The sequence below is a fragment of the Engystomops pustulosus genome, chromosome 1, assembly GCF_040894005.1.
Source record: "Engystomops pustulosus chromosome 1, aEngPut4.maternal, whole genome shotgun sequence".
NCBI classification, from domain to species: Eukaryota; Metazoa; Chordata; class Amphibia; order Anura; family Leptodactylidae; genus Engystomops; species Engystomops pustulosus.
In genome coordinates, this window is record NC_092411.1 from 103604215 (window position 1) to 103666485 (window position 62271).

Genomic DNA, 62271 nt, shown 5'->3' on the forward strand with positions numbered 1-62271 from the left:
TAAAAGGTTTACTACCTTTCTGCACTTCTCTAATTAAATTCTAAGGAAATATTGACCTAAAGACAGCCCTGTCCTTTATGTAGTTGTGTACTTTGAATTGCTTTTACATTAGTTTTAGGGTGCTGATTGGATGCATATTATTATTATCATTAATAGATTGTAAGCTCTTGTGAGCAGGGTCCTCACTTACTATTGTTTCATATGAGCATTACTTCAGCATTATTACTCTGCAATGTCTTATTTTATTTGTATGTGTACCCCATAATATGTAAAGCGCTGCAGAATATGATGGCGCTATAGGAATAAAGATTTATTATTATTTATTAATATAGGCTCATTGCACAAGTTACCTTGTGAGTTCACTATTTACATACTGATTCTAATATGCAGTGAAATCTCTTTGAACAGACCACACACATTTGCACCAAAAAATTGTCTTTTAAAAGGTTGTTCATACTAAAAGGAAAAATAATACAGAAAGCAGGATAATGTGAAAATATTGATGAAAGAACAAAGTCAACTGAGCCCTTGCATACAACCATATATTGATTTTTCACTCTCTTTTTGTAGCCAACATGGTGAGGTATCTATTTTTTAATTCAGGATAGTTGCATCATTAATGCTCTTTAGTATGTCACATCTCAAAATCTTAGTCGTCCGCATGGCTCTATCCTCATTCCAAGTTGTCAGCATAGTTTCACTTCTTATTCCTGTTCCCCAGAATGATATCCCTCTAAATGGTTTTCCCCATCAATGTCAGTATTTCGTTTTCATCATCAATCCCCCATAATAGTTTCACTATCATTTCTGCATCATGATTCGTCTTGATTCCAGGAGTAATAGTCAAGAAATAATAACAAATGAAAACTTCTAATTACCAGGATGTTTTGGCAGAAATTCTTTGGCAGGAAATCAAAATTTTCTGCTGGGATTAGTTGAGTTCCTATTTTCTAACATTTTTGAAAAAATCATTGTAATGTAAAGTATAATCTATACCTTAATAATTACTGTTCATTAGTAAAAAAAAATATAGGTCATACATTTCCTTTAGGTCTATGAAACAACAGAAAGTGAACTCTATACTAACCCAATAATTCTGAGAGATGTAAGGCCCAACATCATATTGACAACCTGTGAAATGACCTGAGGCGGGCGCTATACAATTTATAAGTTCTAATATAATGTAGGATATCGCATCAGTGGAAGTATAGAAGCACTTCTCAGCTTGAATTATTATCAGGACCACACTTTCAAAAACATGGAAACTACGGAATATCAGATTTTCTTCAGCTTTTCTTCAGCTTCTGAACCTGTAAAAGTCATTTAACTGCTAAACTAGAGTTAACCCCTGTTTTGTATTAGTATTACTGATGCCTTGAGAGCAAAGTACAGTTTCATCTAGTGGGATGCAGGTTATGTCTGTATAAAGTTGTGTTCTAAACTCACTCTTCATCACACTAATCACTGCATTGTTGCTCTATGGCACAAAAACATCCTTACAGCTAATTGTCATGTTCCTACATCACATGAGTTGACAATGGGTTAATATCTCATAAATGTAGATATACTGTAAGGTAGCCGTTACTGGATGCTGTGGGGCCATGTGCTGAGAACTGATAAACTCAGAGCAGTGTCTGGATTGCACCAGCCCCATTGGGAAATCAGTTGTCTTCCTGATGAGTAGATCATGGGGGGGCGGAATCAGTCAGCCACAGGGAGGAGACAGATAGTAATATAGATAATGATCCCCCCATCCAGATCTTCTTCACATCAGAATAGAAGGCAGCATCAGGTGTAATAATCATCCCCAGAGACTGGGGTGTAAGACTGAAAACTTTACTCCAAAGTGCCACATTGTGACAGTAAGAAGTGTGCGAAAAGGAAAAAGCACTTCACACAGGTAACTTTAACAACGGACACAGCCAATCTACTTTGTATAGAGTATGAAGACATAGATAGATTGATAGATGAATAGATTATAATTAATAAATGTCCCCAATGGTAAATATAACAATGTCCCATAACTTTAAAAGTTTCTGGGTATAAACACAGGTATTTTACGCAACTTGTTTGGTGCTTTACGGTTTTGTGGTTTATAATAAGAAACAATCATTTTTGTGAGAGATTTTTAAACATATTCAAAAAAATTATACATATTTATAGTAAAGTTTTGTTTAATAAGGTGTAGTGCAGCGAGATGTTTATTGAGATCAAATACCATTTGGGGAATGCAAATTGGCTATAGTATGCATTATAATAAATAATTTAGCTCGTGGTTAATCATATGAATATTGTGCCGTAAGCTGCACTCAAGCTTGGTACTAGTATCTAGTAATGATCAATTATCACTGGTTTTATAATTGTGAATCGGACTTGTTTAGGACTTGTTTAGACCAGGAAACATCCATATATTTTTCAAGATTAGCTATTGGGTTATTTATTAGCTGCATGGCTAATTATTTAGTCAGTTATATTATTGGTTAATTTTTAAACTTAAGGCATGTTATGAATAAAAGTTGTCATGGTGATGTCTACCCAATGACTGAGAATGTTTGAGAGATACATTTAGCAAAATATTTAGTCACGTGTTTTTATTGAATATATATATATATATATATATATATATATATATATATATATATATATATACACACATATATATATATATATATATATGTCTTTATGTACAGCATAAACATATACCGGCGGTCCCCTACTTAAGAACACCTGACTTACAGACGACCCCTAGTTACAAATGGACCTCTGGATGTTGGTAATTTAGTTGTCACAGAGACCAAAAACATTTTGTCGGGAGCTACAATTATAAAAGATACAGTTCCGACTTACATACAAATTCAACTTAATAACAACCTGGGGACTGACCGTATGTGCCTAGTTTGTGATGTCCTAAAAAACTGCTAAGAATGACGATATGGAAAATGTCCGACTTCCTGAAACCTGCAAAGATAGGGCATATCCACCATAATTGGTGTGTAATAATGTATCTTGCCAAAGACTTCAAAAACTCAATGTATAGATCACGCAACTGGAAATGTAATGTATTTTTAGAGAGAAAACATGTTGTCAATATGACAAATTTTATTATAATATATGATATTCTACTCAAGGATTGTTCTGATGATTTAACAAATAAAATATTTTTTACATATTTATGTCCTTATATTAATATTAATATTACACAAACTCGTAAATCCGTTATTTAAATTGTCAATGAAAGCACTAAATAAATGTATAAGGCAGCCCGGCAAGATATATTTAGTACTATGTCCTTGATCAAGTAAAATAATAACTTTAAATAATAATATTTTATTATTTAACATAAAAGAGAAAAAATAGATTTTTTTCAGTCATGTAAAATAAATTCCAAAAATCCTTTTATAAAGACTGGGGGTGATGTAGCATTTTCTTTTCTGTCTATGTGTGTGCCGTGCCAAACTGACCATTTCAAAGTCAGTTTGACATAGACCTTTTGCAGCAAATTCATTAAATTGGTTTGGGCAATTTCTCACAATAGGACTGCATTCATGTATTGTGTCTCTCTCCGTTTAGGCACAAGTTATGGTACTTTTGTGGTTTTTGGAGACTTTTTATGAAATTGTTGCAAACAAACCACATAGCATAAGACACTGCCAGCAGATTTATAATAGGGCCAAATCCCTTTGTAGGGAGCCTGTATAATGATACATTCCCCCCAATAATTATTCTTGTACACTAATATAGTCGTGACACATTTAAAGGTAGAAAAAATATGTATTTTTATAAAATTAGCAGTGAATTAACTGCAATCTTGTTACTTTTTTGGAAAAAAGTCTAATAGTGAACATTGATGAAGGTGTATAAAAACTATTTTAATGTTAAATTATAATACAGATTATGAAGGAAATGGATTACATAGAATTGAATTGAATAGATTAGAATTGGAGAATGTCAATATTTTTTTTGTCTCCAGCAATTAGTAGGATGTATCAAAATACATCAGCATGAAGAGACATCAGTTTTTAGGGTTTTCTATCAAGTAGCTAAATTTGTTTTCTGTAATGAGTCTCCCATATCTATAATTTGCTGGAGTAGAGCATTATGTTTTATTTCACGCAAACAAATAAGCATAATAAGTATAGGAGGATGGCAAGTCAACAACATGCTAGTGTATCTATTATTATTCAAAGTGTATTTGTTTACTTTTTATGTTACTTTTAAGTTGTACATTTTCCTTTTATTTAATTCTGTTGATATGGGTTAGGAGAAAAACCTCCTTGTCATCTTTTTGAAGCCATAATTCTGGAGGGCAGATATTTTAAGACCGTGTTGTGTCAATGTTGAAATGTCCATATAAGGTAGTTAGCAAAAATTTTTTTTTCTCTGCAACATCAGAGAAAAAATGGACAAAATATGATGGATGACGGATTTTGTGGAGCCTTTGATTTCTATGAAATTCTTTGTTCCACATATGTTAAAAAAGTGCATACTGTGTTTTATTCTCACTGACATACAATGCCCTACATTTATCAAAAGTAAACTCACCAATGTGCAGAATGTGCCAGATTATTGAATACTGGTGATCTTTAATCTGGCGCCCCTGCACTGCTTGGGAAGTGTGCACAACTATTTTTTGGTGCACCTTTAACAGTTCTGTCAAGTCACTATAATAAATGTGGGGCATGGTCCAACTCTGCATCAGAACGCCTCCTTTAGGTGCTGAATTCTATAGCGCGGCGGACATGGTGCTGCTGCGACACAATACTGGGGCAAACACTTCATTAATACATGTACAAGCAATTTGCATATTCTTTTCAGTGCTAAGAAAATAATGGGTCACTATGCTACCAGTACATTAAGGTCCATTTTTCGTGCTTGATTGGCATCAGTTTGGCATCTATTTGTATTAAATTACCTGAAATATTTCATCTATATGGCATTTTGTCATTCAGTTTGCAAATAACTCTATAAAATGTGAATTTGTCCTCATCTAATAGGATGATTCTCAAATTGTAATTTTTGTTCATATTTAATGCTATACAGTACCACCACCACCATACTTTGCAAAAGTAGATACAGCAGATCCATCCTATGTCTAAGTAACTGCCACCATTCTGTACTAAAATTATACCAACAGCAGATTAAAGTGATGTCTAAATAATACTGTTATAAATTCATAAATTAATTATAAATCCCAACTGAAGGCCATTGTTGGTATTAATAGTGAAATACATATATGGTATATCATTGCATTGCATATATGAATTTTATAGTATTAGTATATAGACACATAAGTGCATTCATGAAATAACTATGTCTAAACTATTTTGTCTTAATAGGTCCCTGAGCAAGGATCAAAGTTTAGAAGAAAAATTGTGGCGCAGAGCTTGGATAGAAGAGAACTCCTGGGCAGAAAATGTCTCAAAACAGCTACTATGAGTGTGAAAAACGAGGTCATGGTTCAGGCTATCCTTCCCGTATGGGACCAACCCAAGCAGAGATTGTAGGAGGCAATCTTTGTGATCCTGAGACCTCTGTGGATTTATCCACATACATTGAGTCAGGAGAGGAACTTTTGTCTGATCTGTTTCCTATGAAGCAGGAACGACTTAAAGCATCATATCAATATCTGCCCTCAGAAGGGCTGTCGCCGGCTGCTCTTTATACATATCCACATGGAATTATGCCAGAACGTAGAATGGGAGGATATGAGTCTGGGGGGGTGATTGTAAAGGAGGAGACGCGAGGATCACACAGGACTGTGTGCAATACTCTACAGTATCAGGCTGCACAGTGTGCACAGACAGCAATGCATCTTCCTCCTCAGATGGAGGGAGTACATCCTGCACTTCGTGTATTAAAGGTGAGGGATATCTACTTTATTCAATTTCCTTTGATTTCTGATTTATGTGTTAATGAGGACCCTCTAGTAGCAGCTTTTCTTTAGAACTCTGTATTAGAGTTTTCCCCCAGGAAACATTAAAATACATTTTTTGACACTTTACTTGGTAACATCAACCAGTCTATCAGGCCTAGATTTGAAGATGCCATGGATGTGAAAATAAACACTCCTTAGCTTCATCTTGTCTTCAGATCTCATAATCCAAATTTAAAGGGGTTTTCCACGGGATAGGGCCTAACAGACCCCCACAGATCATGAAAACGAGGGCTGTCAGCCTAATGGAGCAGACAGCTGTACACGACCGTTCTGCTCCATTAATCTATATGGAGCTGACAGAAATTGCCAAGCGCTGTGCTCAGCGATCTCCATCAGCTCCATAGAGATTAATGGAGCAGAAGGGTCATGCACGGCCGTCTGCTCCATTAGTCTGATGGAGCAACGAGGGGTCCGTCGTTTTTGTGAACTCCGGGGGTCTCATCACTGAAACCCCAACTGATCAGCAAGTTATGCCCTATCCCGTGGATTGGGCTTAACTTGCGTTTATGGAAAAACCCCTTTAAGGAAATCAGCCAGTTGAAAAAACACAAAAAACTAGAAATACTCACCTCCGCTCCTCTTTATCTTGATCCCGTGGGTATTCTTTGCTTTTATTTACATGCTAGGATCACCAAGAAAAGAAATTAACAATTTGCCGGTCGTCTTGTCCCTGTGCTCCGGGCTCCTAATTGTACACACCCTAGCCACCTCCCTCTCCCAGCATGGTTAGAGGACATGCATAATTAGCAGCCCAGAGCGTCGGATATCTTGTTCCCGCTCCGGCCTGTTAATTAAGTTTATTTTCAAGGAGATCCTGGCGTATCAAGACTAGTGAAGAACACCCGCTGGGATCAAGATGAAGAGGAGCAGAGGTGAGTACAGGCGGTCCTTAACTTAAGAACACCTGACTTACAAACTATACGACCCCTAGTTACAAACGGACCTATGGATGTTGGTAATTTACTGTACTTTAACCCTAGGCCACAATGATCACCTGTAACAATTATCAAAAGTGTCTGCAGTAAAGCTTTATTGTTAATCCTATTATTGTTATTATTTTTTCAGTTATCTCTAGAATTTATGGCTAGGACTTTTACTCACCAGTCCGATGTCAATAAGTGCTGTTTCCTCCTTTCCGTGCTTATGACATTACGCAATAATTTTGCGTGGCTCGTTGTTTGGATACTACACCTTAGCCCAAGGGAATTCCCAGGAAATTATGTTACGGGGAATCTCCGCGCTGATGTCACGTTTGCCGAGATTCATTTCTGGACCCCATGCCTTTATTTCCATCAGTTGCCTAGCGACCATATAGCATCAGATTACAAAAATACACAATTTTAGTAGTATTATCCACCTTTTGGGAACAATAGACTGTTGGTTCTGTTCTGATATATATAGGTCTCTTTTTTTGTAGTTTTTATCTTGTATTTTTTTTTTCCAGTATGTGTCCTTAGAGTGATGTAATTCAGCCCAATGTTTCCCAGCCATATTTTTTTTTCTTTTTATGGATAAATGTGACACACAGTATGTATTATTATGCCTGATGAAGGCTCATGTACTGAGCCGAAATGCGTTGCCTTTTAAACTTTTTATTTAAAATAAACGCTGAAAGTCAGAAATCCTCCTGGCTGTCTAGATGTTTCATTATTGAGTGCCGGACCCACTCCCTTCCCTTTTGGGTCTCTTCCATATTTTTAATCGTGGTGATTATGACAACCCAACACTTTTAAAATTCCATTGTTAGAGAGACACAAAATATGTTGGCTGGGGTTAATAAAATATGTGTATATGTAACACATATTACAACAAAGTTCAGACTTACATACAAATTCAACTTAAGAACAAACCTACAGAACCCTGTATGTAGCCCCTTTCATAACTGCATATATTTTTGTGTTTTTTCAACTGGTTGATTTCCTTTAATTAATTAAAATGCACATTCATAAATATCTAAAACCAAAATAAAAATAACATATGGTATAATATAAAATATATATCTGAAAAGGATTGCGTACCTACTTTGAAACCCAAAGTCAAAACATGACTGTACTGTAGTACACTATTTTTGGAAATATTTCTAGACTGATAATAAATGTTGTAAGTGACTAAGAGTGCTAATGAATATTTACACGCTAAACTCAACCTCTAAAGACCATTTGGCAAGCTCCTTTAAATATCCGTATCTACTTCTGTTCTGTTGCTGAAATCACACACTGCTCAGTACAGTTTTCCAGGATCTGCAGTGAGCATTGAAACTCTTTAGCTTGTGAATACTCTGGACTTATAAACTCTCTTAGTAATAACTGCAAACATAACAAGTGCTCTTGAGTTCTAAGAATTCATGTAATAACGTGTGCAAATTGTATAAAGACACAAAATAGTAATGGTCATTGATGTCTACAACATGCAATTTTACATCAATTTTGTGTTATGATGTGACCATAACTATTTATGCTGTTGAAATAAAGATCATTTCTACATATTGTAGAGTTTGATATTTTAGACTCTGTTCATATTTTGATTGAAATTTCATAAGAATGGGAGATAAAAGGCTGTACAGCATGCTGTGCTTTTCCTACCCTTAAAATGACAGACAGCAAGAAAGTGTAGATCAATGGGACCTGTTGTTGTCTGTCATGTGACAAATCTGTACAGGTTTTGCAGCATAATTCACATTTGTTTCACATTTCAATTTACATATAATTCACATTTAATCTCGACCTCAGTTTATATAATATTTTTTAATGAATGGTTGGTCCAGCATAAATTATTTTTTCATTACTGGCTGTAGCTTTTGTAAAACAAAATCCAAAGAACTAATACTTACCTCTGTGCTCTCCTCTAGTCCAACATGGTGCCTCCTGACAAAGCCTCTGTTTGTATGCAAAGGCACAGTAATGATGGCACATCAGCATTGTTCATCCAAAACAACCTGCGGCTGAAGCCATATTAGAGTAGTATTAGGCAATATTAGGTATGTGCTACCATAACATTAGTAGAGCCTTTCTATATCAACAGTGGCTTTCAGTGACAGGAGGTATTTTTTTGAACTAGAGGAGCGGGAAAAGTATTTCTTTTTACCTCCACTAAAAGCCACTATTAGGCAAGGTGAGCCTCTTGCCTCAGGCAGCACCACTCACAGCAAGATGGAGGCAGCTGCTACTTAAAGCCGGGGGCAGCTGCTACTTAAAATCAGCCGCTACAAAGCAGGAGTTGACACTTAAAAACAGTGGAGGGACTGGCTTTTGAGAGATTTATAATTAATCTCTCCTAGTGTAAGACACTGCAGGGAGAACTCACTTACTAAAAATATAACCTAATATATTTCTCTTAAATGGGGCGGAGAGGGGGAACCTTCGCATAACAAAGAATTTAGGTTCACCCCTGGCTGTATATTAGCTTTACCAAACCAATGGCATAGGCACTACATGTGACTTTTAAGCTGGTGGCAGTTCAAAAGATATTAATCTTTCTGTTCCATATTTTATGACTTCTTTTGTTCCGACTTGTCATATTTATTATTATTTTGCATTTATTCAGACTTGCTGAATCACTTGTTCAGTGTGGTCAGTTTTAAATGGGGCATTACTCCATTTCTATCTACAAATCTACTAATTTATTCTACTGTGGTTGCCCCTATACTTACAGTGAAAAAGTTTTTGTATTATTTAGGAATTTTTTGTAGATATTATTCCCGGAAAAATTATAAGAAACAAAGAAAAAAATATATATAGGTCAATTTACCTTATGACAAATACTGCGTGAATGCAATATGCTGTCATTTTAGCCCCATGAGTGGCATCAGTATTGTTTTTTCTTCATATATCTCCCTTTTACATACATCTTTTACATAGATTTTATTCATCTAAGTACATAATTTTCACAAATCAATAGTGCAGTTCATAATGGTAAACTGAGCAATATATTCTATTCTTCGTTGTCCAATTTTATCCCCTTCCCTCCTCCTTTACAGTCATCATTGTATATGAAAGCTTCTTACAAACCTGAATGAAATTTAACTTTATTATTCAGTTGTTTAAATATAAACATCTGTCAATAAAGGCAGTCCCCGGGTTACGTACAAGATAGGTTCTGAAGGTTTGTTCTTAAGTTGAATTTGTATGTAAGTCGGAACTGTATATTTTATAATTGTAAGCCCAGCCAGAACTTTTTTGGTCTCTGTGACAATTGGATTTTAAAAATGTTGGATTGTCATAAAAACCAGGATTAACAATAAAGCTTAACCGCAGATACCTTTGATAACTGTTATAGCTGTTTATTGTAGCCTGGGGAAAAAAATACAATTACCAACATCCAGAGGTCCGTTTGCAACTAGGGGTCGTCTGTAAGTCAGGTGTTCTTAAGTAGGGGACCACCTGTATATACATTGGGTCAATTCTATCCAGGTGTGTAAAGAGTTAAGTTAGAAATTATAATAACTTCTTATCTACCTGCACAAAGGGAGAATAGAGAATACTTGTTTAATATTGTCACCTGCACTTTTATTTAAAAAAAAAAGTAAAATGGTATTTACATCAATATCATTAACCTGAAAAAAATGGAAAAGACAAAAAAAATAGCTGTAGGGGGTAATTATTTTATTCTTGGGGTAGCATACATTCTGTGTGGTCAGTGTCATGGGTTATAATGGGTATACCAATAGTGCTGTTCTTGAAGGCCCTCCCTATATCCATAAAATTTGGATGTATGATGTATCATCAATAGCATCTAATAATTCATAATATTTGTGAATCTTCCTGTATGAAATTGACCATAGTGACAAGTGATTGCTCATTTTACCTCCAAATGAGTTTGTCTTCACCTTGGGGACCCATTATTCTGTTTTAGAGCCTGGGCCCAAAAGAGGGTTCTTTGGTACTCTGGTGGACCAGTCTAACCCCGATTGTAAATTAGTATGTGTGGGTTCAGAGGTTTTTTACATTTTTAAAATTCTCTTTTTTATTTTATTTTTTAATATTTTCACATTTTCTATGTTAATGGATAAATGTATACTTTTTTATTTTTGAGAGAAACTGTTTAAACTTTTAGTGGCACATGTTAGAACTGAACACATAATCTATGGTTGAAACCATACGTTTACATACACTTTATAAAAAGACACATATGCATATTTTTCTCACTATCTGACATAACAGAAGAATAAACCTTTCCTGTTTAATGGGTCAGTGAAAACTGCAGTGACTAGGACATGGACTAGGACTTCTTAATGGAACGGAATTGGCCTAAAGAATGAAATTGCAAGTTTACATTAGTAAATTTATTTATCTCACCATTTATTCCTAATTGCATTTTCAGGGCTCGCTCTCTGGGATGATGCCTGCCCCTCCATTAAAAGAACAAAGCCATAAGGGTAAGAAGTCACTGAGCAAAGACAGTCTGGAATATCGCCTACGCCGTGAAAGAAATAACATTGCTGTCCGTAAGAGTCGAGATAAAGCCAAACGGAGGAACATGGAAACTCAACAGAGGGCTCTAGAGTTCATGGCAGAGAACGAAAAGCTACGTAACCGTATCCAACAGCTGACTCAAGAGCTAGAAGCTTTGAGAGGGGTTTTCAGGCAAATCCCAGAGGCTGCCGCATTGGCAAAGTCATCTGGTGCCTGCAGCTAAAAATAAAAGCTCCCCAAATAAAGATTCAGGAAATATACCTTCACAGAAATTGCAGTTGTATTTCACTGTTATGGACAGTTTGGGACTAATTCATTCCACATGACTAGGAATATTCATGTCCTGAATATTGGACTATTTAGGTGTCTCCTTACTTAATTCTCCTATAAATTCCTGTTTTGTGGCCACTTGTACATATTTGTGCCAAACATAGAAAATAATTGCATATATTTGTGGTATGTCTATAAATAAAGGTACATGTACTCAAATTTATATATAGAAAGATATATACAAGAATACAAAGGGAAGCAAACACAAGAAGAAGTGAAACAAATTAATGACTTTCTGTGTCTGTGCTCCTCTCTCTACATTTACATTTGTCTTTGCTGGTTATGTTCTTGCCAGTCCGTGCTATTCTTTTGTGCTTTTCCATCAAATCGTTATTCAATGATACCTGCATCCATTTTATTACAATCCCACCTTACATTCCTTTTTACTTTATTCTATCCCTCCTATTTGTTCTCTTTCTCTTTTCATTACCTCTCCCCATCATCTACTTTTCTCTGAAAGTCTGATGGAGATCTTCCTATTACAACATATGTTTGCAGCTAATGGTGACCACAGAGTTAGTTCATCATCCTGTTTGAAGGAGTAGAGGCTGGGGCGTAGCAGATGACACAGTGGGGATGTGGGGAAGTGAATATGAATATATGATTCACAATATGACAACTTCTTTCTTTATATGCAATATTCTCATTATGTACAGACCCATTGCTTTGAAACTGTAAGCTCCAGCTCTGATATTTTTGACTTGAGAGTGATTTGATTGTATAGTGTTTTTATCTGTACTCTTAAATTTGATAGCTTGAAATTATATCAGAATTGATTTAAAGTGATTTATAAATACTAGGACCTGGAAACCAAATATTCCTATAACATATTATACCTCAATGCCTATTTCTCAAAAAGACACTGCCACAAAACAATACAGGAAATTGGTTGCTTTTTTGCTGGAATCTTTTGCTTCCTGAATTGTTTGAATTGAAAAGTGTAAAACTTCCAGGTCAACCCACAGCCTACATTCACATTCCACTGGTTAAAAGTCTGCAACATAGGTCAGTATGTAACAACAATGAGCAGCTCATACTCCATATCAAGTATAGGGGCAGGTCCAAGCTCACAGTCAAGAACCCAAAACCCTAAAAAGGCTACATAAGTGCTCACAATCAACAAAACAGAAAAGCGGCGCATGAATGTGACAGATACTGTCCTGTTGCTTTCTACGCTACTGTATATATACAGCATATATATGCTGGTTGGACCCCCTTTTGCCTTCAGAACTGCCTCAATTCTTCGTGGCATAGATTCAACAAGGTGCTGGCAGCATTCCTCAGAGATTTTGGTCCATATTGACATGATCACACAGTTGCCGCAGATTTGTCAGCTGCACACCCATGATGCGAATCTCCCGTTCCACCACATCCCAAAGATGCTCTATTGGATTGAGATCTGGTGACTGTGGAGGCCATTTGAGTACAGTGAACTCATTGTCATGTTCAAGAAACCAGTCTGAGATGATTCCAGCTTTATGACATGGCGCATTATCCTGCTGAAAGTAGCCATCAGATGTTGGGTACATTGTGGTCATAAAGGGATGGACATGGTCAGCAACAATACTCAGGTAGGCTGTGGCGTTGCAACGATGCTCAATTGGTACCAAGGGGCCCAAAGAGTGCCAAGAAAATATTCCCCACACCATGACACCACCACCACCAGCCTGAACCGTTGATACAAGGCAGGATGGATCCATGCTTTCATGTTGTTGACGCCAAATTCTGACCCTACCATCCGAATGTAGCAGCAGAAATAGAGACTCATCAGACCAGGCAACGTTTTTCCAATCTTCTACTGTCCAATTTCGATGAGCTTGTGCAAATTGTAGCCTCAGTTTCCTGTTCTTAGCTGAAAGGAGTGGCACCCGGTGTGGTCTTCTGCTGCTGTAGCCCAACTGCCTCAAAGTTGTACGTACTGTGCGTTCAGAGATGCTCTTCTGCCTACCTTGGTTGTAACGGGTGGCGATTTGAGTCACTGTTGCCTTTCTATCAGCTCGAACCAGTCTGCCCATTCTCCTCTGACCTCTGGCATCAACAAGGCATTTACGCCCACAGAACTGCCGCTCACTGGATGTTTTTTCTTTTTCGGATCATTCTCTGTAAACCCTAGGGATGGTTGTGCGTGAAAATCCCAGTAGATCAGCAGTTTCTGAAATACTCAGACCAGCCCTTCTGGCACCAACAACCATGCCACGTTCAAAGGCACTCAAATCACCTTTCTTCCCCATACTGATGCTTGGTTTGAACTGCAGGATATTGTCTTGACCATGTCTACATGCCTAAATGCACTGAGTTGCCGCCATGTGATTGGCTGATTAGGAATGAAGTGTAAACGAGCAGTTGTACCTAATAAAGTGGCCGGTGAGTGTATATATATGTTTGTCTGTAGTGGATTGGTTGCAGTGCATCCAGTATGGCCAGTGTTGTGGTAAGATGTCTTCTCAGTGAGGTAATGTGCAGTGATGGCAGTTACATATTATTACTGTGGAAACAGAGCAGGTCAGTCTGTTACATCATCACTGGGGCAGAGCATAAGAGTGAGGAGATGTGAGAACTGTGGGATTATGGAATTTGTAGTTGTAGATTACTCCACCTACTTTACAAAGACCATACCATTTAATGAATCATAAAACTATTTAACTACAAAACTACCACTACAAAGCTCCTTTTTGTGATTAATGACATTGGGGAAGAGTTACTTATCCGGTCCATTCGCGATCCAGCGGCGCGTTCTCTGCACTGGATTCGGGTCTGGCCGGGATTTATTAAGGTAGTTCCTCCGCTGTCCACCAGATGTCGCTGCTCCGCTGAAGAGCATCGGAACGCACTGGAATACACCAAGCCGGGCTGAGTGAAGGTAAGTGCAATTTTCGCGACACATTTTTTAAAAAAAATGCGGTGGTTTTTCCGAATCCGTCGGGTTTTCGTTCGGCTACGCCCCCCGATTTCCGTCGCGTGCATGCCGACTCCGATGCGCCACAATCCGATTGCGTGCGCCAAAATCCCGGGGCAATTCAGGTGAGATCGTCACAAAATGGAAATTTCCGGGTAACACGTCGGGAAAACGCGAATCGGGTCCTTAGTAAATGACCCCCATTAAGTTCTGTTGTCTTCATTTATTTATAGCATTAAGGGTTTTTGTATCAGACATAGATATTCCTTTAAAGAGGACCTTTCACCCATAAAAAAGGCACTAGGAGCTGCTTACTTTAGGACTATGCATAGTCCATGTTAGATTTCTCTAAAATCCAGTGGCTTTTGAATTTTAACACAAGTACCATATATACGCAAGTATAAGCTGACCTGAATATAAGCCTCTCCATGTAATGTAACACCCCGCAGCCTCCCCAGTAATGCACCCCTCATAATGAAATGCCCTGCAGCCCCCCAAAAATTAAAATGACCTGCAGCCTCCCTGTTAATAAAATGCCCTACAGCCCCCTTTTAATGAAATGCTCTGCAGTCCCCCAAATAATATAATGCTCCGCAGCCCCCCTAATGAAATTCTTTGCAGCCTCCCTAATGAAATGCCCTGCAGCCCCGCAATGTATAAAAAAAATAAACTTACATACTCACCTTCTGACGCTCCCTTATGCTCCCCACGGCTACTCTTCATTCTTCTCTTCACTGGTAACAGAGCATGCGTAGACGCGTCCTTGATGCCATAGTATGCGCCAGCAGGCAGAGCGCAATCACGCCTCTCCGCCTGCTCTGCTATGAGAAAAGAGAAGAAGGAAGAGGTGCGTCAGGGATCATCGGGGAGCGTTAGAAGGTGAGTATGTAAGTTTATTTTCTTTATTTCCTCATTTATAAGCCGTTGTGGAGGTTTCTCAATACATTTTTTGTGCTATAAAATTTGGCTTATAAACGAGTATATACAGTATATGACATTTGTATATTAAGTATATGACATTTTTTTTGTAGTGATATAAATGTTTTATCATCTTATCATCACATCTGCTATCTATAATGCTATGTAGCACTGCAGATAAAACTAACTGTTTCTCTTAACTACCAATGCAGCACATAACACTCTACTTTTATTTCTAAATACAACTCTTTCTACTTTGGCCAGTACATAAAAAAAAAATCAGTCAACCAATAATAAATTTACCCAATAATGTCCTCCATTTACGGTAATTCATACTAGAGTCATCTGGTGTTTTCTCCAGCATGTTCTCACTGCTTAGGTGACTACTGCTATAGACAATGTAGTAAGAAAAAGAACTGGCACTACCTTGTTATACCATTGTTCACACTGCATGCTTCTGAGTGTTGTAGGATTTACTTGGGTGTATTGTGGATTTTGGTGGCTTGGCTGTCCTGTGGTTCCTCAATCCCAAAAGACAAAAGCATAAAGATGAAAAATGCCTGGACAATGAGTTTGTAGCATCACAAGGAATAGCGGCGCTGCTGTATTTGTATAGGAGAGTCCTTATGACGCTACAGCCTCATTGTCTAGACATACTTCATCTAGCCCTGCTTTCCTCTATGGCAATCTGTAAATGAGGAAGGTCTGGGTACAGACTGAAACATTTTACTTCTCTTTGGATTGTTAAAAACTTTGAGGACTTAACACTCAAACCTTAAGTGCCAATTTTTTCTTTCTATATACACCCAGTAGATAGGCAGCCCCTGAACATGCCCCGCAGTAGATAGGCAGCCCCCACATATGCCCCCCCCCCCAGTTGATTGGTAGCCCAGCAGTAGATAGGTAGTCCAGAACACACTACCCACCTAGTATATAGGAACCCCAGCACACACTGCCCCCCCCAGCATATAGGTAGCCCAGCAGAAACTGCCCCCCGATTTCTGTTGCATGAAAGCCGGCACCAATGCGCCAAAATCTGATCGCGTGTGACACAATGCCCTTCTTAATCCTTGTCCCAGCGGTGCGATCCCCGAAAACGTCAGAGAACCCGACGGAAATGCGGCCGTAGGAATCTGAGTAAATAAGCTCCATAGTGTCTGGCTCTGCCCGCTTTACTACTGAGGAATTTCGGGGAGAAGATGATCTGCATGGGAGTAACGGAAAGAGAGCCCTCATTTGATTTTTCATGTGCTGGGGCAGTGTGTGATGAAGCACAGTTATCCTTGGATACCACCACATTTGCTGGGTTGATTGTATAAAGAAATAGCCAGAGCCCACAGCCATCCTGTGTGAGGGCTTGTTTTCTGCGTAACAAATTGCACCTCATAGTGACAATATTTAATATTCCATGCTGTGGAAAGTGGGAAAAAAATTCCAATTGCAGTGACATTGCATTTCTGCTATTTTGTTGTGGGCTTGGATTTTACGTCTTTCACACACAGGGCCGCATCTGCCATGAGGCGAGATGAAAATCTCGCCTCGGGCGTCAGAATGCGGACCTCTTTAAAAGCGGCATTTTGCCGCTCCAATGCGGACAATTCGGGCGCCCGTCGGCGCCCGAATCGCCCTCCACGTAAATCGCACCTGTCTCTTTAAGAAACAGGTGCGATTTACATGCGGAGCGACAGGAGATGCTGCACGGAGCTGAAGATATCCGGCCGTGAATTCAGCAGTGATACCTCATGGATTGGAGAACCCGGAATAAAGTCCTCCTGATGGAAGAGATTGTCATCTATAAGGTACTAGATGCCACTAATGCCTCTCAGAACCTGTAGTCAGTCACACAGTGTCAGGGAGCTGTCTGTAGGGATGTTACTTGTTAGTAAAGTTTTCAGCATTTACTGAACAGGGAGTGGGGGGGGGGGCAGCATTTTAATATTCGCCTCAGGCAGCAAATATGCTAGAATCGGCCCTGTTCACACACATTTCATTTTGCCATATTCTGGCCCTAACAACTTTTTCATACTTCAGTGTACAGTGTAATTTTTTCCAAAATGAGATGATGTTTTTAATGCTACCATTTTGAGGACTATATGGACATTTGATCACTTTTTATACGTTTTTTTATGAATTGTAATGAAATAGTTGAATTCAGACAGCCTCAGGTTTTTGTTACACCAATGACATCACAGGGAGCAACAATTTTCACCTTCTTTTTGACGCAATGTAAACACCCGCGATCAGTGCTAGCACCGATCATGGGGTGTTACGGGTGGGTTTTTGCTGCAATATGCTGGTGAGCCCTCTCCAAACATTGCCGGATGACGCGTGATGTACTAATAAAAGGATAGACACATCGACCTATGGTACATTGTGCATATATATGACCATGCCTCCTCTTGGTTATCTTTTTTAGAAAAACCCGTGGCCAAAGAGGGTCCCCGCAGGTTGCAACAAGCTCTAACAGGCTCTGTGTCTGCTCTGATGCTAAATATTTTTATGTTAGGACCAGTTGTATGTGGCCAGATAGGATTAATAAATAACATATTTGGAGGGGGGGGAGTAGTTTGTAACAGTTTGTGCAAGATGATAAAATCTATCCACATGAGCTGAACATTTTTCCAAACCCACTGTGGTTTCTTATCTTGAAATGGAATCTGTCACTGCAGATGACGCTCCATTTACATTTTCACAGAATTTCATTAGGATTTTCAGATCCAGAGGGAGTTTCTCATTATAAGAAGCAAGGTCATGCACATTACAGACTATTTAATCAAGCAATATCCTTGTAAAATAAAAAGTTTAAGATCAGAACAGATTAAGATACTAATAAAGAAAAGTGGAATGATGGGGTTGGAGTTTGCCAGCAAGTCCCACTAGCCCCCCTAACTTTACAGGAATAAATTATGGGGGAATCTGCTTTATCCCCAAGAAGTTATACAAGACACCGTATTGACGATGGAAAGGTGGCGGCCACAGCAGCCTATTTAATAACAGGAATTAAATAACAATGCAATAAATAACATGTCACAATATAACATTTAAACATAAATATAACCAATCAGAACACCATTGAAGAGCGTCTGTGAGGGCCGTTAAGCTGAGAGTACCGCAAGAGTTTTCCCCCGCCGCAACGCTCCAACTCGGGGGGGTTGCCAAAATGGTGCAGACTCTCTAAACCATATCTCCCAGGTACACCCATAGGGTGTGACCAGTATATATCATTCCAGCACAGACCGATTTCCCACTTTGTGTTGCCTCACTTCTCCCCGGCCCTCATAGACAATCCATCTGTGTAAAGAAGTAACCCCTTACTGCTGTGCGCTCTGCCACACCTGAATTCCTTTCTGAATGCCTTCTCACACCCCAAGGGACCATTAGTCCCTTCCGATATCATTTAGGTGTATCCCGTCTTTACGCCTATATTTCGGATCTGTGTTTTCCAGCTTGTCATGGCGTATAGCCACTCCCCCTTGTCTTACACACATTGGGGCAGATTTACTTACCCGGTCCATTCGCGATCCAGCGGCGCGTTGTCTGCGCTGGATTCGGGTCCGGCCGGGATTTAATAAGGAAGTTCCTCCGCCGTCCACCAGGTGGCGCTGCTGCGCTGAAAAGCATCTGAACGCTCTGGAGTTCACCGGCTCGGGCTGAGTGAAGGTAAGCGCGCCTCGAGCGTCACATTTTCCGTTCTTAAATGCGGTGGTTTTTCCGAATCCGTCGGGTTTTCGTTCGGCCACGCCCCCGATTTCCGTCGCGTGCATGCCAGCGCCGATGCGCCACAATCCGAACGCGTGCGCCAAAATCCTGGGGCAATTCAGGTACAATCGGCGCAAATCGGAAATATTCGGGTAACACGTCGGGAAAACGCGAATTGGGCCCTTAGTAAATGACCCCCATTGTCTGATGCACATTAGCCTCGTCTCGAGATAATCTCAGCATACGGCCCTGAGGACGCACATCAGCTTTCAGTGCACCCCAAAATACAAAGGCATGCCCAACTATCCACACCAGACATTGCGGGGATGCTATAAAATAAAATGATTAATGATTAAAATGAGGGGTGGACTCTCTGTTAGATCTCTACTCTCTGGATTTGGGTCAGGAATGGGGGGGGGTGCACAATTTACTCAGGGAAAAAAACAAATATGAGGGCGAACATGACATATGACACCCCACATTCCCTATTTTTCAACTCACGCCGCACATAAATCTTAAAACGCCTAGATTCCCATCGACCTATGCGCTTTATCAAGTCATCCCGCATGCCCCAATGCAATGCTTCTGTAGCAGCTCCTATTCTAAAGGAATGTGAAGCGAAATCACTCACCTACAATCGCAGATCTGACAATGCTTTTCTAAAAATAGGCACAAATTGAAATTTGGTGAGCAATCTCCCATCCTTATGAATTAACAATGGAATAAACCCTGCAGGGCGTATAGTCAGAATTTTTCTCAACAACACAACTGGACAACACGGGGAATTTGGCATGGAGTGTATTTGGCATGGAGTGTACCACCACCAAAGACCCCTTGCCTGTTTGATCCGTCTTGGACCTTGTCAAATAACACTCAACCATATCCCTTTTTATTGAGACTGCATACCTAGGTATGTCCTCCAGCCTCAAGGTGCTAGAATTAAGCAATTCTCCTATGTGGAATGCACCGAAGAATGCCAGGGTAAATGCCGCTTTAAAAAGCGCCGTCTTGTAAGAATTAGTACATACAGTGGGTAGGATTCCCAGTAAGCGCTGCAACAACCCAAAGGTGACTGGGCCACGGGTGTTAGGCACCCACGGAGAACTCCTGTAACCCTTCAATGCCTTCTTAATTATAAAATGTTTTGTCACATCTTGTGCTAAAAATATTTTAAACCAAAAAGCCAATGCTGAAATCTCTTTCTGTAAAACTGATGGTGACACAGTTGGAGCAGCAGCTGCATGGCTATGCACCACAGCTGTTACCACATGGTGATTAGGCCGAGGGTTAATCGCTTACCAGATGCGCTGGAGACACTGGCAGGGGATGTGTAGGGCTGGATCAAAACCTCACCTGTTCGCTGGGTGCTACTTGAATAGGTGACAGGGACCGCCATCTGGAGGCGGCATGTCTGTGGGGGCTCATATCAGTGGGAGGCGGGGAGGTGCGATGGGGCTCTGTGGCGGGATTTAGTGGGTTTTCTAGCGGCAGCAGGGGAGGACCCTCTTGCCCGCTACCGCCGAATGTTCTGTCCCATGTGTGGTGGGTGGACTTTTATCCCCTCCGCAACTGCGGCAGCCAGCAACTTCGTGGGTGCGGGAGTTGGGGCTGAAACGCTCCGGGGGGCGAGCCCGTCACATTGGCCATGTAGCTGCCGGAGAGGAAGCGGGCGTCAGGGCTAAGGCTGCCTGCAGCTGAGCATGTAGCCGATCCTGACCGTGCTCAGCTGCCGCAGCCTGCAAGATGTCATGGATATAGTTTGGCATACCCGCTTTTCTTCCTCCAGCGACGTCTCTGATCCCTGAAGTTGCGCAAAGAGGAAGAGCAGGCGGGGCGATGTCTTCTTATAGCCAGCAGGGGCCGCTGGACCTCTCGAGTACCCATGCAGGCATGTGACACACTCCACCTTAACCCCTACTCTACCTGTCACTCCCATCATGGTGGGCCTGCGCTATTGGTGCCGCCTTGCACTATGGCCTTATCTTTATGAAGAAAGGACATTGCTGGAGATTTATCATACAGTGATGAAGCCCCACCCCTCCAGCACTGCCAGATGCATCAGGATAGTCCGACACGGCGTCCGATCTGGTTGTAAGCTGTACTGCTGTACACTTCTACCACAGGCCCTGCCTAGCCTAGAATTGCACTACTCTTGGTGTCCAGTCATTCCTGCACTGGACCACTCCGCTCGCTCCCCCTTTGCCTCCCACCACTGGTGGTTCACATAGTATTGCGATTATTTGCAGGCTTGAATATCAGAAAGATTAATCTTCCCAAATTAGTGATTATTTTATTTTATTTTAGCTGCTGTTACAGTTCCAACATTAAGTTTTACTTCCAGTCCTCTATACGCAAAGGAAATTATTAATTGACAACCACATTGGTTTTGTGCATTTATGTGTTAATGTGACTTTCAAATTAATTTCCAATACGTCTATACTCCTTAAACTGAATGTAACATGCTACACATAGTAACTATTGCAACAGACTTTTTTTTCTTATTTAACTACACAGAAAAGTTGTGAAACTTTTACAAAACGGTCAGATGTGTTGTAATTTATAGTAATAATATAGTGGTTACCTCACATCGCAGACCCTAAGTACTTACATATATTGTACAACACCATTTGCCTCACTGTATACAGCACGTATAGTCTGCCAGTTATTACAAATATAATGCTTGATTTCAAATAACCACAACTTTACACTTTCCAAAAACAAAGAGGGAATTCTCAGGTGAAGGTCATTCATTGCTACATTGTTTGCTTAATTAAAAACTATTGCACTGTGAGTAAAAGGGATGACCACTGTTTCATAGCACTAATATTTCTGACTGTGGGAGGTACATAGAGGCTGCATTGAATCAGTACTTACTGGGGGGACATTTATCATATGCAAGCACACTGGTGTACAAAAAAGACCCCATCCCTCCGTTGTGGCATATACATCAGGAGGCTCTGGCTAGGAACACCCCACGCCAGCCCACTGTGCTGGGAATAATAGCAATTACTGGTCAGGGCCGATTCTAGCATATCTGCTGCCTGAGGCGAATATTAAAATGCTGCCCCCCCCCCCCACTCCCTGTTCAGTAAATGCTGAAAACTTTACTAACAATTAACATCCCCACAGGCAGCTCCCTGACACTGTGTGACTGACTACAGGATCTGAGAGGCATTAGTGGCATCTAGTACCTTATAGATGACAATCTCTTCCACCAGGAGGACTTTATTCCGGGTTCTCCAATCCATGAAGTATCACTGCTGAGCTCACGGACAGATATCTTCATCTCCGTGCAGCACCTCTCCACCCGGCGTCCCTAAAAATACCACAGTCACTTACAGTATAAAGTCTCCTGGATAACAACACTGTGCTCCTAAATAATATATACCCCTCACGACACAATCTCCCGTTCCACCACATCCCAAAGATGCTCTATTGGATTGAGATCTGGTGACTGTGGAGGCCATTTGAGTACAGTGAACTCATTGTCATGTTCAAGAAACCAGTCTGAGATGATTCCAGCTTTATGACATGGCGCATTATCCTGCTGAAAGTAGCCATCAGATGTTGGGTACATTGTGGTCATAAAGGGATGGACATGGTCAGCAACAATACTCAGGTAGGCTGTGGCATTGCAACGATGCTCAATTGGTACCAAGGTACCAAAGAGTGCCAAGAAAATATTCCCCACACCATGACACCACCACCACCAGCCTGAACTGTTGATACAAGGCAGGATGGATCCATGCTTTCATGTTGTTGATGCCAAATTCTGACCCTACCATCCGAATGTCGCAGCAGAAATCGAGACTCATCAGACCAGATTTTTCCAATCTTCTACTGTCCAATTTCGATGAGCTTGTGCAAATTGTAGCCTCAGTTTCCTGTTCTTAGCTGAAAGGAGTGGCACCCGGTGTGGTCTTCTGCTGCTGTAGCCCATCTGCCTCAAAGTTCGACGTACTGTGCGTTCAGAGATGCTCTTCTGCCTACCTTGGTTGTAACGGGTGGCGATTTGAGTCACTGTTGCCTTTCTATCAGCTCGAACCAGTCTGGCCATTATCCTCTGACCTCTGGCATCAACAAGGCATTTCCGCCCACAGAACTGCCGCTCACTGGATGTTTTTTCTTTTTCGGACCATTCTCTGTAAACCCTAGAGATGGTTGTACGTGAAAATCCCAGTAGATCAGCAGTTTCTGAAATACTCAGACCAGCCCTTCTGGCACCAACAACCATGCCACGTTCAAAGGCACTCAAATCACCTTTCTTCCCCATACTGATGCTCGGTTTGAACTGCAGGAGATTGTCTTGACCATGTCTACATGCCTAAATGCACTGAGTTGCCGCCATGTCATTGGCTGATTAGAAATTAAGTGTTAACGAGCAGTTGGACAGGTGTACCTAATAAAGTGGCCGGTGAGTGTATATGCTATTTAGCAGCCAAAATAACCAGAGTCCAAATAATAAAATTATTGCTGGGAATTTTTCTTGCCATGATCTGTTACCTGTGCAGAGGTCTATGTGCAGTGAGAAGGAATAGAAATAATGTGACTTATACATATTGTAAATGGCAGATCATTAACCCCTTAACGCCGAAGCCACTTTTCACCTTCCTGACACGGCCCATTTTTTCAAATCTGCCCTCTGACACTATAAATGGTTATAACTTTGGAACACTTTAACATATGCAAGTGATTTTGAAATTGTTTTCTCGTGACTCTTTGTACTTCATGTTAGTTAAAAAATTTTGGTGGTATGTTTTGCATTTATTTATGAGAAAATCAGATATTTGGTGAAAATTTGGAAAAATTTGCAATTTTTGAAATTAAAAATTTTCTACTTTTTCCACACATGAGTCATAACACCAAAAAACGTAATAACTAACATTCACCGAATGTCTACTTTATGCCACTGCGGGTTTTTATGCATAGTCTTATTTTTGTAGGATGTTGTGGGGCTTTGAACGTCACGTGCAATTTTTCACATTTTCATAAAAAAAGCAAAATACTGCTATTGAGGGACCTGCTCAGGTTTCAAGTCACTTTGAGAGACTTAAATAATGTAAAACCCCATAAATTACCCCATTATAGAAACTACACCCCTCAACGTACGTAAAACAACTTTTATGAAGTTTGTTAACCCTTTAATTGGTTTACAGGGGTTAAAACTAAATCGGATGCAATTTCAAAATTACATTTTATTTGGCTAAATGAATGTGTTTTTCATAAAATGTACAAATTCTCAGTGGATAAAATTCCAAAACGCTCCTCAAAATTTGATCCCCAATCTCTCCCGTGTATAATAATACCCCATATGTGGTGGTAACCTGCTGTATGGGCACACGCCAGGGCATCGAAGGGAAGCTGCGCCATTCAGAGCAGATTATGCATTGTCACTTTTTATTAGCTATACAGTCTTTATTTTTTTGGCAATTTGGACATATAAAGGCTTATTTTTTGCGACATGAGATGCACTTCACAAATACTTCATTTAAGTGGGTCTGTAGCTTTTCGATGAGATTTTATTAACTCTTTAATGTATGGAGGAAAAGAAAATTGTCAATTTGGGGTTTCTTTTTTTTTGTATATTTTGGGGGTCGTACACCATACACTAAAAATACTAGAATATTTTCATTCTATAGGTCACTACGATTACGGTGATACCTCATTTATATAGTTTTTCATTTATTTTTACAATTTTACTGGAGAAAAACTAATATAGAGGAAATCTCATTTGTTTCTGCATCGCCATCTTTTCGGGAACTTAACCTTAAAGGAAACCTACCACTTCTGAAGGTAGGTATGAGATGCAAACACCGGGCACCAGCTCGGTCGCGCGCAGCGCCGAAGCAGTTTCTACTATAAAGTTTAAAAAGTGTTAAAACCGCGATACCGCGGTTTTAACACTAACGAGACTAAGCACCGGCACCAGCTCACCCTGAGCTGGTGCCCGGTGTTTGCATCTCATACCTACCTTCAGACGTGGTAGGTTTCCTTTAATATTTTTTGGTTGACAGAGCTAGTTTAGGGCTTATTTTTTACGTGTTGAGTTGTTCTTTCAATTAGTACCATTTTGGGGCACATAACTTTTTTTGATCACTTTTTAGAACATTTTTGTGAAGGGATTTTATGAAAATTTATATTTTTGGCGAGTTTTTCGGGTTTTGTTTTTACGGCGTTCACCGTACGGATCCAATAATGTTTCTGACTTATTGTACAGATTGTTACGGATACGGCGATACCAAATATGTGGGGGGTTTTGGTGATTGTCAGGTATTTTTTCTTTATTAGATGTGTATAGGGAATGTTTGTGTTTAGGGGACTTTAACTCTATTTAATTAATTATTTTTATTAAAAATTGTGTTTATTCAGTGTTTTTAACTTTTTTTTCTTTACTTTTACAGGTAAGCTTGAACAAGTGATCCACTGATCACTTGTTCAAGCTATTCTTCACCTAATACAGTGTAATACAGATGTATTACACTGTATTATGTGACACACTGAGCATATAAGCAATAAGACTTACCGGCTATGGAGAGGGCTCAGCGCGTGAGCCCTCTCCATGCACCCGCGGCCGACCCGTGACGTGCTATTACGTCACAGGTCGTGAATGGGTTAAAGTAAGCAGCTCCTAGTGCGAAAACAAACGCTGCAGTGTTAGAATAATAGCGTTATTGGATAACGCTATCTAACACTGCAGCGTAGTACAATGTAAATGCCGAACCACTCTCAAAGCTGTCCGGTGCATTCATGAGGGGGGCGGTCCGAGGCGCTGCCTCTTCCCCGGACCGCACTGCTCACTCCATAGGCCGGGGGTGATTGCAGCACGTCATACTGCAATTATCTCCCCTAAACCCGCCCACAATCCTGCCCCCTCATGAATACACCGGACATCTTTGAGAGCGGTTCGGCATTTACATTGTATTCCGCCGCAGTGTTAGATAGCATTATCAGAGGTTTTCGATAACGCTATCATTCTAACACTGCGGCGTTTGTCTTGGTGACAGGTCCTCTCTAAATAAGTAAGTAACTATAAGCCTCTTCATATGCCAACCATCTCATTGGACCACCAGGGAAAATATAATGTGCTCTCTCTTAAGGCAGCAATTAACCAAAGTTCTGTCAAGACTAAAGTCATTGGCCCACATTTATTAAAGCGTTTGCACCATTTTTCTGTCTGACTTTGTTTTGAAAAGAAGGTGCAAACTGCTTGCACATGTATTTAAGAAGCATTTGCACCAGTATTGTGTCGCAGCACAAAATTCTGCACATAAAGGGGCGTTGAGGTGAAGAGTTGGATCACACGCTACATTTATTATTTCGACTCAGAATTTTGTTTGCCTGCTCTATGTTAAAGGTGCACCAAAAATAGTTGGTGCACACTTTCCAATTAATGCAGAGCGTGCCAGATTAATGAAGACCATGCGCCAGTATTGATCAATCTGGTTCACAATCCACAGGCAAACTGCAGTATTTTTGATAAGTTTGCCCCATTGGACGCTGAAATTAATGTGATCCCCTGACAATGATTTTACACCTTTTTCCGGTTCAAAACATGCTTTCTTCAGGATTCCATGTTAACAACCAGACAGAAAACAAAAGGGGTTTTGTCATTAGAATATCTCAGTAGTATAGTTGTAGTTATATTTTAGTATGACTAGTATTACATTTGCTAATGTATTGTAAAATAGGCATTGTAATAGTCATTGGTAGGTCTCCTTTAAGAAATATAACACTTTGTTGCCAAATAAACAGATTAGGCAACCAAGGCAGTTGGAGCCGAGACAAAATCATGTAAGTAAAGATTGAGAAAGACGCTGAAAAGAGAAGATAAGACAGGTATTAAGTATTACCTGAGAAATGGATGACAGGTCTTAATTTATGTCTATTTGTTCAGCTCACCCAATTTTTTTATCTTTATTGCGCAGAATCTGATAACCTGTGTATAAAGTAAATGCTCAGTCCACAGAACTTAACTCAAATTTGTATGCACATATTTAAGTTAAAGCAGCAGCATTGTCAGAGAAGGTCCTTGGCTAAACATGTGACTCTTTCAGTAAAAATTTCACATAATGCATAACTAACTTTTTGCCAACAATACATAACTATAGGTAGATAAGGCTACATCCACACCACATTTTATGCAGGAATGCTCTCAGCGTATATGCTTAACACATACATAGACATAAACTGGCAAACAGAGGCATCCTTTTCACCTCTGTCTGCACAGGATACCTCACATCCTGTTTGAAACAGAGGATGGAAAGTTGCAGCAAGCTATGTATTTCCATCCTGCTCCCTCCCTTGTGCTCAAGGTGGTCCACAATGATGTCACTATTCACATAAGGATAGTGATATCAATGGGGGGGGGGGGGGGGGCCTGAACATTGGCACCAGCCAATCACTGGCTGCTGCTGATGTTCACTCCTCCTCTTGATTTCAGCCCGATGTACCTTAAAGGGGTTCTCCGGTCACTATATGTACTTTTTTTTTAACTAACCAGTTCTTTTGTATATATTATAGTTGCACACCATTACCTCACCACCCTGGGCTGTATACTTTCTTTTCCTTCACTTGTCACTTCACAGCTCACTGCTGCAGCTGAATAACTCCAAGATGGCTGCCCCCATTCTGCTAAAGGACTACATCTCCCATAAGCCCCTTGGTCAGCACAGCTTCTTCATACAGAGGAACATGCAGCCACACCCCACAGCAGGGAACAAGGAGCTGACTGCACATGTCAGACCAGAGACAGCATGCAGGTCGTTTCTATGGAAACTGTAAGTGTAGCAGGAGCTGGCAGTGCACAGAAATGACTTTGATTTCATGAAAAGGGGCAGAAGATTTAATGACACTGAATTAGTAAAGTGATAAGTGTGGGGAGATAAGGTATTATTATTATTTTTATTATAGTGAGGTCAATCTGTGAGGTCACCGGAGAACCCCTTTAGTAATAGGAATAATAGGAGTTATTTATGAAAAAAAACTGATATTGGTGAAAAATTGGATTTGGATCTCGATTTTTGAAGTTGAAAATGTTCTACTTTTTCCATACGTAGTCATAACAGCAAAAAAACTTGTTAACTAACATTAACCAAATGTTTCCTTTATGTCTCCATGATTTTTTATGCATTCTCTCATTTTTGTAAGGTGTTATGGGGTTCTGAACTTTAGGTACGATTTCTCAAATTTTCCTAAAAGACACAAAATCACGCTTTTGCAGGACCTGCTTAGATTTCAAGTCACTTCATGATTGCTGCTATTGGCTCATCAATGCAGATCAGCCAAAAGCAGCGAATTTACTTATGACGTCAGTAATACCGGTCACCATATCTGTAGACATGGTGATCGGGGCAGGGTGGCGGCTGTTCCTGACAGCCACCAATTGTGCCTTGCGGTCCAGAGGGGTTTTGTTGCCCCCCTCTGTCCATGTTTGCCGCTATTGGCTGGTCAATTTGGTCCAGCCAAAAGCAGCAATATTCGTCACAATGGGCATCGCTAGGGTGAATAAGAGCAACACTTGGCGATAATTTCCCTACGAAAAACGAAGATATGGTACAAAAGTGCTGGCCATATACATTGTACAGATGATGCTGTACAACTCTTACGAGCTGTTCCAATGTGCAGGTCCTGCCGTATCATATCTCTCCGTTTTCAAGAGGAAGATATTAGGAAACTAATATTGGGACAAGAAGGACGGGGCCCCAGTACCTCTGGTTTAGATGTTCCTGTATTTTGCCAGGGCAGCATTTTCCCGGTGAATTCTGCTGCTTCTAATGGTAGGACTCAATAAAGAGTCTGTTCCAAAAGAGGAGTTAGGATGGACACTATATACTACTAAGAGACCTGCGACACCTCCAGAGTGACAAAAGTTTAGTTGGTCCCTTGGTATATTCTACCTCCTTATACGTAACACATTCACAATTCACGCCCCAACCTGTCGTGAATTAATTTATTATAATTGTAACAACTGTTAGGTCACGTTGCTCCCTATACCCCTCCATTATTTCATAAGGGCCACCACATAACGGGCACTGAACTTTCCAGAAATAATTGCAATTTCCATCTTGGACTCCATTGCACATCATATTTGGAAACCACCTATATGTTCAAAATGCTCATTTCACCACGTGTATTACACTACACCACATATTACACCTTGCTATACACATGTGAAGGATTTCTGTCAAATTTGGCCTCTAAAAGACAAACACCCCTCTTTTCCTCTACTGTGCGCCCATAAAGCATTTTATATGCACATGTGGGGTACTTCTACACTCAGGAGAAATAGTTTTACACCTTTTTCGGGGTTATTTAATATATTATCCCTTGTGGCTTACAAAAATTAGGGGTAAAGTGACATTTATAGGAAAATTTTCACCTTTTTAATGTTTAGGGCCTAATTGGATCATTTACCTGTAGGGGAAAATACATATATTACACATTGCAAAATTTTCTAAGGGGTGTGCATTCAAAAATTAGGGTCACTTTTCGGATTCTTATCTGTTTTATACCACTAGGGTTCTCCAAATGCATGTCAAACATTCCTGTCAAATTTTGCTTCTGTGCGCCCATACAACATTTTATATACACATGTGGGGTGCTTCTACACTCGAGAGAAATAGGTTTACACATTTTGGGGGGTTAGTACATTTTTTTATCCCTTGTGGCTATAAAAATTAGGGGTAAAATGACCTTTATAAGAAAATGTTCACCTTTTTCCCATTTAAGTCCTAATTAAATCAAAACATAAACATAGAAAGAGATGACGGCACTCACCGGTTCCAAAAGCAGGAAAAGCGTCCTTTATTGGTGGGGAAGCATGCAGGGGGGTAAACAGACAGGTTCCGGCAACGGGGCCGTTTCACGCACTGTGGCGCTTTCTCAAGCCGATGGCCAAGCCCCTGCGTCATCGCTAAAATACATGTGACCGCAGGTGGGCGTGACCAAACCTAGTGGGCGTGACCATACATAGTGGGCGTGGCCATACCTAGTAACAAGCAATGCATTACAACACCTGTGAGAATGAGACCGCAGCAATAGTTCAATGATGCACATGAATATCCTTATATAAACACACAAGGAGACAAAGTATATGTGACAACCAGGTGATAATTAAAACTATTCAGGTAAGTGGGAGGATGATAGATCGTCAGGCCCGGCATGGAGGTCCTTCCAAAACCCGGACCGGAGGTTCAATCCCACTGCTGAAGTTAAAAACAAGAAGACACTACAGCTGCGACGATCTAATCGTCGATCCACGCTAAATGGAACTTATGTACAGCGAACTATTTATACCACCCTAGAATTTGAAGAGGGTAAGGGGCGCAGGGTGCTATAAGGGGCGCAGAGTGCTATATGGTAAGGGGTGCAGGTCGCGGAATACTGTATGAGCATATGCTCCAAGTTATAGTAAAATGGTGGCTTGGGATTAAGTGGCCAAGGTAGCCTGACCAGTATGAAAGAAGAAAAAGGAAGAGATAGTAAATATCACAAGAATACATTGAGCTTGTTGCGGTCATTGAGCCTCAAAGGGCCCAGGGCCCCAAATTTACTAATGAGCCTGCTCTCAAGCTGAAGGAGGAGTTTTGCACGGTCCCCTCCCACGCCCTTATGCTCAATCCTCTCAATGCCAGAGAACTTGAGAACATCTGGGTTGCCCCCGTGTACTTGTTGTACGTGTTCAATCAGACGGGGGCTTCCATTACCTTTAGTAATGGATCTTCGATGCTCCCTAAATCGGGTAAATGATTTCCTAATGGTTTTCCCAATGTAGAAACGACCACAGGGGCAGTAGACCACATACACCACGAAGTTCGACCGACAAGTTATCAGCGACTTCACTACCTGTCTCACCCCTCCAAACTCTGCCACCTTTAGTTGGCCGTGTAGGTTGCAGTAGTTGCAGTGACCAGTGATTACCAGTGGGTGAATCCCTAGATAACCATGTCCCTCCCATTGGTGGAAGTTTACTATGGACCAATCTGTCTCTAATAGTGGTGCTTCTCCTGAAAGCGACTAGCGGTCTAGCACCTGAAATACTGGCTAAATCTGGATCCTGAGTGAGGATATGCCAATTCCTTTGAATGGCCGATCGTATGGCCCTCTCACAGGGAGAGTATCTAAAGGAGAAGGAAAACCTGTTCTCCTCCGTTCCCTCTATCCCCCCAGGGGCCCTCCTCCTGCCCTTCAACAGGTCCCTACAAGGGACATTCATTGCTTTCCCCTGTGCCTCCTCTAGTAGTCCTGCTGGATATCCCCGGTCCCTAAGCCTGGCCTTCAACTCCTCTGCTTGGACTTGAAATCTGCTTTCGTCGCTGTTAATTCGTCTAAGCCGGAGGAACTGACTGTAATGCAGCAGGGAGTTGGTGGCTGTAGGCTTACGGAATGCAGTGGTACCGAGCCTACCCTCAGACTCTGTAACCCGTACATCAAGGAAATCTATGCTTTTGTCCCCAAACACCGATGTGAATCGCATGTTCATCGTATTAACTGTATTAAGGTACTGTACGAATGAGTGGAACTCGAGCTCAGATCCCTCCCACACTATAAACACATCATCCACATATCGGTGGTATGCCTTCACATTCTGTGCATAGTGGTTGCCCAGGGAAAGGACATAGCGGCTCTCAAAACATGCCAGAAAAATATTGGCAAAGGTGCACGCTTCAGGGGTGCCCATGGCCGTACCTTTCCTCTGGGCGAACCACTTGCCACCGAATGTGAAGGCATTATGGGACAACACCAATCTCAGACCCTCACATACAAAGTCGATGTACTTCTCCTCCCGGCCGGCGTTGATCAATACCTCCTTGATGCAATCTACTCCCAAGTCCTGGGGGATCCGTGTATACAGACTCTCTACATCTATCGATGCAAGGCTGTAGTTTTCCTGCCAGTGTAAATCTTCCAATACCCCCAAAAAGGCATTCGTATCCTTGAGGTACGAAGGGATGTCCCTCAAGAGAGGGCGGAGGAGCCAATCCAAGTATTGTGACAGGGGTTCGAACAAAGTGCCGATCCCTGCCACAATTGGGCGGCCCGGGGGATCGACAAGGGTCTTATGCACTTTGGGGAGGAAATACCAGTTAGAGTGCCGTGGATTGGGAGGAAACAGCCTAGAAGCTGTTTTTTCTGAAATAATTTTCTGCTCCACGCTCCAGCGCAGATAGGACCGGAGTTTATCCTGATACTTGCAGGTGGGGTTACCATCTAATCTTACATACGTCTCCGTATCCAACAGCTGGCGCAGAACCTCTTTTTCGTAGGCTGTCCTGGTCATTAGTACCACATTTTCCCCCTTGTCGGCAGGCTTCACCACAAGGTCGGTACGTGCACTAAGATCATGGAGTCCCCGGAGCTCTTCTTCTGTGAGGTTTTTGGGTGCTATGGGATACATCAGCGCATGCACCTCCTCCAGGACACGATCCTTAAAGACCTCAATAGGTGAGCCTGCCGGCAAGGGTGGGGGACAAAAAGTGGAGGGTACACCTCCTCTGAATGGCGCCACCTCCAAGGTGGTTGTGACCTGTGGTTCCACGTCTATGGTAACCTCCCCAATGTCTAGCAGGAGATTGATCTCTGCCTCGCTAACCGGTGCAGAAGCGGTGGGAGGAATAAAGCCTAAAGGTCCCACAGTAACCGGGACCTCACCTAGTTCCTGCTGGATGCGTGTCCCGCGATCGCCTGGGAAGAACTTCCTAAGGCTGAGTTTGCGTACAGCCTTATACATATCTACCTCAAATGCAGTATAATCAGTATAATCGGGGAGGGGCAGACAGGGGAGGAAAGTCAGGGGCTGGTTGGAAATGATAAGGGGAGGGGGGAAGGAGGGGTAACGGTGGAGTGGGGATGGCCAGGGACTGTCCAGTAAGGTTACCAGAGGAATCATCATCTGTCGCCTCTCGGGCCCTTATCGCCAGGAGACTTGCTTTCGCTTCTGGCCGAATCGTTTTCCTCTTCCTCCCTTAACCTCGGCCCCTCCGGATCCTCCGCCTAAAGGGGCTGCCGGCATTCCAGCTGGATTGGGTCCCCTTGGGGGCAGACATCTCCTGATCCGGCACCGTGTGGACCTGGTCCTGTTTCCTCCAATTCTCCTGTGGGACGATCTTCAGACGTGCTGGAGTCGGACTCTGTGGTCCAAAATTCTGTGGCTCTCAGCCTCCGATTCTGCTGCTCTCTGGTGCGTCTTCTTCTTGGGATAGAAGTGTTCCAGCAAAATCAAACACCTTTACGGACAAATACACATATTACACCTTGCTAAATTCTGTAAGGGGTGTGCTTTCCAAAATGGTGATACTTGTTGGGGTTCCCCTCTGTTTTGGTACCACTACGGCTCTCTAAATGCATCCTGACACATGTCAATTTTGGCTTCTAAAAGGCCAACACCCCTCTTTCCCTTCTGAGCTTCACTGCGTACCCATACAACATTTTATTTGCATGTGTGGGGCAATTTTATTCTCGGGAGAAATGCTAGTACACATTTTTTGGGGTTGTTTCATCTTTAATGCCTTATGGGATACAAAAATTAGCCGTAAAAGTGACTTTTTTGGGAAAATGTTCATCTTTTTCCTTTTAGGGGCCTACTTGAAGCAAACACCTGTAGGGCAGAATACACATATTACACCTTGCTAAATTCTCCAAAGAGTGCACATTCCAAAATGGTGACACTTGTTGGGGTTCCCCTCTGTTTTGGTACCACTAGGGCTCTCCAAATGCATCCTGACACATGTTAAGAATGATTGCCAAATCTGGCTTCTAAAAGGCCAAAGCCCCTCTTTCCCTTCTGAGCCCTACTGTGTACCCATACAACACTTTATATGCAAAAGTGGTGCAGTTCTGTGCTTAGGAGAAATAGTTTTACACATTTATGGGGGTTGTTTCATCTTTTATCCCTTGTGGCTTACAAAAATTTGGGGTAAAAGTTACTTTTTTGAGAACATTTTCACCCTTTTGGGGCCTAATTGAATGAAACATGTGTTGGGGCAAATACACAATTACACCTTCTCCAAGGGGTGTACTTTCCAAAATGGTGTCTCATGTTGGGGCTTTCCTCTGTTCTGGTACCATTATGGCTCTCCAAATGCATCCTGACACATGAAAACTTTTTCAGCCATATTTGCCCTCCAAAAACGAAACAACGCTCTTTCCATTCCAAGTGCCCCCCTGTGCCCGTACAGCAGGGTACAGTGACAAAATGGGTATTGGCATGCTCAGGAGGAATTGCCCTAAACATTGTAAAATGCATTTTCCTTTTTAACCCATTGTGAAGGTGCAAATTTTAGTGTTCAATGAACCTATAGTTAGATAAAATTACATTTCTGTAATTTCACTTTCATTTATCTTTCACCCTCATGAAACGCTCATAATGTTAACAAAATTCCCAAAGGTTGTTTAGAATATTTTGAGGGGTGTAGTTTCTAAAATGGTGTAATTTGTGGGGGGTTTCTGTCATGTGGGCCTTATAAAGTCACTTCTAACTAAATTGACCCTCCAAAAGTAGGTTTTGATGATTTTCGTGAAAATCTGAAAAATTGCACCTAAAGTTATAAACCTCCTAATATCCTAAAAAAAGGAAAAGTTGTTTGAAAAATGATGCCAAGTTAAAGGAGACATATGGAAAATGTTAGTTATCAAGTTATTTTAGTGATATGACCAACTTTCCAAAAAGTAGAAAATTTTGAATTTGGAAAACATAGTTTTTTTCAAAATTTTTGCCAAATTTCGATTTATTTCATAAATAAATACTAAACATATTGATTAAATTTCTCGACCAACATGAATTACAATGTGTCACGAAAAAACAATCTCAAAATCAACTGGATATGTTAAAGCGTTCCACTTAAATAGACACGTCAGATTTTAAAAAAATGGGCCGTGTCAGGAAGGTGAAAAGTGGCTTCAGCGTTAAGGGGTTAATACCCAATTTCTCCTGAGTGTAACAATACCCCATATGTGGGGGTAAACTGCTGTATGGGCACACACCAGGACATTGAAGGGAAGCTGCGCCATTCAGAGCAGATTATGCATTGTCCCTTTTTATTGGCTATACAATCTTTATTTTTTGGGAAATTTGGACAAATAAGAGCTTATTTTTTGCAACATAAGTTACATTTTACAAATACTTCATTTAAGTGGGTCATTAGCTCATTGATGAGATTTTATTACCATATATACTCGAGTATAAGCCGACCTGAGTATACGCTGAGACCCCTAATTTTACCACCCAAAGCTGGGGAAAACTATTGACTCGAGTATAAGCCTAGGGTGGGAAATGCACTAATCACAGCCCCCCCAGTATACAGCCAGCAAGCCCCCAGTAGTATATAGCCAGCCTGCCCCCATGTAGTATACAGCCAGCCAGCCCCATGTAGTATACAGCCAGCCAGCCCCTAGTAGTATACAGCCAACCAGCCCCCATGTAGTATATAGCCAGCCCCTATTAGTATACAGCCAGCCAGCCCCCATGTAGTATACAGCCAGCACCTATTAGTATACAGCCAGCCAGCCCCCAGTAGTATACAGCCAGCCAGCCCCCAGTAGTATACAGCCAGCCAGGCCCTAGTAGAATACAGCCCGCCAGCCCCCAGAAGTATACAGCCAGCCAGCCCTTAGTAGTATACAGCCAGCCAGCCCCTAGTAGTATACAGCCAGCCAGCCTCCAGTAGTATACAGTCTGCCAGCTCCCAGTAGTATACAGCCTGCCAGCCCCCAGTAGTATACAGCCAGCAAGCCCCCATGTAGTATACAGACAGCCTGCCCCTATGTAGTATACAGCCTGCCAGCCCCCATGTAGTACACAGCCAGCCCCCCAGCACTTAAAAAAAATAAACTCATATACTCACCCTCCGATGCTCGGAGCGGCTCCCCGATCTCTCCGATGTCGGCTTGGCTCGTCTCGTCTTCTTTCTTCTGCCGGCATGGACGCGGCCATGTTTTCTTCCAGCAGGCGCATACTACTACATGCCGCGGTCATGTGTGTGTAAGGGGTTTCCTCCAATCGCGGGTACTAGAGACGAGTGCCAGCTGTAAAATACAGCCGGCACCCCATGCTTCTGGTATCGGCTCCTTTTAGGAGCCAGTGCCAGAAGCATGACGTAATAATACTGCAAAATGCGGGAACGCATCTCCCGACATGCCTTATTATTACGTCAAATGACGGGAAGGGGTTAATAAAATGTCCAGAGGTCTCCCCTCATGAATGAAATGTCCACAGCAGCCCCTCCAATTAATAAAATGTCCCGCAGAGTACCCGGATTAGTATAATGGCCAGCAGAGTGAAGTCCTTTAAAAAAATGTCCAGCAAAGTGCCCTCCTTAAAAGAATAGTTAGTATTCAGCCTCCAGCGCTGATCCCCGGCCTCCTCTTCTACCCGCAGCACCTCTTCGGGTTCCTGGCCCGGCCGGCAGATGCACTTCTATGCGATTTGCCGACGCACAAACTATGATGTCAGAAGGGGGTGACATTGCCACATCATAGTTTCTGCACTGGCAGATCGTACAGATGTTCATCTGCCAGCGAGGCCAGCAACCTAAAGGGGTGCTGTGGGGAGAAGAGGTCACCAGGAGTTACCGAGAGAGGTTCTAACTTAATTTTTTTTATATACCCGAGTACAAGTGGGGCTTTTTTTTCTTCACATTTTGCTAATTATCTAGGTTACCCTGTAGGGAACAGATATTTTTCAGTATGTACAACACTACAAAATCTGCAGGGGAAAAAGTACTATGAAGTCCATGTATGTGTATGTATGTATGTCTGCTAAAGGAATCTGCTCCATCACGTTTACAATCACCAAATTTTGCACAGCCACTCTCTGTGACTCAGGGAACGTCATAGACTAGGTTTTGAGTCGAAATTTTCACCCTGCGATTTCCAAAATACAGGAGCCATTGTCTGCTGGCTGCTGTGGCAGTTGGAAGCTGAGCTATGATTTGTTGTTTTTTTGCCACAGGTCATTAAAATGAGCTCTGAACTTTGATTGGTAACTATAGGCAATGAGTATAAGACAGCTTATATGGATAGTGTGAAAGAGACAGAGGGAGAGACAGTAAGGCAGGCAAATAGAGAGACAGTCAGAGAAAGAGGTATTCAAACAGAGACAGCCAGACAGAGGCAGTCAGAAAGATACAGACAGACAGAGAGAGACAGAGACATAGAGAGACAGAGAGAGAGAGATATAGAGGGAGTGATAGATGGATATAGAGATAGATTGATACATAGATATAGAAACAGATAGATACATATAAAATATTTTTTATTAACCCATTCTATTTTGTTATAGAGGAGAGCAGTTATTTACTATCCCAGGCAACGCCGGAAACTACAGCTGGTGAACTACAAAAGTATATGTGGGGGTTACTAAGACTCTTATTTCACTCTTGAGGTAAATTTACTTTCTTTTCCTGCCCACTTGATGGCAGCAATGCACCTAAAAAATTGTCACATGGCCATTTACTTAGCACTCTCTTCTGTTAATGAAGCTCTGTAAGTATCTGGTACATGAGACCAATTGCTATTGTATTGGGATATTGTATTGGGACAGGTATGTTAACACATTCTTATCTGATATAGGATCATAGTTCTCAACAGTCCAAGATCTTCTTTACTTGATTTCTAGTTTTATGATGCACTAAAGTAGTGAATGGAAGAGTTTGCTATCTCTAAGACAACTGAGATTTAGAACATACAAACAATGTCAAAATCATGCAATGACCACATATAGTTTTAACTGTTATTCCTCAAATACATAGACTACAGTATTGATCTGTGTATAATTTGCTGAAAGGTTATTTACAGTACACTTTAAAAATTACATAATATGCAGGCCATATTTTCCAGTTGTTCTAGGCACTAAGGTTTAGCACAACCCATTTAAGGCCCATTTGTACACAACATTCATAAGTAATTATAATATTTGGTCACCAAGTATAAAAACATCTCTTATGACCCCACACATAACTCCCTACTCCTAAAGACTATTGTTGCATGTACACCTATTCCTATGGAATATTACTCCCTTGTGCTACAGTACAGTATAATATAAACCACCTGCACTGCCACTCTTATAGACCATTAACTTCTCTGTTCACCTTCTTACAATATGACTACCCTATCTTCTACTCTGTCTCTCTGCCCCCAAAATGTAGACAACCTCAAGTTTACAAACATTTTAACCCTTTAACGACACGTGACTTAAAAGCACATCACGGGTCGGCTAGGGGTGCATGGAGAGTGCTCAGTAGTCGGTAAGTCTTTGCTGCTAGTACCAATCGCGGGTGTTATCCCGTACATCACCGACGGCAAGGCGATGCCGATTCAGCTCTTGCACTGGAGCTGAACTGGCATCAGGAGCCGCGGGGTGTCAGCAGTAGATTCCCAGAGTAACACCCGCAGTCAGAGTGAGCTCCGATCGAAGGTGTTAATCCTTTAAATGCCATGGTAAGCGTGACCGCTGCATTTAAATGGCTGCAGGGATATTGGCCCGCCCTGCAGCATTTTATGGGGGTGCCAATAGTTGCTATGGCAACACCGGGTCTGATCTAAGACCCCTGGGCTATCCATAGTAAATGCCTGTAAGGTCCTGTTACATATGGGACCTTAAAGGCACAGTGTCAGCCTATGCATCAGCATAGGATGACAGTGCTAATACCATGCAATACATTAGTACATCTCCATAAAAACCCCACATATATAGTATTGCCACGTCATTAAGGACCTGTACAATAAAACAAAATCATTATTAGACTTGCACAATGAACGCAGTAGTCTCCGTACTTGGGAGAAATCGCATAACAAATTCTAAAATGGGTTTTCTCTTTTTATCTTTTAAGGACCATTCTCAATTTCACCTCCATTTTGATTTAATTACTATGAAGATCTCAAGGGGTTAACAATCTTCCTAAAAGCTTTTTCTGATACTTTGAGCGGTGCAGATTTGAAAATGGTTGATATATAAGTTCTAATATCATATATTTTAAATTTAATTAAAAACAGTAATGATCCCCAAAAAAGTCAATTCTGAAATCTCCTTGAAAATGCAGAAAACCAATGTTCGATTTGTAAGCCGCGTGACATCAAAATAAATTATCCATATGTTTCAAAAATAATGAAAATGTAAAGTAGACATGTGGGAACTGTTATTCAGCAACTAATTTAGGTGGCAAATCTATCTGCCTGAAAACAAGATAATTTAAAATTTTGAAAATGGGACATTTTCAAAAAATTAATCATTTATTATTTTTTTATACATAAACGGAAAACTTATCAGCCAAAATTTACAACTAAAATTAAGTACAACATGTGACGAAAAACAATCTCATAATCGCTTTGTTAAGTAAAAGTGTTTAAAAGTTATAACCATATAAAGTGACGCAGGTCAGAATACAAAAAATGGGACTGAGCCTTACGCTGTAAAATGGCTGCGTCCTGAGGAGGTTAAAAAGACTACATACACCTCTTCATTAATCTGGTGTAAACATAGAACCACTGCTAGTGCAAAGCTACGCAACGCAGTGCAAACCAGATCCACTTTTGCAAAAAGTCTCATAAAAAATCTCATAGTTACCCCAGTCCCCTGCTGATCTATGTGCTGCGACTTTTTATGCATTTTAGGACTTTTTGAAAAAGAAATCACAGACGGAAAATAAACCAAAAGACCATTTATTAAAGCCACGTTAATAAATCTGATGGGCAGCGGAGCTCCAAAAATAAACATAGAACTGTTCCAAGGAGCTTTTCTAATGATAAATTACCCCCATACTTTTATAATCAGGTGTAAACTTTCCAATGAATAGCCCACACTTATTAAAGTGTTTGTGCCAGTTTTCTGTCTGATTTTGCGCTGAAAAGAATGTGCATACTGCTTGCATATGTATTTATAAAGTGTCTGCTCCAGTCTGCACCATAGTGCAAAATTCCGGGGCATTTCGGTACAAAGTCGGACCATGCGCCACATTTATTACGTCGACCCAACAGAATTGTATTGCACGTTCTGTGTTAAAGGTGCACCAAAAAAAAGTTGGTGCACACTTACTACCAGTGCAGGGTGTGCCAGATTAATAAAGACTACAAAAGTAGTGCAAAAGTAGGTGCAGTTTGGCTCTCTAATGTGCAGACTGCGCCAGATTATTGAATTCTGGCGCAGTCTTCACATTAGAGAGCCAAACTGCACCTACTTTTGCACTACTTTTGTGGGCCAATGCTTGTTTCTGATCATTACCCTTCTCTTCAGCCCATGCAAAAGGGACCTTATATCTGAATCAACAGCACTTTCAGAGCTGTTCACATTTGTCACACTCAATTACTCAGTAGGGTTAATGTTCTATAATTTGTATAGGATGAACGCAAACCACTTATTTTATAGCTTCATTTAGAAAAGGAAACGTTTCAAAATAGCATTACATATCCTACACCAACTACGCCTTTGCAGAGACTTAACCATCCCAATATTTGGTCACTGATAGGGATTTTTATGCAGGGCCCCAACAGCCCTCTTGACTTTTGTAAGGTGAGTCCTAATTAACCCTTTCATGATTGAACATAAAAACTAAGAGACACGTCAGTCTCTTAGTGTATGTCAAGATCTTCCCCCGTTTAATCTCTCAAAATGCATAATATCACAGACAGAAGAGTCATCAATAGTATACTCCAAAACTATTGGTCATCAGCACATTCTGGGAAAAACAATTAATTGTGCTCAGTTCTCAGAGACCTTGTACACAGATATTGTTTATACTAAGAATAAGAAGATAAGTGGGCTCCAGAATCATAATATAATCAAGGACAGACTGGCTTCTCATTAAATGTCAAAGGGTATTAGCTGACAGGCCAGCAAACAGGTTACATAAAATGAAGTTTGAATCATGACATTAACTTGACAATGGTCAGGGAACATGGCCGCTGTATCTAAGATGGCGGACAGTAGTCAAGATGGCGTCCGAAACCGGTGCGATCTCCTTAACAGTCACTAAACCTGGCGTCCCTTGAATGGACTGTGTCTGACTGCCGGGTCCTCATTTTATTCTACATACTTGACCAAACTGGCCTTTTCACCTACCATCTACTTAGCTGTGATGATTCCCCTGATTAGATTACTCTTGGGATATGATCTATCCCCTTCACCATTCCATCTGGAAAGCCTGACGAATGTTGGCAGTGGCAAGCGTCAGGAGCGTTTAAGACGTGGTTTGACAACGTCATGCACTACAGATCATTACCCGATCTGAACCTTGGGGACAGTTCCTCTCATTCCCTTTCTTTCCATAACTGCAAACTTGGAGCTATGTCCCTACAGTACTATCTCGGGTTTCACTGGGAAAATGGAACTCAAATGTACATAACCTACTATGTTCCCCCGGGTCCTACCACAGGATACATTTCTAGTTTATACAAAAAGTGTTGCCTGAACTTGACTGCAGAAAGAAACCCACTGGTCTGTCATTATGGAGCACGGATATAGCCTCCATGGACCCCCCCCCCCTACAGTCAAATCCCTATAAAATCCTTAAAAGGGTTATCTAAGTTAGATAAACATGGATGTTTTTATTCCCAAAAACAGTGCAATGCCTTTCTATGGATGATAGACTTTGAAGTAAGTGTTGAGAATCCACATACAACCTAAATGGCACTGTTTTTCTAACCCTGGATAATTGCACATCTGAGTATGTTATAGCTTACTGCTAGTACATACCAAGACAATATGCTATTGTTGGGGTCCAACTTGAGAACTGTCTTTAGGACTATCCCAAGACCTTTCTGATTAAGATACCTTCAGCAGTTCACTTGCACATGAACATTGTTGTGCAATGTGCATAGCACAGTAACGGAGGCAGCTGTGTAACTTTCTATTGTCAATAACCCCCTGAAGGTTGTGTAGTAAATGCATAAATCTTGCTTTGAGCATTGAACTGTGACAGGAAGGTGATCCTACCTGACCTTTTGCCTAGGTGCCTCTATGAACTTTGATCAGGTCCCCTCCTGAGGGCTAACCAGGCTAGTTTGTTTTGTTGTACTTCTACTTACTGACAATAGAACTATCCAGTCTCAATTGTGCCGACTCAGTACCTAAAGGTTATCTGACCTGAAGAAGACAGCATTCTGATGTCGAAACATGGAATCCACGGAAAACCTAATTACATTATGATCATAGATTTGTACTCAGGTATCTCCCTGATTCTTCTACATTTGTTATGTTGCATCAAAGGAAAATGTATGCTTTAATGAATCCACTCACACATGAGGGACAGTCGTGCCAGTCTATAAATTATAATAATATATTTAATAACATATCAGGCGTCTCCATTAGGGATTCTTCCTGTCCGACAGAGTTCACAGAAAGTGCATTGTCTGACGATAATACACTGTGGCGCGATTCACAAAGATTGTGTGCCCGATATCCTGCAAGTGTCGCTTCCCCGATCAGCCCGGACAGAGTTCACCTTCTTCTTCGTGGTGTATGTAAGTGCATTGTTTTGTTGCACAATTTGAAAATTAAATCCTGCACTCAGTCCGAATCGCATAATGGCACAGTCGGATCATCCAATGGCACTCTCCCCAATTTGTGTTGCATGGAAGCCAGTGCAGCTCCTGCTCCAGCCACCAACGAGTTTTCTAATATAACTGAAAAAAAAAATCCTTTATATGAAGCTATTTCTAGTAACGATTTCTCATGTCATTTTTCTTGTGTTAAAGGCATATAAACATAGCACCTCATATCAGGACATCCATAAGTGCTAATTCCCACGAATGTAAGGAGGACCAATATGCGGGTGCGCCATTTGTGGCTACATATCGGTCCCCACTGACATCTATGGTGCCTGGTCACATTGTGGTAAGCACACATTATCCCAACACACCGTGACCATGCATGGCAAAATAAAGAACATGTCCTATATCATGTTACGGCATCTAACACATGGTGCCCCACAGTATATAGGTAGCCAAAACACTGCCCCCGGTATATAGGCATCAGTACACTATCCCCCCAGTATATTGGTAGCTAGCACATTGCCCCTAGTATATAGGTATCCAGTACACTGCCCCGGTATATATGTATCCAGCACACTGCAGCCCATCCCAGTATATAGGTAGCCAGCACAAGGCAGCACCCCCCAATATATAGGTAGCCAGCATACAGCAGCCCCCCCCAGTATATAGGGAAACAGCACACTGCAGTCCTCTCCCCCATCACACTGTCCCCAGTGTCTAAAAAATAATAAACTAAGTACTCACCTTCTGGTGTTCCTTGCAGATCCTCTTCTCCCCTTTTCTTCACCATTACTGTGAGTTTAATGCACTTAGCTGCATGCACACTATAAAGCTGTGCCTCATGACATCATAGTGTGCACAGAGTTGGGTTGCGCTAGTGCTGGATATAGAAAAGGGGAGAAGAGGAGCTACGGGGATCTCCAAACGGTGAGTGCTTTGTTTATTTCTTCTTTTTTTTTTTTTTTTACTGGGGGAAGTGGGTGGCTGCTGGCGCCCCCATTTCTTCCACTGGGTTGCTTCTGGGGCCATCGGCCAGTCTTATCAAATACTGTAGTAGGTTGTTCTTGGTTGTTGTGATAATATTGCACCAACAGTACATATTTTTTTCTTTATTGTGTATTGTCAATTTGATTACTGACTGAGTTATGAGGCTCCATTTGCTAGAACAAATGCTAATTCCGTATACAACTGGCAGGAACGCTAGTTGGAGTCAACACCCCAGGAGATTCCTTGATAGCCAAAGATTAAGAGGAAGCTTCATTACCCCAAGTGCAAAAATTCACACCTCTGCTAGCTCATCTCTGGGGACAAAGAGATCAAAGGAATAGTGGGCCTGTGTTTTGCTTTGCTGCTGAAAAAACTATGAGAGACAAAGAAATATCTGTCAGGCTCCAGCGGTAGTGGACCCACTGGACCACGACGATGACGTAAGCCGACACCTGGGACCGGAGTCTAAGTGGTACCCAGTTTTTACCAGAGCCCACCGCAAAGCGGTTTGGACTTGCTGGCGAGGTGAGTCCTGAGGCGAGCGCAGCGGCATATACAGAGGTACACGGGTGTGCCTGCGACCCGAGACAAGGGTCGCTGGGGCACCTGTGACAGTATCATAGCTGTCCATAACTGGGGCATAATTCATAATTATGGGTCTCCAGTTACAGGGGAGAGTTATAGGATCTAGATACCCTAATGGCCCGGGTATCAAAAGCCTACCTGCAGTGGAACCAAGCCAATTGCAGAACACGCCTAATGTTAGGCCTAGACACCCCAAGTTTGGTATGGAGTGAAAGGTAGCAAGGTACCCAGGTGATTGGGAGCAATGGTTCAGTTGTGTCATCTTCCAGCCAAAAGTTATGGGGTTTTAATAGAATCCCAGACTCAGCCAGTACCTCTCTAAAGGCAGGGAGGATATGAAAAACTCTTCCTCACAGTGACATCACAGCCATTGGCAGGGGGACAAAAACTCACTGGGGGTCATTTACTAAGGGCCCGATTAGCATTTTCCCAACGTGTTACCCCAATATTTCCGATTTGCACCGATTTCCCCTGAATTGCCCCAGGATTTTGGCGCACGCGATCGGATTGTGGCGCATCGGCGCTGGAATGCACGCGACGGAAAACGGGGGGCGTGGCCCGAACGAAGACCCGACGGATTCGGAAAAACCGCTGCATTTAAAAAAAAAATCTGTCGCGGAGTTTGCACTTACCTTAACTCAGCCCAGCTCGGTGAACTCCAGTGCGTTCCGATGCTTTTCAGCGCAGCAGCGCCACCTGGTGGACGGCGGAGGAACTACCTTAATGAATCCCGGCTGGACCCGAATCCAGCGCAGAGAACGCGCCGCTGGATCGCGAATGGCCCGGGTAAGTAAATCTGCCCCACTGAGTTTAAATTTGTGAAATGGCCACATGGCCATACATTAGAAGACTGAAATTTCTGTGCCGTGTCCTCCAGCCAATTTGCCACTCACTATTTGATAGTAATCTTGTTTCGTACGTATATTGCTTTTAACTTCTTTTTATTTTATTGCAATTTGACAAGTTCGTTTGAGTGTATTGAATTTTTTATGTATATTAAAGGCTTAACTTTAATAAGCCTCTGCTTGTAGTCTTAAAGAATCTGAGTTTCCAAAGGGATTACATTACCAGGCAAATTTACTTACCCATCCCGTTGACGACGCCGATTCGGAATGTCCGGCGAGGATTCAGGTCTGCCTCGATTCACCAACATCGTGCGTCCAATTTCTTGCATGTGTTGCTTCCCCCGCTGAGGTCCGCCGGAGTTCATCTTCTTCTTCCCGGTGCATGCGAGTGCTGATCTTGCGACACAATTTGGTTTTTAAATTCCGCAGTTTGTCCGAATCAGTCGGGTTGTCCAACGTCCACGCCCCCTGATTTGTGTCGCATGCAAGCCGGCGCCGACGCGCCACAATCCGATCGTGTGCGCCAAAAACCTGGGGCAATTCATTGCAAAACGGTAAAAAGTTGGGAAACCCATTGAAAATGCGGGGTTCAGACCCTTAGTAAATGTGCCTTAGTAAATATGTAGTGATTGCATGTCCTGTATGAATCATTAGTGTGCATTGTCTGTGTGGTTGAAGTGCCTACGGCCTTCTTTGTATAAGTAACTCGTGGGTAGTGGCAGTGTACTGGCTTGGTGCAGAAAGTGTGGGGTAAATTTAGCGTTTAGGACGCCATTTTGTGGAAGTGGGAAGTGAGTCTTAAGAGCTAAATTCTGTGACTCCATAGAGCAGGTACACCCCGTGTTTGCACTGATGTGCGGGGTTTGTGACAGTTGTAAATAAGTGTGCACTGCAGTAATCATAGTGTTCTTTTCTGCTGGTAAAATTACTTATATTAGCTTCTTAAGTTTATCTGCTCAAATAGAACCAAGTGCTCCTTCTTTAAAGGGGTTATCAGTTTGTATATTAATTTTTGCAGGTGGGCTGGGGAGGAATTGAAAAAAAAAACAAACCTATACGCACCTCCTCCGTCGCTCCCGGTGTCCCACACCGCCGTCTAGCCAGTACATACCCCTGTTTGTTTACTGGGGCACGGACCAGCATGCCACTTCAACCTGTCCCCATATTTCAACGTCTGATACAGCGCTGGGAATATGGATGGCCAAACGGAAGCTGACCTTAGCGCAGCTTCCATGCTCCTGTAAACAAGCGGATACAGACCGTGAAGATGGCGGCGCAGGACAACCCGTGCCCAGAATTTAAAAAACAATCGGACAACCTCTTTAAGCATCCCAGTGCTTAAAAGACACATCAATAGCATTAGTCACTGTCGACAATAATGACCCAGATTTACCATTAGTGAGGCAAAATTTCATAAATTAGCTGGTTAGTATCCAAAAATATGTCTGCTGAATTTCCTCACTTGTAATGCAAGACTGACTTCTAAGAAAATGCTAATGCTGTATATTACTATGTGCATTTTATCCCACATATGCAGATTATCAATAGCAATTAAATAACATTGCATAAGGACCTCTCTAAATGTGTTCTAAACCCATTCCCTTATACTGTGACCTATATCATTTAATGGTTTGGAATGTTGCCCAGCAGGATTCTACAATGACTTTACTTCCTCCTGCACCACGGTACACAGACCAATAGATAAACGTACCTTACAGAAATAAGCATGTCCTGCCATCGGCTATAAGGAATACGTTTTATATAGAAATAGAATAACATGTGTGTGGTACTTGCTTAGATTACAAGCAGAAGGTTGAAGTCTTACAGGGGCCTCCAATTTACTACTCACACCAACAGCAAAGGGGAATGTGGTCGACTACCAAAGCTGTCTGAGAAGCTGGTTGACATTTTGCAAAAATAAAGAGTGAATTGTATAAAATTGCACCTGTCAGATGAATAAGATGGATATCAGATATTTAAGTGTCCAATCTAAATGATAGAAGCATGAAAGAATTTGTGAAAGCAATTAGACACTTCCTTACTAGTCTCAACCTTCACAATGGACACCCTCCCACCTATTAGTGCCTCCATTCCAACAGGCTATAGTTGCTATAGCTGTCACCAGTCTAATTCCTTTACAAAACAAAGCAGTCAGGAAAAGGTTGTGTGTTAGCTCCCATTATGGTAGCAATATCTAGTTATGTTGGGTGATATTATACTGTGATGGTTTGGTGGTATTATTTATTCACTGTATGGTGGTAATATTTAGTCACAGTATTTATTATTCAGGGGTATGGCTCCTCTATACACACTGGAGATTAATCTGAGAGAACAATGTAAAATCACTTGATTTGATCTACATTGATAAACAATTTAAAGATTTTTTGTAAGGGATACACCATGCCACTAGAATGCTGTTTAATAAAATAAAACAAGGGTTATAACTACATTTTCTGAAGTTTACAATCAGTTACTAATCAGTAGGAACTGATCAGGCCTTTGCACATCTTTAGCACTTTAGCACAGCTGCGTTCATGAGATTTTGGTCTACTCTTCTTCCAGTATAACTTTGTCAACAATTTACTAAGGGTCCGTTGGACGCATTTTCGTCGGGTTTCCCGACCAATTCCGTTTTGCGCCGATGATGATGAATCTCCCCCAGTGACCTTAACATTTAGAAAATTGTGTGTTCTCTAATTTTGAACTCCATTGTATACAGATTCTGCTGTTGAGTAGCAATCATATTTACCATTTGTGTAGATAATTAATCGCAATATATAACAATTGAACAGTAATTTAAACATAACACATCTAAAAGTTTTGCCTAGAGTGCTTCTGAAACGCTGCTGTAACGTAAAACCAAGCTGAACAAGTTAAGAATTATATCTGTAAAGTCATCCAAGCTGCATTGTTTTTTTGCTACTATAAGCTGGAACATTTCAACAAAGAATACAGAAGTGAAGGACTGGGTGGGGTCCTGGGAAAGTGCAAGTGACAGAAATGGACTGCTGAGCAATCATTACCGGGTTCAGAAATATGAATATTATTTATGTGGACTACGTCTATTGGTTGTAGGTTATGGGACAATGCCAGATTTTATCATTTGAACTCTGGACCTCAGGGTTGATAACAATCTGTTTGTGAGTTTGATTATTCTGTTTTCTCAAACTAGCAGCCAGGATCAGATTCAACCTTTATGCTGTTCGAAGCACTCATGGTTTCACTAGCTATATCCTCATAAAGGTTTACACCTGAACAATCCTCAGATACACCTACTGCTTAAAAAAACACATAAAAACACAGCAAAACAAAGTAATATACTTTACACCACAGCTTTTTCACTTAAAGGGAAGGTGCCACCAGTAAATTACCTATTTTTAACAATGTTATTATGTTAAAAAAAATATTATGAGGGTTTTTTTTCATGAGAAAGTGTTTCCAAATTGTCATTTTCACCCACTGTGATTATTGATGGACTAACGCTTGATAACTCCATTGTATTCAGAAGTTAATTCTTTTACATAATTTCTATAAAAAATGAAAAATATTGCTTATCCAAATACTAACTAGAGCTCAGGCAAGATTACAGCCTCCATAATCATGAACAAAGGACCATCCTAAAAAGAGTGATTTTTTTTGGTCAAAACAAAAAATGGCAACACATACCCTTAAAAACAGCAACCTCTCTGTAAAAAAAAAAAAAAAAAAAATCCAATACTCACCTTCCCGGTTTCTCTGCAGCAGTCATCTCTAATTTCACTTCCCTTCTGTGTTAATGCACTGCTCTATCATCAGCAGATGTGATGATGTCATCACATCACGTCTGCCGACAATAGACCTGTGCATTAATGCAGAAGAAAAGTAAAGAAAAGACTGCTGCAGGGCAACTGGGATGTGTTGAGTATTGCATTCTTCTTTTAGACAGAGTTTGGCCATGATATCAAAAAGAAAGGGCGGTTTAGTGGAGGGCAGCTGCAACAAAAAGGGACAATGGAAACAGGGGACATGCTACATGATTAGGGACAGTGAAAGTGGATGGGGGGCATACTGCTGAAAAAGGGGCAATAGAAGCAGGGGAGGTCATGCAGCCGGAAACACGACAATGGAAGCAGGGGTGCATTCTGCTGGAATAGGGTACAATGGGAGCAGGGGGGAATACAACAGGAAAGGGGACAATGGAAGCAGGGGGTTGTGCAGAAGGGAAGGGGACATGGAAACAGGGGGGCATGCAGTAGGAAAGGGGACAATGTAAGCAGGGGGGCATGCTGTAAAAAAGGGTACAATGGGAACAGGAGTGCATGCAACAGGAAAGGGGACAATGGAAGCTGGGAGCATACTGCAGGAAAGGGGACAATGGAAGCAGGGGGCATACAGCAGAAAAGAGAACATTAGAATCAGGGGGCACGTAGCTGGAAAGGAGACAATGGAAGAAGGGGGGCATACTGCAGGAAAGGACACAATGGAAGCAGGGGGGCAAGCTGCAGGAAAGGGGACAATGGAAGCAGGGGGCATACTGCAGGAAATGGTATAATGGAAGTAGGGGGGCATACAGCAGGAAGGGGGCAATGGAAGCAGGGGCATGTTGCTGGAAAGGGAACAATGGAAGTAGGGGCATACTGCTAGAAAGGGGACAATGGATGCAGGGGGGCATGCTGCAGGAAAGGGGAAAATGGAAGTGGATGGGGGCATACTGCTTTAAAGGGGACATTGGTAGCAGTGGGGGAATGCTGCTTGACAGGGGACATTGGACTCTGTGGGGCCATGCGTGAGAGGAGACATATAATAATGATTTTGAGAATGTTTTCTCGTGACGCATTGTACTTCATGTTAGTTGTAAAATTTAACCCCTTAACGACTTGGCCTTTTTTAGTTTTTTCACTTCCATTTTTCACTCCCCACCTTCAAAAATCTATAACTTTTTTATTTTTCCACATAAAGAGCTCTGTTATGGCTTATTTTCTGCGTAACAAATTGCACTTCGTAGTGACGGGATTCAATATTCCATGGCGCGTACTGGGAAGCGGGAAAAAAATTCCAAATGCAGTGAAAATGGAGAAAAAACACATTTGCAACGTTTTCTTGTGGGCTTGGGTTTAACAGCTTTTACTGTGTGCCGCAAATGTCATGTCTACTTTATTCTTTGGGTCGGTATGATTAAGGGGATACCAAATTTGTATAGGTTTTATAATGTTTTCATACATTTAAAACAATTAAAACCTCCTGTACAAAATTTTCTTTTTTTATTTTGCCATTTTCTGGCGGCAATAACTTTTTCATACTTTGGTGTATGGAGCTGTGGGTGGTGTCAGTTTCTTCGACTTTTGATGGCGTTTTCATTGCTATAATTTTTAGGACTGTGCGACCTTTTGATCACTTTTTATAAATTTTTTTATATATTTTCCAAAATGGCAAAAAAATGTCATTTTTGACTTTGAACGCTATTTTCCGTTACGGGGTAAACGCAGTGAAAAACCGTTATTATATTTTGATAGATCGGACATTTTCGGACGCGGTGATACCTAATGTGTTTATGATTTTTACTGTTTATTAATATTAATATCAGTTCTAGGGAAAGGGGGGTGATTTGAATTTTTAGGTTTTTTTATTATAATTTTTTTTTTTAACTTTTTTTAACTTTTACTTTTACTATTTTTCAGACTCCCCAGGGTACTTTAACCCTAGGTTGTCTGACCGATCCTACCATATACTGCCATACTGCAATATGGCAGTATATGGGGATTTTACTCCTCATTGGGTTAAAACGAGACATGTCATGTCATGGCAACGGATCACCGCTTCCCGTGACGTCATGGGGGAGCGGCGATCCGCGGCAAGATGGTGGCGCCATCTTTTTGGAGCCTCCGGCAGCATTGCCGGCTGCGATCGCCGTGAAAGCATTCGCGATCGGTGCTAGCACCGATAGCGGGTGTTACTGGAATATTGTTGCTGCAATCTCACAGTTACTTTGAAAGGCCTAAATAATAGTAAAACCCCATAAATTACCCCACTATAAAAAGTTTACCACTCAAAGTAAGTAAAACAACTTCTATTGAGTCTATTAACCTTTTAAGTATTTCACATGGGTTAAAACAATATGGAAGTGCGATTTAGAAACTTTTGAATTTTTTGGGAAAATACATTAATTTAGGCCAAAACTGACAGTTTCATAATAAATTAAATGATGAAACGCTCTGCAACGTTTGATGCCCAATTTCTCCCGTGTGTGGTAAACTGCTGTATGGGCGCACGGCCGGGCATAGGATCAAAGCAGTGCTATTCACAGCAGATTTGTATTGTCACATTGTACAAGCTATAAATTTAAAAATTTTTTGTTAATGTAAACATATGAGGGCTTATTATTTATGGGATGAGATACAATGTATAGATAATTCATTTTTGGGGGTCTGTAGCTTATTCATGAGATTTTATTAACTATTTCAAGGGGGACACAAACAATATCATCAATTTTTATTTTGGATTTTTAGCACTTTCTTTTTCCCCCGCTCACCGTAACGTAAAAACAATATTTTATCTTTATTCTCTGGTTCACTAAGATTGTGGTGATACCTCATTTATATAGTTTTTCTTATCTGTGCTCAAAACCAATATTGGAGAAAATCGCATTGTTTTTACTATTGACAACTTTTCAGGGCCATAACTTCTGTATTTTTCTGTTATCAGATCTGGTTGAGGGCTTATTTTTTTGCGTAAAGAGTTGTTCTATTCAGTCGTATCATATTAGGGAACATAGCTTTTTTTGATCACTTTTTAGAGCATTTTTTGTGATGGTGTTTGATGAAAAATTGTATATTACGGGAAGTTTTTTGTGGGTTTTTTTTTCCTCGTTCACCGAGCGGGTTCAATATTGATTTAGATTTATTGTACAGATTGATACGGACACAGTGATACCAAATATGTACATTTTTTGTGTTTTATATACTTTATTTGCATTATATGTGTAACTGGGGAGATTATGGGACTTTTATTTTATTTATTTAATTATAAAATTATTTAAACTTTTTTTTTTTTTTACTTTTTTTTACAATTTCCATCCTTTGGCTTGAACAAGCGATCATCCGATCGCTTGTTCAAGCCCTTACACTGCAACACACTCGTATTGCAGTGTATAGTGTAAGTAACTGAGCATGCCACGCTGTGAATGATGCCGCGCATGCTCAGTTACATACAGCCGGGTCCTGCCCGGATGGCAGAACCCGGCGTGAAGAGGAGCCGGAAGCCTCGGGTCACTCGCCAGACCCGGGGCAGCGGCAGAACCGGCACACCGGGGGGGTCCGATCCACGTGGAACACACTTGCACGCCGCGGTCATGCTTGACCGCGGCGTGTAAGGGGTTAAACTCCCGGGATCGGAGTTTTTCCGATCCCAGGTGTTAGTGCCGGGTCTGGGCTGTGAGATCACAGCCCGACACCGGCACCAGCGAGACCCGGTGTCCCGAAATCTTCTTCTGACGCCCCACCGTAGAAAGGAGCACGCGTCAGAAGAAGTACCCTTAATGACCGCCGTAAAAAGCCGATATGGCGGTCATTAAGGGGTTAAGGAAAAAAGACAATACAAGTGGGTTGTTGCTGTTTTATGAAACCGGAGAATTTAAGCTGGGCACACAGAGAGTTGCGTCCAGTTTTGACTCACAGCCTGGACAAAAAAAGGTTGAGGACCGCTGCTTTAAAGAAATAGATAATAAGGAAGAAACATAATGAAAGTACACAGGCCAGTCTAATAATCCAGTGGTGCAGTATACCTATTGCTTCTTACCATGAATGCAAATGTTTACATGAAACTGAATGTGTTTACATGGCCCTAAAGGTCTTATCATGTTTTATTTAACTGCTGCACAGTTTGTTCTCTGAGAGGCATTAACCTTTGATGCTTCTGTCCGGATAACATTGCTGATGCTGTCAACAGCAAACTTCAGTAGAAAGTCTCGCTGCTGCTATTTTTTCAAACTTCAGTAGAAGGAGACAAATATCTCCCACTAATAGTCTGTTGGGGAAGCAGCATCTCAGCGAGGGAGAGGAGCAGACTGGACAAACTGATTAGGAAAGCCAGTTCTGTCCTGGGGGGTCCTCTTGACACAGTGCAGGTGGTAGCTGAGAGGAGGACACTGTGTAAGTTGAAGTCTATTCTGGAGAATAGCTCCCATTCCTTGCATGAGACTGTGGTGGCATTGGGGAGCACATTCAGTGACCGACTGCTTCACCCCAAGTGTGAGAGGGAGCGTTATCGTAAGTCATTCCTCCCCGCTGCCATCAGGCTGTTCAACAAACAGAAGTAACCTGCGCCCCCCACCTAACCAGTCCCTGCAGGTCCCATCCACAGACTAAACATCAAACTGTCTCTTTTTTGTCTTTTTATCCCCCTTTTCTTTTTGTTCATTTATCCCTAATATTATTGTTGTACTTCACTCTCTGTACCCTCTCTGCTGCTGTAACGCTGTGAATTTCCCCACTGTGGGACTAATAAAGGATTATCTTATCTTATCTTATCTTAAGTGTGAAACAACTGAAAACATGTCTTATATTCTTGGTTCTTCAAAGTAGCCACCTTTTGCTTTGATTACTGCTTTGCACACTCTTAGCATTCTCTTGTCGAGCTTCAAGAGGTAGTCACTAGAAAGGTTTTTCACATCACAGGTGTGTCAGGTTTAATAAGTGGGATTTTGTCTTATAAATGGGGTTGGGTCAGCTGATGATCCTACTGAATAGACATGTTCAGTCATTTATAGTTCAAATAAACACGAACCAGATGGAATAGTATACAGCTGAAAGATGCTGTGGTAACCATGCTGGTTCAGTATACCTTCAATTTTGAATAAATCCCAAACAGTGTCACCAGCAAAGCCCCCCCCCCCCCACACCATCCACACCTCCTCCTCCATGTTTCATGGTGGAAAACAGGAATGTAGAATCCATTCATTACCTTTTCTGCATTGCGCAAAGACAAGGTGGTTGGAAACAAAGATCTCAAATTTGGACTGATCAGAACAAAGCATAGATTTCCATTGGTCTAATATCCATTCCTTGTGTTATTTAGCCCAAACAAGTCTCTTGTGCTTGTTGCTTGTCCTTAGCAGTGGTTTCCTAGCAGCTATTTTACCATGAATGCTGCTGCACACAGTCTCCTCTAACCAGTTGTTGTATGCGTCTGGTATCGGATCTGAGCAGCTGTTAACCTTCGGTTTCTGAGGCTGGTGACTCGGATGAACTTATCCTCCGCAGCAGAGGTGACTCTTGGTCTTCCTTTCCTGGGGCGGTCCACATGTGAGCCAGTTTCTTTGTTGCGCTTGATGTTTTTTGCAACTGCACTTGGGAACTCTTTCAAAGTTTTCCCAATTTTTCAGACTGACTGATCTTCATTTCTTAAAATAATGATAGCCACTCGTTTTTCTTTACTTAGCTTCTTATTTCTAGCCATAATACACATTCTAACAATCTATTCAGTAGGACTATCAGCTGCATATCCACCTGATTTCTGAACAACACAAATGAGGCTCCCAACCCCATTTATAAGGCAAGAAATCCCACTTATTAAACCTGACAGGGCACACCTGTGATGTGAAAACTTTTTCAGGTGACTACCTTTTGAAGCTCATCAAGAGAACACCAAGAGTGTGCAAAGCAGTAATTAAAGAAAAAGGTGGTTACTTTGAAGAACTTACAATATAAGACATATTTTCAGTTGTCATATTTTCACACTTTTTTGTTAAGTATATAATTCCACATGTGTTAATTCATAGTGTTGATGATGCCTTCAGTGTGAATCTACAGTTTTTATAGTCATGAAAATACAGAAACTCTTTGAATGAAAAGGTGTTCCAAACTTTTGGTCTGTACTGTATATATATATATATATATATATATATATATATATATATGTTTACTACATAAGCATATTTATGGATCTACTATGCTTTATATACTATATCTTAATGTGTTAGTGGGAGTCCGTAATCTGAGATTAAACAGGTGTCACGTCAACCTATGTCGCTATCTGTCCATAGCGACTAGGCTGCAAAAGGTGTTACCAATGGCCTTATTTGCCATTAGGCACTTAAAGGAAATCTACCCAAAAAGTAAAAAGAAAACTGAAGATACTCACCGGTCCTCCTCTTCATCCTGATCCCAGCGCTTATGTCTTCACTTATCTTGACATGCCGGGATCACCTCGAAAAAAGACTTATTATTAGCAGCCCAGAGTGTGGGGATGAGATGTGCAGCACTCCAGGCTGCTAATAAGGCATGCCCTCGCCACCTCCTTTCCCAAAATGGAAGAGGGAGGTGATGTCAAGCAAGAGGCCTAAATTTACACCTTTTGCATGATAGATGCCTCCCTCTGCCATGTTGCTGAGGGAAGTGACATCACGCAGGAGGCTTGCATAATTAGCAGCATCATGTCTTCCTTTGCACGGCCTGCTAATTATTTTCTAGGTGAACCTGCCGCGTCAAAATTAGAGAAGACAAGCACCGGGTCCAAGTTACGTGACTTCACCTCCTTCTCCAACATGAGAGAGGGAGGCATCTATCATGCAAGAGGGTGAATTCACGCCTCTCGCTTGACGTCACCTCCCTCTCTCATCATGGGAGAGGGAGGTGCGAGAGGGGTGAATAATTAGCAGCCCAGAGCTGGTAATGGTAGATTTCCTTTAAGGGTCTATGCCTAAAGCATCCAGCTACTGACATGAAATTCTCACCAGATGTAGGTAACAATCCATCTAATCCATACTGGAAAAGAAATGAAACCATTGATCTCCATAAATTTAGTTATGTGTAATAATGACAAATGACACAGGAAAAAGTATTGAATACGGTTACTGAAATGTATTTAACACTTCTTACCAGAGACTTTGGTAATGACAGCTATATGACACCTCTTTTATGGAGAAACTAGTAACATGCAATGTTCATGAGTGATTTTGGCCTGTTCTTCCAAGCAAATCCTGAAGGTGCTGTTGACTCCTTCTATTAACTCTGAACTTTTGTTTCTTCCATAAATGTTCTATTGTATTCAGATCAAGGGCTTGGCTGAAACATTTCAGGAGCTTTATTTTCTTCCTCTGAAATCAATTGAGCGATTCCTTGGTCTGTGAGTTTGATCATTTTCTTTCTCAAATATTCACCCTCATTTCAGCTACATCCAGCTGCTAGATGCAGCAGATTTATATCAAGAATTTCTTGGTAAATTTGTCTTCCTTGCTTCAATAATATGAAATTATCCAGTGCCATATGGAGGAAAACATCCTACGCACTGATGTTCCCACTTGTAAACTTTACTTTTGTTATGGTGTTCTTAGAGGTTATAGTAGTGGTAAGTGTACAGGTCATGGAGGTCAAGTGCATTAACCAACTGGCACCAATACTTATTTCACCTGTTGTATGCCAGATCAGCCATTCATGTCTGAGAATAACCCTGTCTCTCCCATATATTACGTGTAGCTATAATTTGCAATTGTTTAGAGGTACTGTAGTTTTGTAACACACGTTCTTCATAATAATAATCGTTCTAAATAAAAAACAATGGATTTGTGCAAGGCCAATCATTTTTTTCCAACCAAATACATCGATACAAGGCCATTTTTTTCATCAGAACACATCAGAAGTGGTATATCTTATGTATGTTTGCATTTGTACATGCAGAATGTTAATACTTTAGTTACTGAAACATAAATAAACATTTTAAAGGAGCGATGGAAAAATATAATAATTATGATTTTACAGAAACAAGGCTGCTGCACATTGGCTTCTGCGTTGGGTAGATTATGCCAACTTCACAGTTTAATGATGGTTTGCCAAAACAGTTAAACATCTAAATATGTAAGTTATGAGTGTGAAGAATATAGCATCGTACTGTGTATGTTGAAGACATGGATCCATAGCACTGTGTACCTCAAATAACCACAAACCTTTATGGGCATTTTCCATCTTCATAGTAAACTAGCCTGAGATGTCCTTGTGAAGAAAAGGTCTGTGTTTGTGACGTGTAAAAAACCTTGGTAAACACTTATAAACCATGATAGGACTGAGCAGACACTGAGGTTACCTAACCTGAGCATTTCAGTAAATTCTACAAAGCTGCTACAGCAACAGTCTGCCATTTTCTACAATGCATACAAATGACCTGACATTTACTAACAACAGTGCAAACTGCACTACACTAAATGTAGGAAAAACCATATAGGTAGAGGTTTCACGTACCCTATTGTCCCAGGTGCACACGAGGTTCTGGCTTGAACATGCAACTGCTTTAGAAAGGAAGGAAATCGTAGCACATCCAACGGGATAAAAACACTTTATTCTTCATTCTTTAAAAGGCATACATCAGTGTGTAAGTAGGCAATGGAGACCTACGCGTTTCAGCTTGTCTAAGCCTTACTCATGGTATAATAAAAACAAAATGAAAGCACACATTAAATGCTCTACGAACACCTGATTGCAAGGATACATAGTATCCTTTCTCAAGCAGTTGCACGTAGTATCCTTGCAATCAGGTGTTCGTAGAGCATTTAATGTGTGCTTTCATTTTGTTTTTATTATACCATGAGTAAGGCTTAGACAAGCTGAAACGCGTAGGTCTCCATTGCCTACTTACACACTGATGTATGCCTTTTAAAGAATGAAGAATAAAGTGTTTTTATCCTGCACTAAATGTAGTTTGCCTGTGTATAGCGCAGAGGGCGCCAGATTCAGGATTTCTGCCACCAGTTCTTCATGAATCTGGTGCCCTCTGCACTGCCCCGACAGAGTGCACCTTAACATGGGCCGTGCGACACAATTCTGTCAGACTTTGCATGATAAATGTGGCGCACAGTCATTGTAATCATTGTTATGCAGGTGACATTATAGTGTATGTATTTTTAGGGGCGCAGTGTGGAGATGTGCTAGCGGGTGGACCTGTCACCCCATTTATCGGCACTAGGAGCTGCTTACTAAAGTAAGCAGCTCCTAGTGCTTGATTAAACGCCGCAGTGTTAGAGTGATAGCGTTACCGGAAACCTCCGGTAACGCCAGGGGCGTCGCTAGGTCAAAAGATCCGGGGCCCGTGCCCCGGATCTTTTTGCCTGTGCCCCGAATCACCCTGCGCTGCATCAGCGATATCACCTCTTCCTGCATCCACTGCGGAGGAGCACAAAGCAGTCAGCTCCGTGCACTGCTACAAAGTCCCTGCAGAGATAGGAACTCAGCAGGCAGGGCATGATGCTGTTGTGGCTGGTGGTGAAGAGCAGCGTCGGACTGGCCCACCGGAGTACCGGAGAAACCTCCGGTGGGCCCCAGGTCCCGACACTTACTTACAGTGTTTGTGATCAGGCGCTGGCAGAAGCTGTTTCCGCCAGCAGCGGGTCACAGCGTACCGCCGCCGAGGTCATCCGCACTGGCGGCATCAGTGTGCGCGCCGCCGGGGTGCGCGTCCGTGTCTCTGTGCGCGGAGGCGGTGGCATCAGCGAGAGCGCCGCCGGCATCATCAGTGTGCGCGCCGGTGTCACTGTGCGTGGCGGCGGTGGCACCAGTGTGAGCGCCGCCGGGGTCACAGTGCGCACTGCACAACTGCTGGGGAGCAGGCTGGACCATCGGAGCGGGACAGTCTGCAGCTTTTGAGGAGAAAGTCTGTAATGTAAGCTGCGGGGGGCCCTGTAATGGATGCAGAGGGGGGAGAGGGGGCCATGTATTAGATGCTGAGGGGTGAGGGGGCCCTGTAATGGATGCTGAGGGGGGGAGAGGGGGCCATGTATTAGATGCTGAGGGGTGAGGGGGCCTTGTAATAGATGATGTGGGGGGGGGGCTGAAATAGATGCTGTGGGGGAGGGAGATGGGGGGCCCTGTAATGAATGCTGTGGGGGGGGGGGGCTGCTGTAATGGATGCTGTGGGGGAGGGAGATGGGGGCCCTGTAATGAATGCTGTGGGGGGGGGGGATAGGGGGCCCTGTAATAGAAGCTGTGGGGGGGGGGGGCTGTAATGGATGCTGTGGGGAAGGAGGCTCTAGAATGGATGCTGTGGGGGCAGGGGAATGCGGGGCCCTCTAATGGTTGCTGTGGGGGAGGGGGCCCTAGAATGGATGCTGTTGGGGGGAAGGGGATGGGGCCTTTAATGAATGCTGTGGGGGGAGGGAGATGTGGGGCCCTGTAATGAATGCTGGGGGGGGGGGGATAGGTGGCCCTGTAATAGATGCTGTGGGGGGGGGCTGTAATGGATGCTGTGGGGGAAGAGGCTCTAGAATGGATGCTGTGGGGGCAGGGGGATGGGGGGGCCCTGTAATGGAATGGATACTGTGGGGGGGATGGGGGGGGGCCCTGTAATAGATGCTGTGGGGGGAGGGGTGCCCTGTAATGGAATGGATGCTGTGGGGGATGGGGGGCCCTGTAATGGATGCGGTGGGGGGAGGCTGATGGGGGGCCCTGTAATGGATGCTGTGGGGGGAGGGGGATGGGGGGGGCCCTGTAATGGATGCTGTGGAGGCAGGGGGATGGGGGGCCCTGTAATGGATGCTGTGGGGGGAGGGGTGCCCTGTAATGGATGCGGTGGGGGGAGGCGGATGGGGGGGCCCTGTAATGGATGCTGTGGGGGGAGGGGGATGGGGTGGCCCTGTAATGGATGCTGTGGAGGGAGGGGGATGGGGGGGCCCTGTAATGGATGCTGTGGGGGGAGGGGTGCCCTGTAATGGATGCGGTGGGGGGAGGGGTGCCCTGTAATGGATGCTGTGGGGAGTGGGGCCTAGATTGGATGCTATGGGGGTAGGGGGATGGGATTGGACCTGTAATGGATGCGGTAGGTGGATGGGGGGGGCAGTAATGGATGCTGTTGGGGGGGGCTCTTGAATTGATGCTATGGGTGGAGGGGGGCTTTGGAATAGATGCTGTGGGAGGCCCTGTAATGGTTGCTTTGAGGGGCTCTGTCATATATTTGTTACCAAGGGGATTCTTTGGCTATCTTGGCTACTTTGGGGACACTGTTAAAGTCTTAACATCTGTGGGAAAACTGTTACTATAGTGGCTACATTGGGGTTATTTAATTGGCTACTGTTGGGTACCTTATGTCTATAATGGTTATTTTGGAGACACGTTGGCTACAGTGGGGCCACCATTAATGTTATGGCTACTGTATGCACATTATTACTACAATGCGATGGCACCATTACGATGCTGACTACAGTTGGGACATAGTTACTATATTGGTGATGCTACTGTGGTTACATTGGCTATTGTGAGAGCACTGTTACTTTTACGATACCCAATACAGTGGAGTCAGCATCTTAAAGTTGCCTACTGTTGGGCTTTGTTATTGGCAACTGAAATGAAGTGAAGAACCTAAAATTTTTGTGTTTCTTAGTCTGCAGAGACAAGTTGTGTCTGGTAGGGGCTGAAATGGTGGTCTAGTTCTAATAAGTAGATGAAAGAGAACTCCTCAAATTAGATGTCACCTGTAAGTCATGTGATGCTTGTATTACCAATGAGCTGACAATTCTGCAGAATCTGTCCTGTGACCTTCTTACATGTAGCTACAGCCGCACTACACAAGTCATACATGGAGCTACAGCCGCACTACACAAGTCATTCATGTAGCTACAGCCGCTCTACACAAGTCATTCATGTAGCTACAGCCGCACTACACAAGTCATTTATGGACCTGCAGTTGCACTACACAGCCATACATGGACTTACAGCCATAGTACACAGCCATACATGGAGCTACAACCGCAGTAAACAGCCACACATGAAGCTACAGCCACACTACACAGCTATACATGGAGCTACAGCCCCAGTACACAGCCATACATGGACTTACAGCCATAGTGCACAGCCACACACGGAGCTACAGCCGCAGTGCACAGCCACACACGGAGCTACAGCCGCAGTACACAGCCATACATGGAGCTACAGCCGCAGTACACAGCCACACACGGAGCTACAGCCGCAGTGCACAGCCACACACGGAGCTACAGCCGCAGTGCACAGCCACACACGGAGCTACAGCTGCAGTGCACAGCCACACACGGAGCTACAGCTGCAGTGCACAGCCACACATGGAGCTACAGCCGCAGTGCACAGTCACACACAGAGCTACAGCCACTGTACACTGCCATACATGGAGCTACAGCCGCAGTGCAATTTTTTAGCACTCTCTAGATTTCGTTCTTAGGCCTGTCTCTCATCTAAACATATTTATCATCCAGATTCATACATCGCAAGGCCGGATGATACCTGGTGCAGTATAAATCTGTCCGTGTCCATTTACGCTGTCTAATGTTGAATGCTTCTGATAAATCTGCCCCAACGTGTTTTGGGTTCTGTAGTATTCTTTCTATTTAAATGAAAAGCGGGCCCCAAAAAAGATTTTCTCTGGTGGGCCCAAGGTACTCCAGTCCGACACTGGTGAAGAGGGAGGAGTAATTGTCGCCTGCCCCGCCCCCACATCGGAGTCTGACAGGAGGGAACAGCAGCCTCTCACTTGCAGAAGGAGAAGATGCCGAGACCGCGGGTAGTGGGCGGAGCTAAGAAGAAGGAAGTAGGAGAAAGCCAGCAGATGAGTGACACCTAGACAGGTGAATCAAAAGAGGTATCTGCAGGGATCAGAGGTGTGAGCAAGGTTTCAGTGGATGTGAGCAGGAGATGTAAACAGGGTCAGGAGATGTGAGCAGGGGTTAGGTGGTGTGAACAGGGGTCAGGAGGTGTGAACAGGGGTCAGGAGGTGTGAACAGGGGTCAGGAGGTGTGAGCAGGGGTCAGGAGGTGTGAGCAGGGGATGTGAGCAGGAGATGTGAGCAGGGGATGTGAGCAGGAGGTGTGAGCAGGAGGTGTGAGCAGGAGATGTGAGCAGGGGTCAGGAGGTGTGAGCAGGAGGTGTGAGCAGAGCTCAGGGGATGTAAGCATGGACCAGGGGATGTAATCATGGGCCAGGGGATGTGAGCAGGGGATGTGATCAAGGGTCAGGGAATGTCACCAGGGGTCAGAGAATGTAAGCATGGGTCAGGGGATGTAATCGTGGGCCAGGGGATGTGAGCAGGGGTCAGGGGATGTGAGCAGGGGATGTGATCAAGGGTCAGGGAATGTCACCAGGGGTCAGAGGATGTAAGCATAGGTCAGGGGATGTAATCGTGGGTCAGGGAATGTGACCAGGGGATGTGATCAAGGGTCGGGGAATGTCACCAGGGGTCTGAGGGTGTGAGCAGGGGTCAGGG

The 62271-nt window shown here is 42.3% G+C and overlaps 1 protein-coding gene across 1 annotated transcript; it reads left to right on the forward strand.

Moving 5' to 3' along the window:
- The first annotated feature begins 1771 nt into the window (after positions 1 to 1771).
- Positions 1772 to 12884, forward strand: CEBPE (CCAAT enhancer binding protein epsilon). The gene is made up of 3 exons (XM_072126155.1): positions 1772 to 1900; positions 5337 to 5860; positions 11255 to 12884. Exons 2-3 carry the CDS (start codon positions 5414 to 5416, stop codon positions 11567 to 11569), a joined length of 762 nt encoding a protein of 253 aa, XP_071982256.1. The 5' UTR covers positions 1772 to 1900; positions 5337 to 5413; the 3' UTR covers positions 11570 to 12884.
- The last annotated feature ends 49387 nt before the right edge of the window (positions 12885 to 62271 follow it).

What these genes read in the sequence shown, in the direction of transcription:
- CEBPE (XM_072126155.1), top strand. Translation starts at nt 5,414, where the DNA reads ATGTCTCAAAACAGCTACTATGAGTGTGAAAAACGAGGTCATGGTTCA. An exon ending in CTGCACTTCGTGTATTAAAG is followed by an intron (nt 5,861 to 11,254) that starts GTGAGGGATATC and finishes TTGCATTTTCAG; the next exon opens with GGCTCGCTCTCTGGGATGAT.